The 72,089-nt window shown below is 42.7% G+C and overlaps 1 protein-coding gene across 5 annotated transcripts; it reads left to right on the forward strand.

Annotated features, from left to right (window-relative positions):
- Positions 1-8,964: 8,964 nt before the first annotated feature.
- Positions 8,965-59,823, forward strand: kmt5b (lysine methyltransferase 5B). 5 transcript variants are annotated; one of them, XM_086008000.1, is made up of 10 exons: positions 8,965-9,067; positions 32,331-32,576; positions 33,461-33,614; positions 40,070-40,235; positions 42,009-42,118; positions 44,646-44,812; positions 48,853-48,872; positions 48,980-49,116; positions 49,688-49,875; positions 57,302-59,823. In XM_086008000.1, the coding sequence occupies exons 2-10, from the start codon at positions 32,414-32,416 to the stop codon at positions 58,939-58,941; spliced, it is 2,745 nt and encodes a 914-aa protein (XP_085864126.1). In that variant the 5' UTR covers positions 8,965-9,067; positions 32,331-32,413; the 3' UTR covers positions 58,942-59,823. The 5 variants fall into 5 exon arrangements, with proteins under 5 accessions (XP_085864126.1, XP_085864124.1, XP_085864128.1 ...); XM_086007998.1 differs by lacking the exon at positions 8,965-9,067 and adding an exon at positions 9,101-9,433; XM_086008002.1 differs by lacking the exon at positions 8,965-9,067 and adding an exon at positions 9,101-9,433 and having other exon boundaries at positions 33,461-33,605.
- The last annotated feature ends 12,266 nt before the right edge of the window (positions 59,824-72,089 follow it).

Genomic DNA, 72,089 nt, shown 5'->3' on the forward strand with positions numbered 1-72,089 from the left:
TCCCAGAAACTGATCACAAGGTCCGGTGGCCATTTTGTATGCCCTTTTATCAAAGGTTTTTCTGTACAAGCTTCTTTTGGTCAATAAACTGTCTTATTAACCCTATTTTCTTGCGTGATTAATTACCGAAAATTTCGAATCTTACAGTTTGTTCTTTTACGGCCTTATTAACCTGCGTCACTACTTTTAGTGATCTGTGTATCTGTACCCCATATCCCTCTGTTCCACTATCCCATTTAGACACTTATTTTCCAAGGAATATGTGGCCTCCTTATTCTTCCTACCAAAATGTATTACCTCGCACTTGTTTATATTGAAGTTAATTTGCCAATTACATGCCCATTAAGTTTATTAATGTCTTCCTGTATACTGTTGTAGTCCTCCTCTGTATTAACTACATCCCCCCAATTTGGTGTCATCTGCAAATTTTGAAATTGTACTTCTGATTCCCGAGTCCAAATTGTTTATACAGGAAACTTTGTGTTATCTGGAGGCGAACCGTCCGGCAAGCTGGAGCCACCGGCAAAAAATCAGGAGCCGTTTTTTATTCTTTTCGTTTCTTTTCTTTGCTTTTTTTGAACAGTCAAGCTCTGCAAGGTCTGTAGCTAAGCAACAGCTTCAGCTAGCGATGCTACAAAGACGCTTGCCGACTGTTAGAGGCTGTTGTTAAGCAACAGGTATTGTTGATTCATACGGAGATGAAAATCTCCGTATGTTTCAACATTAGCTCTGGAGTGTCCAGCAGTTTTGAGGGAACGGCAGCAGCTCGGTCCCATCAGTGCCGGATAGCACAAAGTTTCCTGTATACTGTAAATGGTGAACAACTGAAGACCCAGCACCGATCCTTGTGGAACACCACTTCCCACCATTTGCCTATCTGAGTAACTACTTTTAACCCCTACTCTCTGTTTTCTGTTTTGTAGCTAGCTTGCTATCCATTCTGCTACTTGTCCTCTGACTCCATGTTCTGACCTTAGTCATGAGTCTACTATGTGATATCTTATCGAAGGCATTTTGGAAGTTCAAATATATTACGTCTACTACATTACCCTTATCTATGCTTTCTGTTGCTTCTCCAAAGAATTTGTTCCTTCTTCAAAGATTTATAATCCAACTACTGACTACCCAATTGAAAATTAGCAAGGGCATAAGCTTAAAATTAGAGCTAGGCTATTTTGGAATGAAATCAGGAAGCACTGTTTCACACAAGGGTAGTGGAAATGTGAAACTTGCTGCCCCAAAAGGCTGTGGATGTTGGGTCAATTGAAATTTTCAAGACTGAGATTGATAGATTTTTGTTTAGGTTAGACTTTCAAGGAATATGGACCAAGGGCGGGTAAATGGAGTTGATGTACTGATCAACTATGATCTAATTGAATGGTGGAAAAGACTTGAGGGGCTGAATGGCTGCCTTCTGTTCCTATCTTCTTAAGGAGCATCCCACAATATTTCCAAACACTTGACCACTGAAATGCTGCCTCTGAATCAGAGTTTATCATCAATTAATTTTAAGACTGACTATTTTGTTGTAAAGACTAGGTGATGCTTTGCTCTTTTTTGACTTGAGTTTGAAGCTGAAAGAGACCAGAGAGTCTTTGTTAACCCGACACTAAACATGTCCAACCAATGCAGAAGAGGAATCAACAAAGCTAAGAGTATGTTGAAGCACTTAGCCAAAACAGAAGAATATAAGTCAGGTAAAATAATGATCAACCTTTATAGCACTCTAGTCAGACCACACTTTGAATACTGCATCCAGTTCTCGTCACCAAAAAACAAGAGACACATTCAGGCAGTGGAGAGAGGTACCACAAGGCTAATACACAGTATCAGGATCTGAGTTATGAGAAAAGACTGGGTGGATTTATATTTTTCAGCCTGGAAAGGAGGCCTCTGTAAAGTGATCTTATCGAGGTATATAAGATTGTTAAGGAAATAGAAAAAGTTAACCTTGAATATTGGACTAGAACTTCTGTGAATGACGCACGCCTTTGTTAATATGCGAATCGGCCAGCAACGGGAAGCGATACCCCGTGAATTGCGAATCACCACAGATTTGCACTGTTCTGCTGTTAGCTTCACCAAAAAAGTTTCATGAAGTTGCTGCATTTGCACATTAATTGCTTATTAAACTCATTACAGAAAGTTAAGTCTAGTAATTAATAGCATAAGTACCCTTTTAACAATGTGATAATTGTTAATGACTGCCAGTCAACCTCTTTGGCCCAGAAAGGGAACAATTAAAAGTCTGGAGTCTCATTCATTCAGGTAGTGAATTGTTGTTCGAAATGTTAAAAATGTCAAATTTAATTTTTACATTTTTTCTTTTCCTTTCTCTCTTTTTCTCTCTCTTAATCCAATCTTTCTTTATTTCTCTTTCTGTATCTGATTTGACTCTAATTCACCCTCTGTTTATTTCTGAATTCTTAAATCTCATTGGTTAAGGAGATACGCTGCTGGTCCCAATGTTCACTAAGGTCCCAGATGCCCTGTTGCCCTCCCCATGCTGTTATCAGCTGGCATTTCCAGAAAATTAGAGCACAAAAAATGCTTGAACTGAAAGGTGCGGGAGAAGATCTAACTAACGGCGTACGCCATGAGGTGCCCTGCTCCAGCAAGCTCCAGCCTATTACTTTAAATTAAACTTGCAGGAGTAGAATTCGTAGATGCAGGTTTAAACTAGTAAAAGATAATCTGGGAACTGATATTAGGAAATACTTCTTCACACAAAGGGTAACCAACATATGGAATAGACTTCCAGGAAGAGTAGTGCAGGGAAAAATCCTGGAATCATTTAAGAAGCAATTGGATGCTGCAAGAGGGTAAATGCAAGGATATCGCTGGATCGATGAATTGAGAGGGGCCAAATGGTCTTCCTCATTTGTAATTATCTGGTGATTAAAGTTATCTTTGCCTGTGACTGTAAAGATCCCAAGTGAAATGAATTTACACATTATTAACTTAATTCCGAGTGAATGTCCACAAACAAAACTGCCAATAATTGAGTATAAATGAGCATTAAATTGGCACTCACTTGGGAAGGCTTTTGTGACAAATGGAAATGTTACTCCGATGGAATAGGTGCTCCTCAGCACACAATAAAGCAAGGAAGTAGTGCAAGCAAGAAATAAACTACATTTATACAGCACCATATCATGTACATAGGATGTCCCAAAGCCCTTTACAATGAATTAATTACTTTTGAAATGCAATTACTGTTATGTAGGCAAATATGACATTGAACCTACGCACAGCAATATCCTACAGACAATAAACAACAACAACTTGTATTTATATAGCCTCTTTAACATAGTAAAACCTCCCTTCAAAGGAGTATTAAAAGACAAAAATTTAATACCAAGCCACATATGGAGAAATTAGGGCAGGTGACTAAAAGCTTGGTCAAAGAGGTAGGTTTTAAGGAACGTCTTAAAGGAGGAAAGAGAGGTAGCGAGAGAGGTTTAGGGAGTGAATTCCTGAGCTTAGGGCCTAGGCAACAGAAGGCACGGCCACCAATGGTGGAGCGATTTATAATCCGGAATGCTCAAGAGGGCAGAATTAGTGGAGCGCAGATATCTCAGACGGTGGGCGGGGGGTTGGGGGGGCTGGTGGTTGTGGGGCTGAAGGAGATTACAGAGATAGGGAGGAGCGAGGCCATGGAGGGCTTTGAAAACAAGGATAAGAATTTTGAAATCGAAGTGTTGTTTAACTGGGAGCCAATGTAGGTCAGCGAACAGAGGTGCGATGGGTGAACGGGACTTGATGTGAGTTATGAAGCAGGCAGTCGAGTTTTGGATAACCTCAAGTTTATGTAGGGTAGAATGTGGGAGGCCAGCCAGGAGTGCATTGGAATAGCCAAGCCTGGAGGTAACAAAGGCATGGATGAGGGTTTCAGGGGCGGAGACGGGCGATGTTACGGAGGTGAAAATAGGCGGTCATAGTTATGCCGCGGATATGTGGTCGGAAGCTCATTTCAGGGTTAAATATGACACTGTGGCGTACCGACCACAGAAAGGACACAATCCGCTTTTCGGTCCGTAGACTATAAATCAGGCGTCATGCCTTTAAGAAGGATCACACCTTTAAGAAACTCGATCTGCAACATAGTTAAGCCCAGAGCGGGGGAGGAGCAGTCGAAGCTGTGGACTGATTAAAAGCAGTCAGACTTGGTGTAGGCTCTGACGCCATTTTGTGTTCAACATGCAGTCTCAAGAATTAAACCTTTTCTGTTGAACCTCTCCGAGTTCAGTATTTTTTGCTAGGAGTATGTAGACTCCTACAACACCAAGGTTGCAAACAGTGTGGTTCATCCTCAGTTAGGGAGAGGGATGGAGTCAGTGACTAGGGAACAGAGATTGTGGCAGGGACCGAAAACAACGGCTTTGGTCTTCCCAATATTTAATTGGAGAAAATTCCTGCTCATTCAGCACTAGATGTTGGACAAGAAAGAAAGTCTGACAATTTAGAGACCATGGAGGGGTCGAGAGAAGTGGTGGTGAGGTAGAACTGGGTATCATCAGCATACATGTGGAAACTGATGCTGTGTTTTCGGATGATGTCGCCAAGGGGCGGCATGTAGATGAGAAAAAGGAGGAGGCCAAGGATAGATCCTTGGGGGACACCAGAGGTAACAATGCAAGAGCGGGAAGAGAAACCGTTGCAGGTGATTCTCTGGCTACGATTAGATAGATAAGCATGGAACTAGGCAAGTGCAGTCCCACCCAGCTGGACGATGGTGGAGAGGCGTTGGAGGAGATGGATGGAGTGGTCAATTGTGTCAAAGGCTGCAGACAAGTCGTGATGAACGAGGAGGGATAGTTTACCTTCGTCACAGTCACAAAAGATGTCATTTGTGACTTTGAAAGCCATTTTGGTACAGTGGCGGGGCGGAAACCTGATTGGAAGGATTCAAACATGGAGTTGCGGGAAAGATGGGCATGGATTTGGGAGGCGACAACACATTCAAAGATTTTGGAGAGAACAGGAGGTTGGAGATGGGGCAGTAGTTTGCAAGGACAGAGGGATCAAGGGTTGTTTTTTTGAGGCGAGGGATAATGACTGCAGATTTAAGGGAGAGAGGGACAAATATGGTATTGAACCTACACACAGCAATATCCTACAAAAAATAAATGGGATGAATAAACAGTTAATCTGATTTTGGTGGTATTGTTTGAGGAAAAAAATATTGGCCAAGATGCAGGAAAACTTCCTACTCTTTTTCAAATATTATTGGGATCTTTTATTTCCATCTGAGCAGGCAGGTGATGCCTCAATTTAATGTCTCATCCAAAAGATGGGCTAAAGTATATTGAGCTTTAAAAAAAGAAAGACTTCCATTTATATAGCACCTTTCACTTCTTCAGGATGTCTCAAACCCTTTTCCAGCTAATGATTGTTTTTGAAGTGCTGTCACCTTTGATTTTACTTGAGCAAACATGGCAGCTAATTTGTGGACAGAAAGGTCCCACAAACAGCAGCGAGATGATTGTCCAGTTAATCAGATAATTGGTGTTAATCAATTCTACTTGTACTAAACTTTCGATACAGGGAGGTGCCAACCAGCAGGATTAAAGTCAACATTTTATCTCTTCATTTAGGTCTCCACATTGTGCAACATTTCCCAGTAAAGAGGGGAGATTAAATGTCATGCTCCCAGATCTTTTCCAAATCCTTTTAGGAGCTAAGAGTGTACTGAGCAATCTTCGCTTGCTTTTGCATATTCTTAGCTCACAAGTGGTGAATAAACAGACTTGGGAGCACACCATCTAACTGCTCCTCTCAACTGGGGAATGTTGTGCAATATGAAGACCTAAGTGAGAAAAGAAAACAAGAATAAATATTAAAGAAATGATTTGAGATCCTTAAGTAATGGTAACCCACTAACAATCAAAATGTTTCCTGATGCTGAAGTCAGCCCCTTTGTTGTTGTTGTTGTTTCGTATGACGGGAAAAGCTTATAATGGGATATCTAGTTTGGCTATCTATTCGATGGCCTCCTAAGATTCTGAGTGGAGAAATGAGGTGCCTCCTGCAACAGATCTTAGTGGGCAGGATGATGTGATGTGTTCCATGGACTGGGACTGATGGCCACAGGTACACTTCGGGTTGTTCCTCATCTTCCATTTGTGGAGCAGATGGCCGCAGCGTCCACGCCCTGTGCGGATTCAGTTGAGCGCTGTCCACTGTCTTTGAGGGAACGCGAAGCCAGGGACCTCTGCTAGTCAGCTCCTAAAAGTACAGTGTATTCAATATTGGATCTCTTTTTTTGAAATTGTTAATGCGGTCCCCTATGGTTAGGAATTTTGAAGCCAAGTTTTTCTCATCTGTGTGCAATGAACAAGCCTCTCCTACATGATCCCTTGTCTGCCTAGTACAGATAAATATTGGGCACAATTTTTTTTTTTAATGTATACATTTGTTTCTTTGGATTAACCTCTCTACGAAACACTTGGAAAACAGTGACAGGACCGGACAAAGTCAACATGGATTTACAAAAGGTAAATCGTGCTTGACTAATCTACTGGAATTTTTTGAGTATGTAACTGGTAGAATAGATAAGGGAGAACCAGTGGATGTGGTGTATTTGGACTTTCAGAAGGCTTTCGATAAGGTCCCACATAAGAGATTAGCGTGTAAAGTTAAGGCACATGGGATTGGGGGCAAGGTACTGACTTGGATAGAGAACTGGTTGGCAGGCAGGAAGCAAAGAGTTGGAATAAACGGGTCTTTTTCCAAGTGGCAGGCAGTGACTAGTGGGGTACCGCAGGGATCGGTCCTAGGACCCCAGCTATTCACAATATATATAAATGATCTAGACGAGGGAACCAGATGTAATATCTCCAAGTTTGCAGACGACACAAAGCTGGGTGGGCGTGTGTGCTGTGAGGAGGATGCCGAGAAACTCCAGTATGATTTGGACAGGTTGGGTGATTGGGCAGAAGCATGGCAGATGCAGTATAATGTGGATAAATGCGAGGTTATCCAATTTGGTGGCAAAAACAGGAAGGCAGATTATTATCTGAACGGCAATAGATTGGGAGAAGGGGAAGTGCAACGAGACCTGGTGCACCAGTCGCTGAAGGTAAGCATGCAGGTACAGCAGGCGGTTAAGAAGGCAAATGGTATGTTGGCCTTCGTAGCAAGAGGGTTCGAGTACAAAAACAAGGATGTCTTGCTGCAGTTGTACAGGGCCTTGGTGAGACCACACCTTGAGTATTGTGTGCAGTTTTGGTCGCCTTATCTGAGGAAGGATGTTCTTGCCATGGAGGGAGTGCAGCGAAGATTCACCAGACTGATACCTGGGATGGCAGGAATGACGTATGAGGAGAGATTGGGTCGATTGGGCTTATACTCACTAGAGTTTAGAAGAATGAGAGGGGATCTCATTGAAACTTACAAAATTCTAATAGGAAATAACAACAGAAAATGCTGGAAAAACTCAGCAGGTCAGGCAACATCCGTGGAGAGAAATTTGAGTTAACGTTTCGGGTAGAACCCTTCTTCAAAGGACTGGACAGACTGCATGCAGGAAGGATGTTCCCGATGGCCGGGGAGTCCAGAACCAGGGGTCACAGTCTAAGGATAAGGGGTAAGCCATTTAGGACAGAGATGAGGAGGAATTTCTTCACCCAGAGAGTGGTGAACCTGTGGAATCCTCCACCACAGAAGGCAGTGAAGGCCAATTCATTAAATATATTCAAGAAGGAGTTGGATATATTTCTTAAGGCTAAAGGGATCAAGGGATATGGGGAGAAGGCAGGGACAGGGTACTGAATTTGAATGATCAGCCATGATCTCATTGAATGGCGGTGCAGGCTCGAGGGGCCAAATGGCCTACTCCTGCTCCTATCTTCTATGTTTCTATGTTTCTATCAATGCTGAAGCAAAATACTGCGGATGCTGGAAATCTGAAATAAAAACAGAAAATGCTGGAAATACTCAGCAGGCCAGGCAGCATCTGTGGAAAGAGAAACAGAGTTAACTTTTCAGGTTGATGACCTTCCATCAGACCGTTCTGACGAAAGGTCATTGACCTGAAACGTTAACTCTTTCTCTTTCCACAGATGCTGCCTGACCTGCTGAGTATTTCCAGCATTTTCTGTTTTTATTTCTTTATCAATGCTGATCGATTTCCCCTAACTTTACTAGGGGTCCCAGTACAGGAGGGGGAAGAAAAAAGCTCTTCCTTTTGTTCTAAAATTAGTTCCATTAACTTCAGGACACTTTTTAGTTCAGCAAGTGGAAGATATGAATGAAATTAATTTTTGAAAAGTGACAGCAACTTTATAGTGAAACCATAAAGAACTAATTTTTTTTTAAATAACGTCAAGTAATACTGCATTATCAAAATTACACCAAACCCTGTTATATGAGGAGAAAACACAGCAATGCCAGTTTGAAGCCCGCAACAGTGTCCATTCCATAAGATGCAACAGTGACACCGATGACTAAGTGTGCAAGCTTCTTTAATCATAGTAATTGTGTGTGACCGTGAAATAATTTATTTGCAATTTTCATTCTATTAATAATGGAAGGACAAAGCCCCTGGTTTCAAGTAGACTTAAGGGCTCTTCTGTTGCAGTGATGGTTGATTTCTCCCTCCCTCTAAATCCTGGTTCCCGATGAAACTACTGCTTTAGGGGTTTAATTTACTTTGCAACAGTACAAATCAGTAGCTTTTTTTGAGGGGGTGGGTGGGGAAAGAGGGAGCAATAATCCTACAAATCACACTAAAAATAAAATAAAATATACACTATGTCTTATTAAGTTCCCAATTATGTAATGAAACTATGGGAGGATTCTGTAATGCTTTTTAAAAAACTGCCCTGGTTTGTTTTTTTTCAACAACAAAAAAATGCATTATATGAAAGTAGAGAGGAGCTGGAGGGTGAAGATCTAGTATCTTGTCATCATGGTGCGATGTTAAAGGGAAATGAATTGTTTGGAGGGAGAGAGAACGAGCGAGCGAGGAGGGAACTTTTTTTTTGTATACGTCCGCGGGTTGGATGAGAGGGGATTTAAATTAATTAAAAAAAAACAACCGCACCCTGGTTCAAACCATCAACCGGTAAAACCTTTCCGTCCGCTTTTCTGTATTGGAAGAAAGTTGTTGTTTGCGAGAGGGCGGTGTTTTTGTTGTTGCTGTTGCCCGGCAGGCGGTCGGTCGGGAGGCTGGAGGGGAGCGGACTATTTGTGGGATTACTTTGCCGCTTGGTGCGGGAGCCGCTGTCAGCCTGCCGGCCGCCGCCATGTTGAATTATAATGTTAATTTTCTAGAAATTGTCCCACGGATTTGGACGGAGATTCCCGGCTCGTCCTCAGGAAAATAGAAGGAGTTTATATATATTTTTTTTAAAAAGCGAAAAGGACGACCCGGCGATTTTGTTGTATTTTTGTGTTCGCCCCCTCTGGTCGTAGAAAGCAGATAAGTTGGGTAAGGTGTGAGAAATGGTGGCCGGGTTTTGTGTGTGTGTTTTTTTTAATTTAAAAAAGAAAGATAATTCTCACTACTTTTTGTTTTCGCTTCTTGTGAACATTGGAAATGGTTTTCAACGGCACAGTGGTGGGGCGGGAAGGAGAGGGGAGAATCGGCAGCCAGTGTGCTGGAGATGAGTTTAAGGCGAGGCTTTGCTTTCGGCCTGAAATTTTTTTTCTATTTATTTTTCTCTCTCTAGTCACACAAAATGGAACCGGTTTTAACTTCACTTTCTATCGTCTGCTTTAACTGCAATTTGTTTTTACAGTAACTTTTTTGTAGACATACTTTTTTTTCTTGCTGTGTTTTTTTTTGTGTGTTTTATTGACAAGTGTAAGTTTAAATTTCTACAATCCCTTGTGTCTTTTTATATATATATATCTTGATGATTTAAAGAGACTAACCAATTCTAAAGAATCACACGCGCCGCCAGGTGGAGGAGAAAGGAAATGTATCATTTGGGGGAAATAGGATTAAATGCTGGTAACTCCGTCTAAGTTCGAGCCTTTTTTTAAAAAAAAAAATCTTTTTTTAGTGTAACGTGGCGTTTGCCTGTAAGCGGTGGTTGTGAGGGTTTTATATCCCCCCTCCCCCCGTTTCTTTCGACTTGCTGCAAAGTGTCCAGAAACTAGCTTTAGGTTTGTTGCTGAGGTTTCCTTTCCCTTTCAGTCGGAAGGGGGCAGTGAGATATCGCAGGGAGAGAGAGAGCGAGCTGCAAACTCTTTTCTCAATCTTGTTACGTCTATGTTTCGTGTTGAGGTCAAGGGTAAGAAATCTACTATAGTAACAGAACCAGCGTGGTACGGTGTAGTCAGTCAGTAATTCTGTACGGAGTCTGATCTGTTAGTATATTTATGCAATAGGGCAATGTTTACAAGGAGTTTTTGTATTCTGCAGTAGTGTTGGAGAACATTTCCCCGTAACCTTTGTTATTTTCTTGGAACTATTGCCATGATTGGAATTTATGTGGGATGCAGGATGTAGTCTTCTTCTATCCCTAACTGTATAACTGGGATATCTGGAAGATCTGACTAACTCTTGAAGGGGAACTTCCACTTAGAGTGTGTGTGTGTGTGTGTGTGTAACCAACCTAGAAATTAATTTGAACGTGTATATGTGATAAATAAGTACATAACAAAGAGGTGAAACTTTTTTTGAACGATTACTGGCTTCAGTTGGTGGTTATCAAGTGTAATTTTTGCAAAAATGAAATAAACATGTGTGCAGAGTATGGTACATTGTGATTTAATGCATTTTACACCAGTTTGAGTTAATATGTTACATCAGAAATGATCTAGCTAAAAGTAGTATAGTTCAATCCTGAGAAAGGCATGCTTAAACTTAATAGTGCTTGGTCAGACCACAATTTGGGTGTTGTGTCCTGTCACTGAAAAACGAGGGAGACACTCGAGCCCTGAAGGCAGTGCAAAGGAAAGCTACAAGACTGTTTCAGTGTTGGAGGACTTAGTTATGAGGAAAGACTTGAGAAACTTGAGCTTTTCACCCTTGAAAGGGGGTGACCTTGTACATAAGAGAGCAAACTGTACGAAAGGTAAATCTGGATCACGGCTACAACCTAAACCATAGGATAACTGTAGAATAAGAGGCACGGGCTCAGAGTAGTAAAAGGCAAATTTAGGACTGATGTCAGGAATCTTTCCACAGAGAGTGATCACATGGAATGGACTTTAGGGTAGAATAGTGGAACCATTTAAGGATCAGTTGACTGTTGTAATGGGAGGGTGGTATTCGGATCCTTCTTGATTGATGAGTGGTGATGGACCAAATAGCCTACTTCATCTGTCTTATGAGAACTGGGAAAAAGTGTTGGCCTTGGCTCAGTGGTAGCAATTTCTCCTGAGTCAGAAGGTTGTAGGTTTAAGACCCACTCCAGAGACTTGAACACATAATCCAGGCTGACGCTCTAATGCAGTACTAAAGGAGTGCTGCACTGTTGGTGGTCCCATCTTTTGGATGAGACGTTAAGAGTCTGCCCTCTCCGGTGGAAGTAAATGATCTATGGCACTATTTCAAGACAAGCAGGAGTTCTCCTGGTGTCCTGGCCAACATCACTAAAGCAGATTATCTGGTCATTATCAAATTGCTTTTTGTGGGAGCTTGCTGAGCACACATTTCCTACATTGCAACATTTCCTACATTGCAACAGTGAGCACACTTCAAAAATATTTAATTGGCTGTAAAGGATGTCCTGAGGCCATGAAAGGTGCTATATAAATGCAAGTCTTTTTCTTAAAGGTGATGTCACTTTTATGAACTACCTCCAGAGGTGTTTGAGGTTTTTTTTTATTATATAGGTATCATTCTGGAAAATTTGGTGTGCAGTAATTGGCTAGTAGTTGTCATTTTGGGTGACACCCAAATGTTGTTTGCCTATGTTGAATCAGTTAGTGATTATGAACTGATAAAACACTTGCTTCATGCAGTAGTTGGGCAAGGATGCAAATTGGGCTACCTGTTCAACTAGTATTCAAAATAAGGCTCAAGCCTTAGAGTTTCAAAGTACAGGAAACTTTGGTTTATCTGGAGTTAACTGTCCGGAATGCTCGAGCCACCGGCAAAAATCAGGAGCCGTTTTGTTAGGTTTTTTTTCTTTTCGTTGCTTTTTTTTCACCAGTCAGGCTCTGCAAGGTCTCGCTGAAGCTGTTGCTGAGCTACAGAGACGCTTGCAAGGTACGGCCGACTGTTTAGAAGCCGTTGCTAAGCAACAGGGTTTGTTGCCAGATACAGAGCTCAAAATCTCCGTATGTTTCAACATTAGCGCTGGTTTGTCCGGCAGTTTTGATGGGACGGCAACAGCTCGGTCCCGTTGGTGCCAGATAGCACAAAGTTTCCTGTAGAATGTCAGCTTAGCTCAATTGGCAGCATCTGCCTCTGAGTTAAAAGCTTGTGGGTTCTAGTCCCAATATGGACTTGATCGCATAATATAGGCTGAAACTTAGATTGCAGGACTGAGGGTCTGTGTAGTATTAGTGGTGCTGAATTGCAGATAAGATGTTAAACCAAGGCTCAGTCTGCCTATTTAGGTGGATGCAAAAGATTCCATGATATTATTCAAAGAGAGTGAATTCTCCCAGTATCCTGGCAAACTTTTCTCCTTTAACCAACACCACCAGAAATGCAGCATGGTTTTTCATCCATTTGCTATTTGTTGGACCTTGCTGTTTGCAAATTCAATGCCATGCTTGCCTACACTACATCTATATACTACAAAAAGCAGTAGATGCTCGCTCAATTAATAATTTGAAATCTGAGATCGATAGATTTTTGCGAGCCAAGGGTATAAAAGGATATGGAGCCAAGGCAGGTGGATGGAGCTAAGATACAGATCAGCCATGATCTCATTGAATGGTGGACCAGGCTTGAGGGGCTGAATGGCCTACTCCTGTTTTTCTCTTTTTTAACCAGTTAAATGAGCTGTGATTGGATTTGCAGTAATGAATACATGTTTATTCAGAGCACTGTCCATAAAAACATGTCAGTTAATTTTACTTTTGTTCTTGCTGTTTAACTACAGTAACTTAAACAGGTGTGTGCTTGAAAAGTACATTTGAAAGTTGATAGGTTGTACCATTAGCCATCGGAGGCTAATAGCTTTTTCATGAACGTGCTTGAATAAAAATATTTTACCAGCAACTGAGAATTGAAAGACCATTTTAATCAAATTGTTAACAAGATATAAGTCTTTGACTTACGAAGGAGTTTGTGCCCTTGCAATGATGTAAGATTCTGTTTATAATTATTAGTTTTTTAAAGTGGTTTCTTAGACTGCGCAGTAATACAATGAACATGTAATGAACCTCTTGTTCTCAATAAAGTTAATGACATGAAATAGACATTGAATTGCAGTGTATGGTTATGGTAAACAAAATACCTAATGAGGACAGCTATTAATATTGAGGACAACAGTAACATTTTCCAGTTTAAAAAAATTCACCAGCTGGATCTGTGTATGTTCTCTAACTCCAAATCTTGACTCAAGTGTAATGGATGTCATGTAAGAAAAAATGGCACTGAAATTGTGCACAGCCAGGTCCCACATGAAATGATATATGGTCCTCTGTTCGCTGTGTCTGCACAAATCCCTACAAACAATTTAGAGAACCTCCCCTTATGAGTTTCATCCATTTTCAATCATCTATTACTTCGAGAAATATATAATTCATGACTTCAAAAAAATTCCCCTTTCACCTTGTTTCCGTTTATGAATGTGCAACTGTCCTGTCATGACAAGGACGTATGGTTATAAACAACAATGGTTGTGCCATGAGATAGGTGCAGTAAAGCACACAAGATGGCTGACATTGGGGGTAGATGGCTGACATTGGGGGTACAGTTGACAGGAATATGGTCTCTGTATCCTGACAACAGAAAAGGAAATACAGAGATCATTTCTGAAAATATAGAATGTATGTAGATGTCTTGCTACTGGAGTTTCAGTTGTGTATTCAATAAAACATCTTTGTTGTAGAATAATCTGGTTGATGAGATTGTGTTACTCACCATTGGATTCTGCTTTATCCATGGCATATGTTTTGCAGTTGCGTTGGATTGCTCTTGTGATACCTGGGGAACAGCAACAACTTGCATTTATGTAGCACAGTTTAACATAGACAACTGTAGAAACTGTCCCAAGGTGCTTCATGGAGGAGAAAAGAAATGGGCATTGAGCTTTTGTGGGAGGGTTAGAAGAAGTGACCAAAAGCTTGGTTGAAGAGGTGTATACTGAAGTCTTTTAAAGCTTTGAGGAACATAAGGTCATAAGTAGGAGTAGGCCATTCGGCCCTTCGAGCCTGCTCCACCATTCAATAAGATCATGGCTGATCTTCTACCTCAACTCTACCTTCCCACACTATCCGACTATCCCTTGATTCCCTTATTATCCAAAAATTGATCAATCTCTGTCTTGAATATACTCCATGACTGAGCACCCGCAGCTTTCCATAGATTCACAACTCTTTTGGGTGAAGAAATTTCTCCTCTCAGTCCTAAATGGCGACCCCTTATTCTGAGACTGACCCCTAGTTCTAGACTCCCCAGCCAGGGGAAACATCCAGCATCTACCCATTCAAGCCCTGTAAGATCTTTGTATGTTTCAATGAGTTTACCTCTCATTCTTCTAAACTCCAGGGAATATAGGCCTAGTCTCCTCAATCTCTCCTCACAGGACAATTCCCTTATCCCAGGAATCAGTCTAGTGAACCTTTGTTGTACTGCCTCTAAGGCAAGTATATTCTTCCTTGGGTAAGGAGACCAAAATGTACACAGTGCTCCAGATGTGGTCTCACCAAGGCCCTATATAATTGTAGTAAAACTTATTTATTCTTATACGCCAATCCCTTTGTAATGAAGGCTAACATACCATTTGCTTTCCTAACTGCTTGTTGTACCTGCATGTTAACTTTCTGTGATTTGTGTACAAGGACACCCAGGTCCATCTGAATACCAACATTTCCCAGTCTCTCACCATTTAAAAAATGACCTTCTCTCTCTTTCCAACCAAAGTGAATCACAAAAGCAAAATACTACGGATGCTGGAAATCTGAAATAAAAACAGAAAATGCTGGAAATGCTCAGCAGGTCAGGCAGCATCTGTGGAGAGGGAAAGAGTCCACGTTTTAGGTAGATGACCTTTCGTCAGAACTGGGCTGTTGATAGCCCTTTGCAGTCTCTTTGCGTCCTCCTCACAGCTTACTTTCCCACCTAACTTTGTATCGTCTGCAAACTTGGATACATTACACTCGGTCCCCTGATCTAAGTCATTGATATAGATGTTAAATAGCTTTTTTTTAATCGTTCCTGGGATGTGGGTGTTGCTGGTAAAGCCAGCATTTATTGTCCATCCCTCATTGCCCTTGAGAAGATGGTGGTGAGCTGCCGCCTTGAACCGCTGCACTCAACGTGGTAAAGGTACTACCACAGTGCTGTTGGGGAGGGAGTTCGAGGATTTTGACCCGGCGACGATGAAGGAACGGCAATATATTTCCATGTCAGGATGGTGTGTGACTTGGAGGTGATGGTGTTCCCATGCGCCTGCTGCCCTTGTCCTTCTGGGTGGCAGAGGTTGTGGGTTTGGGAGGTGCTGCTGAAGAAGCCTTGGCGAGTTGCTGCAATGCATCTTGTAGATGGTACGCACTAAAGCCACGGTGCAACGGTGGTGGAGGGAATGAATGTTTAAGGTGGTGGATGGGGTGCCAATCAAGCAGGCTGCTTTGTCCTGGATGGTGTTGAACCTCTTGAGTGTTGTTGCACTCATCCAGGCAAGTGAGAGCATTCCGTCACACTCCTGACTTGTGCCTTGTAGATGGTGGAAAGGCTTTGGGGAGTTGGTAGGTGAGGCACTTGCCACAGAGTACCCAGCGTCTAACCTGCTCTTGTAGCCACAGTATTTATGTGGCTGGTCCAGTTAAGTTTCTGGTCAATGGTGACCCCCCAGGATGTTGATGATGGGGGATTTGGCGATGGTAATGCCATTGAATGTCAAGGGGCGGTGGTTAGACCCTCTCTTATTGGAGATGGTCATTGCCTGGCAGTTGTGTGGCGCAAATGTCACTTGCCACTTGTCAGCCCAAGCCTGAATGTCGTCCAGGTCTTGCTGCATGCGGGCATAAACTGCTTCATTATCTGAGTAGTTGCGAATGGAACTGAACGCTGTGCAATCATCAGCGAACATCCCCACTTCTGACATGATGATGGGAAGGTCATTGATGAAGCAGCTGAAGATGGTTGGGCCGAGGACACTGCCCAGAGGAACTCCTGGAGCGATGTCCTGGGATGAACCGATTGGCCTCGAACAACCACAACCATCTTCCTTTGTGCTACGTACGACTCCAGGCAGTGGAGAGTCTTTCCTCTGATTACCATTTACTTCAATTTTACTAGGGCTCCTTGATGTCAAGGACAGTCAACCTCGCCTCACCTCTGGAACTCAGCTCTTTTATACATGTTTGGACCAAGGCTGAGCATCAGTGAGCAGGTTATCGGCGTGTAAGTGCTGCTTGATAGCACTGGCGATAACACCTTCCATCACTTTGCTGATGATTGAGAGTAATAGAAACATAGAAGATAGGAGCAGGAGTAGGCCATTCGGCCCCTCGAGCCTGTTCCGCCATTTAATGAGATCATGACTGATCATCCAAATTCAGTACCCTGTCCCTGCTTTCTCCCCATATCCCTTGATCCCTTTAGCCTTAAGAAATATATCCAACTCCTTCTTGAATATATTTAATGAATTGGCCTCAACTGCCTTCTGTGGTAGAGAATTCCACGGGTTCACCACTCTGGGTGAAGAAATTCCTCCTCATCTCTGTCCTAAATGGCTTACTCCTTATCCTTAGACTGTGACCCCTGGTTCTGGACTCCCCCGCCATCGGGAATGTCCTTCCTGTATCTAGTCTGTCTAGACCTGTTAGAATTTTATAAGTTTCAATGAGATCCCCTCTCATTCTTCTAAACTCCAGCGAGTATAAGCCCAATTGACCCAATCTCTCTCCATATGTCATTTCTGCCATCCCAGGTATCAGTCTGGTGAATCTTCGTTGCACTCTCTCCATGGCAAGAACATCCTTCCTCAGATAAGGCGATCAAAACTACACACAATACTCAAGGTGTGGTCTCACCAAGGCCCTGTACAACTTCAGCAAGACATCCTTGCTCCTGTACTCGAATCCTCTCGCTATGAAGGCTAACATACCATTTGCCTTCTTAACCGCCTTCTGCACCTGCATGCTTACCTTCAGCGACTGGTGCACAAGGACACCCAGGTCTCGTTGCACTTCCCTTTTTCCCAATCCATTGCCGTTCAGATAATCTGTCTTCCTGTTTTTGTCCCCAAAGTGGATAACCTTGCATTTATCCTCATTGGACAGATGCAGTATAATCACCCAACCTGTCCAAATCACACTGGAATTTCTCTGCATCCTCCTCGCAGCACACACGCCCACCTAGCTTTGTGTCGTTTGCAAACTTGGAGATATTACATCTAGTTCCCTCGTCTAGATCATTAATATATATTGTGAATAGCTGGGGTCCCCCGCTAGTCACTGCCTGCCACTCGGAAAAAGACCCGTTTATTCCAACTCTTTGCTTCACGTCTGCCAACCAGATCTCTATCCAAGTCAGTACCTTGCCCCCAATCCCATGTGCTTTAACTTTGCACGCCAGTCTCTTATGCGGGACCTTATCGAAAGCCTTCTGAAAGTCCAAATACACCACATCCACTGGTTCTCCCTTATCTATTCTACCAGTTACATCCTCAAAATTCCAGTAGATTAGCCAAGCATGATTTACCTTTTGTAAATCCATATTGACTTTGTCCGATCCTGTCACTGTTTTCCAAGTGCTCTGCTATTACATCTTTTATAATGGACTAGGCTTACTGGTCTATAATTCCCCGTTTTCTCTCTACCACCTTTTTTAAATAGTGGGGTTACATTAGCTACCCTCCAATCCATGGGAACTGTTCCAGAGTCTATAGAATTTTGGAAGATGACCAGCAATGCATCTACTATTTCTAGGGCCACTTCCTTAAGTACTCTAGGATGTAGATTATCAGGCTCTGGGGATTTATCGGCCTTCAATCCCGTCAATTTCCCTAACACCATTTCCCTACAAATACTGATTTCATTCAGTTCCTCCCTCGCATTAGACCCTATGTTCCCCGACATCTCTGGGAGGTTATTTGTGTCCTCCTTTGTGAAGATAGAACCAAAGTATGTATTTCATTGGTTTCCATTTCTTTGTTCCCCATTATAAATTCCCCTGATTCTGACTGCAAGGGACCTATGCTTGACTTCACCAATCCTTTTCCCTTCACATATCTATAGATAGATAGTAGACTGATGGGACGGTAATTGTCCGGATTTGATTTGTCTTTTTTTGGACAGGACATACCTGGGCAGTTTTCCACATTTCCGGGTAGATGCCAGTGTTGTAGCTGTACTGGAACAGCTTGGCTAAAGGCAAGGCTAGTTCTGGAGCACAAGTCTTCAGCACGACAGCCGGGATATTGTCGGGGCCCATAACCTGATCTGATCCGTTGGTTGTGGGATCGCTTAGCTCTGTCTATAGCATGCATGTAGTCATGTGTTGCAGCTTCCCTAGGTTGACGCCTCATTTTTAGGTATGCCTGGTACTACTACTGGCATGCTATTCTACACTCCTCATTGAACCATCGCCTTGCTTGATAATGGTAGAGTGAGGGATATACTAGGCCATGAGGTTACAGATTGTGGTGGAATACAATTCTGCTGCTGCTGATGGCCCACAGCATCTCATGGGTGCCCTGTTTTGAACTGCTAGATCTGTTCTTAATCTATCCCATTTAGCACATTGGCCGTGCCACACAACACAATGGAGGGTGTCCTCAGTGTGAAGATGGGACTTCGTCTCCACAAGGACTGTGCGGTGGTCACTGCTACCAATACTGTCATGGACACATGCATCTGCAACAGGTAGATTGATAAAGACAAGGTCAAGTAAGTTTCTCCCTCGTGTTGGTATTTTCACCACCTGCTGTAGGCCCAGTCTGGCAGCTGTATCCTCAGGGCTCAGTCAGTAGTGGTGCTACCGAACCACTCTTGGTGATGGACATTGAAATCCCCCACCCAGAGTACATTCTGTGCCCTTGCTACCCTCAGTGCTTCTTCCAAGTGGTGTTCAACATGGAGGAGTACTGATTCATCAGCTGAGGGAGGGTGGTAGGTGGTAATCAGCAGGTTTCCTTACCCATGCTTGACCTGATTCCATGAGACTTCATGGGGTCTGAAATCAATGTTGAGGACTCCCAGGGCTGCTCCCTCCCGATTGTATACCACTGTGCCGCCACCTCTGGTGGGTCTGTCCTGCCGGTGGGACAGGACGTACCCAGGGATGGTGATGGTGGAGTCTGCGACACTGGCAGTAAGGTATGATTCTGTTAGTAGACTGTTGGGTTGTTGCTTGACTAGTCTGTGGAACAGCTCTCCCAATTTTGGTGCAAGTCCCCAGATGTTAGTGAGGAAGATGTTTGCTGGGTGTGCCGCTGTCGTGTCCGAAACCGGTGCCGAGGTTGATGCCGGGTAGTCCGTCCAGTTTTATTCTTCTTTGTTTTTCATAGCGGTTTGTTACAACTGAGTGACTTGCTAGGCCATTTCAGAGGGCAGTTAAGAGTCAACCACATTGCTGTGGGTCTGGAGTCACATGTAAGCCAGACCAGATAAGGACAGCACGTTTCCTTCCCAAAAGGACATTTAGTGAACCAGATGGGTTTTTACAACAATCCGATACTTTCATGGTCACCATTACTGATACTAGCTTTTTTGTTCCAGATTTATTTTATTAACTGAATTTAAATTCCCCAGCTGTCATGGTGGGATTTGAACTTGTGTCTCCGGTTTACTAGTCCAGTAACATAACTCCGCTGAGGCCCAAGCATTAGTCTTTGCAGCACCCCACTAGTTACAGCCTGCCAACCTGAAAATTACCCCTTTATTCCTACTCTGTTTTCTGTCCGTTAAACAATCCTCAACCCATTCTAATATATTACCCCTAATCCCATGAGCCCTAATTTTGTGTAATAACCTCTTGTGCGGCACCTTATCGAATGCTTTTTGAAAATCCAAATACACTACGTCCACTAGTTTCCCCCTTATTTACCCTGCTAGTTACAACCTCAAAAAAAACTCAACAGATTTGTCAAACGCCATTTCCCTTTCATAAAACCGTGTTGACTCTGCCCAATCATATTGGCCTGCTTTTTGTGGTGGGAATGACTGTGAAACTGTCAGTTAGCTGTCATTACCCCTCTGGCCTCACTCACCTGTCTCAGCATCTGGACATCAATTTGTTGCTGATTCACCCAACCATCAACTTTATCAGACCTCTGACTTTTTAAATTTGGTATTTCTAACGTGTTGTCTCCTCTCTGCTCCCTGAACTCTTGAATCAGTATTTAACTACATCTATGTAACTTTGTTTCCCAGTGCACATTTTAGCTGCTGCTCCGGACCCGAGCCCATCGTTTCTATTTCCTCTGCTCCCTTTTTTCTTTCCCTTTACCCCTCCCGACATCATGCCTCCTTTCTTTTCTTCACTCTTGGGTACTCTACTCTCTCAAAACCTAATTCTTCCGTACTCATCGCCTTTCCTATTCTCCTACCACCATCCCAGACTTGATCCCCTCTTAAATAATTCTACAGTTTCCTTCTGTGCCTCCCTTTACATCCTCCGAAATGCCCACCGAGGCACTCGTCGCTGCCTCCTAACGAGTAGCAACCCCAATTGCCCCCATCCTACTTTCTTCCCGTCCTGCATGCCTGCTGTGGGCTAATCTTACCAATCTCCTTCCAGTCCATCCGAGCTCTGACCCTTTGGACTCTACCAATAAATCAGCTATCATCGCCCCTCTCCGCATTTCTCTTCAAAATGTACGTTCACTTGTGAATAAGGGCCTTGCCATCCATGAGCTTATTGTGGATGATCACATTGACTTCATGGCCTTGACGGAGACATGGTTGAAGGTTGATGACACCTTTCCCCTTTAATGAAGATCCCCTGCCTGGCTATACTTTCCCCCATTTGCCCTGCTGAAACCGCCGTAGTGGTGGTGTAGCCCTTATCTCTAAATCACGCATTAGTCTGTCTCCCTTCTCCTCTGGTAACCTTTCCTCCTTTGCGCATCTCCCCTTGTTCCACCCCTGACTTGTCTCTTAAAACCCTTATTCTGTATCGACCACCCAAGTATATCACCACGTTTCTCACTGAAATATCTTCTCTGCTTTCCTCCCTCTGCAACTACACTCACTGACTTCTAATCCTTGGCGATTTCTACCTCTACCTCAACTCTTCTCTCCCTTCCATATAAACTCTTACACCCAAATACACGGCCACCGCCTCGATCTGGTCATCTCACCTGGCCTCGCTACTCCCACAGTAATTATCACTGCTAAGGCAATCTCTGATCATTTCCTTATCGTTCCCTGTCCCCCTCTCAATCCCACTTTTTTCTGCGTCCACCCCTGGAAAAAAACTCTCCTCGTCCTTACCACTGCACTTTCAAATTCCCAACTATCTAGCCTTTGGCCTAGAACTCTTCATGTCATTTCTACAGCTACTGATTTTCTAAATCACACCCTCACCACCACCTTTGCTGCCCTTGTCCGCACTAAAACCATTACACACTCTCTCACCCTAGTTGTTCTACCTGGTATACCCCTCATCTCCGCTCCCTTAAGTCCAAGGGACACAGACTTTAATGTCTTTGGTGAGCAACTGGTTTAACCATCCATCACCAGATATGGCTGGATCACAAAACATTATCGGGTCCTGCTCTCCATCGCTAAAGCTGCCCGCTATTCTAAGGTTTTCCAGGAAGGTAAAGATAACACCCAGCTTCTGTTGTCCAGCGCAAACCGCCTTCTCAAACCACCCTCCCCTGCCACCTCCTCCCTCACCTCCAACAATAAATGTGAGGAGCTCATGGATGTCTTTGTTGTAAAGATCAAGAACATCCATTCAGCTGCTTCTGCTACTTCCCTCCCTTCCCCTAGCCCACCGGACATAACTTCCTCTCAGTTTCCCCCTCCCTAATCCTAAATTTTAATATTTCCCCAGTTCCTCTCGTATCTCCCCTCATGCCCTCTCAAAGCTCATCTTGTCGATGAGACCAACCTCCTGCTCTCTCGACCCTATTCCTACTAAACTGCTGACCAACTTCCCTTCCTAGCTCCTATGTTAGCTGATATGGTTAACAGTTCTCTCTCCTCAGGTACTGTACCCCTCTCCTTCAAATCTGCCATCATCATCCCTCTCAAAAAACCTACCCTTGACCCTTCCGTCCTTGCAAACTATCTCACCATCTCCAACCTCACTTTCCTCTCAAGTCCATGAACGTGTTGTCGCCTCCCATATCTGTGCCCTTATTTCCTGGAACTCCTTGTTTGAATCCCTCCAATCCGATTTCCACCCCCACTACAGTACCGAAACGGCTCTTACCAAGGTCAGACACAATATCCTAATTGACTGACGTTCTCGACCTGCCTGCAGCCTTTGACACTCTTGACCACACCATTGTGCTCCATCGCCTGTCCACTGTTACTCAGCTGGATGGGATTGCACTCGCCTGGTTCCATTCTGATTTTTCCACCTGCAGCCATAGAATCACCTGCAATGGCATCTCTTCTCGCTCCCGCATCGTTACATCTCGCGTCCCCCTCCTATTTCTCCTCTACCTGCTGCCCCTCGGTGACATCATCAACAACGCAGCGTGAATTTTCACATGTATGCTGATGATACCCAGCTCTACCTCTCCTGACCCCTCCACTGTCTCTATACTGTCAGGCTGCTTATCCAACATCCAGCACTGGATGAGCAGAAATTTCCTCCAATTATTAAATATCGGCAAGACCAAAGCCATTGTCTTCGGTCCACGCCACAAACTTCGTTCCCTTACCACCGATTCTATCCCGCTCCCTGGCAACTGTCTGAGGCTGACCCAGTCTGTTCGCAACCTTGGCGTTCTTTTTGATCACAAGGAGCTTCCTACCTCATAGCCGTGCCATCGTAAGACTGTCCATTTCCACCTTGGTAACCTCACCTGTCTTCGCTCTTGCCTCAGCTTATCTGCTGTTGAAACCCTCATCCATGCCTTTGTTACCTCTAGACTTGACTATTCCAACTCTTTCCTGGCCAGCCTCTCTAGTTTAATCCTCCATAAACTTGAGGTCATCCAAAACTCTGCTGCCTGTATACTAACTCGCACCAAGTCCCGCTCACCCATCTCCCCTGTGCTTGCTGACCAACATTGGCTCCCAGTTAAGCAATGCCTCATTTTCAAAATTCTCCTCCTTGTTTTCAAATCCCTCCATGCCCTCGCCCCTCCCTATCTCTGTAATCTCCAGCCCTACAATCCCCGAGATCTCTGCGCTCCGCCAATTTTGGCCTCTTAAACATCCCCGATTTTAATCGGTCTACCATTGGCAGCCGTGCCCAGGAATTAACTTCCTAAACCCCTCCGCCTCGCTACCCCTCTTTCCTCCTTCAAGATGCTCCTTAAAACCTGCCTCTGAGCAAGTATTTGGTCATCTCCCCTAACATCTCCTTATGGTTCGGTGTCAAATCTTATTTGATAATGCTCCTGTGAAGCGTCTTGGGATGTTTTACTATGTTGAAGGCGCTGTATAAATGCAAGTTGTTGTTGAAACTGTAACTTCAGGATTTAGCGCATGTGCAGATAAACTCGGAAATCCTGAAGTTGCAGTCAGTCATTCCCTGCTTCGCCACAGGCTGCGCTGTGGAACTCCCCATAGCCGGCAATCTGTGAAATCACTTGAACTGACAAAGTTCCCCTTTTCCGCTCTAATATCGCTGTTAAACACCCCATAAAATGTTACGCCTTGTTGAAAGAGGTTTAACTGAGGTTTTAACGATATATTGGCTGCTGAACAACCATTGTGGCCCTGAAAAACGAATCTTATATTTGTGGAATGTCACATTTCTCCATTGTTATAAAAAATTTAGAATTTAAAAAAAATCATTTTTTTGTTAATATTTCAGCTTCTACCTTAACCCCATGTGTATGTCCCAATCTTTATTTTGTTCTCTGTAAAAAATTTAAAAAGCGAATGATAAATCTGCTTTTTATTTCCTGGTTTGCTGTCTGAGAATTCTTCAGTGTGATTGGCTACTTAAGACAGCTTGATGACATCACTGCTGCTGTAAGTTGGCGATCTCCTTTTTGACAGGGCTACAACCAATTTAGGTCGAGAAAGCTAAAGTTTTCGCCACAGAGATCGAGAGATTTTTGCGGGCAGCTTTCTTCGAGGTCAGCGGTGATCGCTGTCACTTCGCCGGTGACCACAAATTCCAGACCATTATGATTTTCTAAGTGCCCTGTTAGCATGAATCTAATAATAGATTCTAGCATTTTCCCTACTACTGATGTCAGGCTAACTGGCCTATACTTCCCTGCTTTCTCTCTTCCCTCCTTTCTCGAATAGCGGTGTTAAGTTTGCTACCTTCCATTCCACGGGGACTGTTCTAGAATCTAAGGAATTCTGGGAAATCAAAAACAATGCATCCACTATCTCTGTACCCACTTATTTTAAAACACCCAAGGATGTGAGCTATCCGGTCCAGGGGATTTGTGGACTTTTAGTCCCATTATTTTCTCCAGTACTATTTCTTTACTAATTTCTTTAAGTTCCTCATTCTCACTAGACCCTTGGTTCCCCAATATTTCCGGAATATTTTTTGTGTCTTCTCCTGTGAAGACATTCAATGTAGTGGAGGATGATGTGATTGATGGTGTTGAATGCTGCAGAGAGGTCAAGAAAGGAGAAAGCTCCATGGTAGCAGTCACAGAGGATATCTTTGATTTTGATCAGGACAATCGAGGGGCTGTGGACAGGATACAAACTGGACTGAAGGAATTCGAATGGGTAGTTGTGGGAGAGGTCGGGAGGTAGAGCTAGGACAGCAGTTGGGGTGGGTAGGTGTACAGGTCAAAATGAGCTTTTTGAGGAGAGAGAGACAGCAGTATTGGATTTGAAAGGAAAAGGAACAGTGGCTGAACAGAGCAAACAATTAAGGTAGTTGAATGGCTCAATGTTGATGGGGAGAGGTTCAAGGGGCTAGAGGTGGGACTCATTACAACAGTGACATCACTTCAGTAAAGTACTTAATTGGCTGTAATGCGCTTTGGGACGTCCTGAGGTCATCCAAGGTGCTATATACAAGCAAGTTCTTTCATATGAAAGGGCAGGAGAAATGGGGGAGAAAAGTGATAGGGGTATTGGGGTTAGGGTGAGTGAGGTGGTCAATAGTGGAGAGGGATATGGCATCTGAGGCAGCCGTGTACTTTGCTCTCCTGTTAGACTGTCCCTTCCTCTGTAGCTGTACTGTAATGTTTATGATTAGGGCCTTGTATAGATATTGAGAGGAGGTCCAGGCTGCTTGGTACTTCTGTAGCTTTTAAGTTGAGGACACGCTTACTGTAATTGTTGTGTGTCTCAAAGGTGCTTTGTAGTTTAGGGCAAGTTTCTTCCTTTAGAGGCACAAACCACCTTGGTACTCATGGCAAGAGTTGTGATGGTCGAGCTAGTGGGGGATTGGCTGCAAGGGGATCACAAAATCATGGCCTTGATGATCTATCCTGAACAACGATTTGCTTCTTTTACATCAGGGTGGGGAACATAAAAGAAGTGTGCATGCTGGAAATGTTTGTAAAAATGCTTGAAGTGTACAGCACTTTACACCCGAAACCTAAAGTTACTTTTCTCTTTTGACTGTTCATTCCAATTCCTTGGAGAGTTCGAGTCTGTGTTGGGTGGGATTTCATTGCATAGTGGTTCGGAGACAGTTGTGGAGCTGGAGTGGATTTAGGAGCCTTTGAAGGGGCAGAATATCGTGGTGTGTGCTGCAGAAGATTGTTCAGTGGAATCATCAGGCCGAGGATAAGTGGCGAGTTGACCATCAGCCAGCAGAGTTTGATCTAGTGGTCCAGTGGAGTTGTGTAATGGCCTTGAGTGTTAGCAGTGTACACCAGCAGATTCAGTATACCAGCAGAAAAGCGAGGAGCAGTGCAATTTAAAATCAATGACTAAATGCAGTGAAGTCCAGGGAGAGTTTGAAAGACAGGTGAAGACCATCTCGTCCATCAAGCCTGCCCCATATTGTCATGGTGTAACGGAGCATCATGATCCCCAATGCCTACATTTTTTGTAAGCTGCGATATCTGCCATAACTAGAAATTCATCCAGCTCTCTTGAACATTTGCAGCAAATTCGTACACTCTGGATGAGCTGACAGCTTGTCCAGAGGTCGATGACCCCCATACGAAAGGAAAAGCTTTGACATTTGACCCAGTTCTATGTAACTAAGGGACGCCTATATTTTGATTGTTGTTACATCTGTTAATCAATGTGCTTTTAAGGTAGCAGGGATTAATAAATTGATTTACAGGCATCGTTATTTGTGCTGCCATTGTTTTCAATCCTGGTCATTAAGCTTTGCTTCCCTGCCACTAGCTCTATCGTCTCCCTGGCCACTCGTTCAGGCTGAACCAGACTCTCTCAAACCTTGGCAGCCTGTTTGATCTAGAGCTGAGCATCAAATTTCACATTTTAGCCCGGATTTTGCCGTGGTAATGATGGTGAACTGTCAGCGTTCATCGTCACTACTCCTCTGAAGCTGCCAGCAGCTTCTGGAGTTAGCACATGCACATAGCAACTTCTGGATTTCCACATTTATGTCAGTGATTCTTCACTTCTCCACAGGCTGCGCTGTGGAGCGCCCTGGAGAGGGTCATCAATTCGGATCAGTTGAACTGACAATGCTTCCCTTATTAGATGGAATATTGCTATTAAAAACCCCCAAAAATGTTAAGCCTCGTTGAAAGAGTTGTAACTGGGTTATTAACGGTGTACTTAACTGCTGAACAACCATTTTGGCTCTGAAAAACTAATGTCAAATTGTTCCATTAAAATGATAAGAATTACAATTTTTTTTTAAATGTGTATGTCCCAATCTTTATTTCACTCTCTGTAAAATGTATAAAAAGTAAATTATAATCTGTGCATTTTACTTCCTGGTTTGCTGTCTGAGAATTCTTCAACGTGATTGGCTGCTTAGCCTGTTTGATGACATTACTGTTGCTGATTTGCTATATTTTGGCACCAGATTCAAACTAAGGTCGGGAAAGGGGAAATCCATGCTACAGAGACCGCTAGATCCTTGTGAGCAGCTTTCTTGAAGGTCAGCGGCGATCGCCGTCACTTCGCTGCTGACCACACATTCCAGCCCTTTATCTTTCACTGCTTCTTTCCACCTTGCCCATTTCCAGCTCTGCCTCGGTCCATTTGCCACTGAAATCCTTATCCATGCTTTTCACTCTCAGACTGCATATCTACTTGCTGGCCTGTACATCAACCTTCAAAAACTCAAACTTATCCAAAACGTGGCCATACTGTACCCTTTCATGAGTTAAATCTTACTCGTCTGTGACTCCCGTCAGTAAGACCTTTGATACAGTTCTTCTAGAGAGGCATGTAGGGAAAATAAAGAAAGCAAGGATCAGTGAAAATATTTTACAAATGGACACGTAATTAGTTGAACGATAGGCCCAGAGGGTAGTGGTATAGGGATTATCATCACCCTGGTACAGGAAACTCTTTGGTATCCGGCACCGACGGGACCAGGATGGTGCCGGTTGATTAAAAATTCCGGATGACGGAGAGGGTTATCTACCAAGGCTATTTTTAACAAACAAGGAGTCAGACTCCTGTTATTGAGGTGTTCGGACTTCCGACAGCACCAAGAAGCCAAGTAGTGGCAGTTTGGAGAACTACCCCCACTGACTAACTCGGCCACCGCGGGGGACTCGACAACATTTCTGGTTATTGAGGTGTCTTCGGAGTATGAATTTTGTCGGTTAATAGAGAATTCCGGATATTTAGATGCTGTTTAAACAAGAGTTTCCTGTAGAATGTTACCAGTGGGGTCCCACAGAGGTCTGTTTTGGGTCTTCCTGTTTAATATCTTTATAAATGGTCTTGAGTTAGGAGTCACAAGCATAGTGGCTAAATTTTCAGATGATGATGAAGACATTAGACTCCAAAGATGAACCATATGAGCTACAGAAGGATTTGAATATACTTGGAAATTGAGTAGACAGGTAGCAGATGAAATTCAATGTAGGGAATTAGAAAGCGCTTCACCTGGGGACCAAAATTCCAGAAAGGCACTATTACTTAAACGGAAAGAAAATAATGTGCATGGAAAATTAGAGATCTGGGGATCCTGGTTGACAACAAATTGAAGCTACCGCAACAATATTTGGTGGCGGTGAGTAAGAAAAAGGCCGAGATATTAAAATGTCAATATTGAGCTGAAATAGTGAGGTAATTCTGCCACTTTATAAGCCATTGGTGCGAACGCACTTCGAATATTGTGTACAGTTCTGGGCGCCACATTACAAAAAGGATATTGCAACTATTGAAAGGATACAGAAGAGAGCAACCAGAATGATTCTGGGGATGGAGGGATTGGATTATGAGGAGCGATTATGTAAATTGGCCATGCCCTCACTGAAAAAGAGAAGGTTGAGCAATGATATTATTGCTGTTTTTAAGATTCTAAATGGACTAGATAATGTAGACCATGACAGGCTATTTCACCTTGTCCAGAACAGAAGAACCAGAGGACACAGTCTGTGCTTGAGAGTAAATTCAAAACTAATCTACGGGAACTAATTCAGGGGCCGAGTGGTCAATCTATGGAACAGGCGCCCTAGGGAGATGCTAGAAGCAGTTAGTATTGATGAATTCAAATGCAAATTAGATAGATTACTTTCAAAAAATAACATTTTGGGATACAGTATATGTGTAATTTAAGACATGACGTGGTAAGTGCAGCATGCTTGGGAGGAACAGGTGACTTTGAACCTATGGTTCCCCAAAACTCTCCACCACTGGGGGGTTTTCCTCGCATAATGTCTGTGATCAGTCAACCACTCCATTATCGTCGTTACATGCGACTGACTACCAGGAAGGCTAGAAGGCAAACGAGTTGAATCTAGGTATTTTTTCTCGTCAATCCCTATGTTCCTCTTCACGCTGACCAATACTGGCTTCCTGCCCCAGCCACCCCACGCCCCCCCCCCCCCCCCCCCCCCCCGTGTATTAAATTTAAAGTTTGCACATCTCTACAGGGCCTTGTTCTAACCCCGCAACTTCGTTTGGCCTCTTATGCCCTCCCTCTTCGGTATTGTGTACAATTCTGGGCACCACTCTTAGGAAGGATGTCAAGGGCTTGGAGAGGGTACAGAGGAGGTTTACCAGGGATGAGGGACTTCAGTCATGTGGAGAGATTGGAGAAGCTGGCATTGTTCTCCTCTGAACAGAGAAGGCTGAGGGGAAACCTAATGGAGGTATTAAAAATGATGATCGAGCAAGTAGGGTGAAACTGTTTCCTTCGGAAAGTGGATCGGTCATGGATTTAAAATAATTGGCAAAAGAACTAGAAGGGAAAACATTTTCACACGTGGTTGTTAATATCTGGAATGTGCTACCTGAATGGGTGGTGGGATCAGATTCCCTAGGAACTTTCTAAAGGCAATTGAATATGTATTTGAAGAAGACTAATTTTCAGGGTTCTGGGAAAAAGCTGGGGTGTGGGACTAAATTGGACAGTTCTTTCAAAATGCTGTCACAGGCACGGCAGGACGCATGACCACCTTCTGTGTTGTAATTTTCTATGATTCACCCCACCATTAGTAGAAGAACCTTCAACCTCTTTGGCCCCTTTCTATGGAAATTGCTCCTTCGACCCCTTTGCCTCTCCACCTTTCTCGCCTCAAAACCCAACTTTAGCAAAGCTTTTGGTGACTCATCCTCCTCTCTTCCCTCCATGATATGGGATTCTAACCGTTACAGTTTCCATTTGTGAAATGCTTTTCGGACTTTTTAACATTAAAGGTACTGTATAAATAAAAGGTAGCATTTATGTAGCGACTTTCACGACCTCCGGCATGTCCCAAAGTCAATTAGGTACTTTTTGAAGTGTAGTCACTGTGGTAATGTAGGAAACGCGGCAGTCAGTTTGCGCACAGCAAGGTCCCACAAACAGCAATGTGATAATGATCGGATAATCTGTTTTGAGTGATGTTGGTTGATTAATAAATATTGGCCATGACACCAGGGAGAACTCCTGTACACTAATTCAAAATAGTGCATGGGAATCTTATCTGTTCACCTGAGGGTAGACGAGGCCTCGTTTTAATGTTTTTAAAAAAATCATTTCTGGGATGTGGGCGTTGCTGGCAAGGCCAGCATTTATTGCCCATCCCTAGTTGCCTTTGAGAAGGTGGTGGTGAGCCGCCGCCTTGAACCACTGCAATCCGAGGTACTCCCATAGTGCTGTTAGGGAGGGAGTTCCAGGAATTTGATCCAGCGACAATGAAAGAACGGCAATATATTTCCAAGTCAGGTTGATGTGTGAATTGGAGGAGATGGTGTTCCCCTGCGCCTGCTACCTTTGTCCTTCTAGGTGGTAGAGGTCATGGGTTTGGGAGGTGCTGTCAAAAGAAGCCTTGACACATTGCTGCAGTGCATCTTGTAGATGGTACACACTGCAGCCACAGTGCGGCGGTGGTGGAGGGAGTGAATGTTTAAGGTGGTGCCAATCAAGCAGGTTGCTTTGTCCTGAATGTTGTCGAGCTTCTTGAGTGTTGTTAGAGCTGCACGCATCCAGGCAAGTGGAGACTATTCCATCACACTCCTGACTTATGCCTTGTAGATGGTGGAAAGTCGCCACAGAATACCCAGCCTCTGACCTGCTCTTGTAGCCACAGTATTTATGTGGCTGGTCCAGTTAAGCTTCTGGTCAATGGTGACCCACCAGGATGTTGGTGCTGGGGGATTTGGCGATGCTAATGCCATTGAATGTCAAGGGGTGGTGGTTAGACTCTTGCTTATTGGAGATAGTCATTGCCTGGCACTTGTATGGCGCGAATGTTACTTGCCTCTTATCAGCCCAAGCCTTCGTCCAAGTCTTGCTGCATGCTTCATTATCTGAGGAGTTGCGAATGGAACTGAACACTGCAATCCTCAGTGAACATTCCCACTTCTGACCTTTATGATGGAGGGAAGGTCATTGATGAAGCTTCATCCAAAAAACAGCAACTCCAGCAGTGCCATACTCCCTCAGTACTGCACTGGAGTGTCGGCCTGGATTTTGTGCTCAAGTCAAAAAGTTGTTAGTTAGCTGGGAGTGGTATTTACTTTCTAGGAATATTACATTACTCCATTGCCTGTGTCATCAGGCATGCAAAGCACATTTTAAAGAATGTTCAGATATGTGTAACATTGCAGTATTTACCGTTATGGAGGTTTTATCACTTGGGATGAAAGGCATCACTTGTTGCTTGTGCCCAGTTGTGCCGATTGTGGATATGACTATGATTCCTTAGATTAAAGTCAATGGTAAATTTTCGCTCTACATGGCAGTTATATTGGCAGTACACTTGCTGGGAACTAACTTATGAAAATTAGGGGTACTGCCAGCTCTCCTTTGCATGCATGTGTGTAATATACTAAATGTTAAATGTAATAAACACTTTGTACAAGTGCTGACCCCAATTTCAGAGGAATCCAAAGCATCTTTGGTGTATGGGCAATATAACAAGATCTATACTTTAATTGTAACACATTTGAGAATAGCAAAAAACACGATTCACCTTGAACTCTGAATTCTAGATTGGTACTGGCATCTTCAAAAGTAGGTTTTTGATAAGTGCAGTTGCTTGCCGGTGTAATTAGCTGTAAAAGTTTAAGGTTTGTGAACTAAATCTCAGAGAGATCCTTCTTCTTGTCACTGCTTAGCCTTTCTTCTTGCTTTAGATCTGTCCATATTGTATACAAGTGCAGTCTGCAATATTCACAGTTTTCCATATAGCCAGTTCCCAATTTTTGCTTTGCTTTGCTGTTTAGAGGTAGCAAGTATGAAATAGGTATTCTCTGTCACTTACTTTCTAGTACGAGATTAACTCGAATTAAGTCCAATGTTCAGCCCTTGGTAAACTAAAGAGTTATAAGTTCTAGCTCCAAAGTTACAGTTGTACGCCATTGTGTTGAGGCAATTCAATGTACTGCTTTTGAGGAGGGAAAAAAAGTGAGCATTAAAACTGACCTTGCTGCTTTTCGCAATAATTCATAACACTGAACATTTGAGAGGAGAAAATTCTTCGCCATTCAAATAGTTTTTGTGATATTTCTAATAGTTCTTTAACAAATTGCAATGCCAATTTTACAGATTATCAAGCTAGTCTGGTTGCTGTAGTAATAAAATTTATTTGCTTCAACAGGGAGAAGATCAAACTTTATTGTAAAGAAAGGCTGCCTTGTCTTAACATAGACTAAATGCAACTGCATCAGGTTGTTTGTGGGTATGAAGTGGTTGGGAGAAGCAAAGAATATGTTTGTAAATGGCAGCAGGAAAAATGGGGGAAGGTTGTCCAGTGAACATCATCAGAGTCAATCCAAGCTACAGCACTCTGGAAGGGGACATTCAAGGGCCAACACAAGAGTCGCACTTGGAAAACGTAGCACCCGTAAGTGACTGACTTTTTTTATGTGATTGCTCTAGTTTTGTTAAATTCCAAAATCAGTCAGCCACCATAAAGTGCATTTATAATTTGTTCACTGCATTTCAAAAGTAAAAATTCAAGGTGAAACACTTTGAAGTTCTTGAGAGATATGATTGTATAAATTTAAGTTTCCCTCCTAATATACAAAGTGGATTTTTGCAGGCATGACTTGCAACACAGTTGCAATCTTTGCTTTTAATCTGGTACTTACTGTTTGTATAATGCTAATTTGAGCTTTGAATCATAATGAATTCACTTTAATGAAAATTATTTTTCTGTCCAGTCTACATAATAGTTGATCTATTTGGGTGTAAAATTTGCATTCATTCAGATGCTACTTGTTCTTTTGATAACCTTTATGTTGTTTGATAAATCCATGTCAGCAATCTGATATGTAAAAGATTGCTGAAAGTAAGTGGGATTCTGGTGAGTAAGTATTGAAAGAACTTGAGACTGGGCTAAATGGTAATTATTGACCTTGAGTGCATGTGATTGATTCTTGGCTTTCCATTCACTTTGTTTAATGGGATATCGCATCATCAGGAACACTTTTACTCCAAATTGTAAAGGTGTCATGCACTGGAAAGCTGATTCAAGGAATTGATGATGGGGATGAGATTTAAATTTTACAGTCTTGATGAATATAAATGTGACAAAGAAATATATGTACAGCAGTACTTGCTGGTTAAGGATTTTTGTTGCAGCATTCTTTAATGACAAATTGGAAAGAATAATTCAGACCTAGCATCCTTGGAATTATTTTAACTGAGGTCATGAAAAGTAAATGCAAGTTCTTTCTCTAAATGCCAATTAAGGCACAACGAATACTATGTGGTTTTTGTTTTTAGGCATGATGGGTTTTGAGGGTCACGGCTCTCGATATGTACCCTCCACTGGAATGACAGCCAAAGAGCTGTGTGAAAATGATGATCTAGCAACAAGCTTAGTCCTTGATCCTTATCTGGGGTTCCAGACACACAAAATGAACACCAGGTATGTCAGGCAAGTATCAACCACTCCAATTTTCAAATCTAAATAGATTGCTGATGCATTAGCGGTAAATTATAATCTAACTGGATGCGATACAAAAATTATTTTTCTCTCCCATTTTTCTCCTGTTGTAGGTTGCTCACCACCCCACATCCTCCTCCAACCAGGAGGGTGGGATGGTCTGGGCCGCGGACCTCTCGATGACCGCCATCAGTAACGCTCGTGTTTGGCAGGCAGGTGTGACTGAAATGGGGTGAGCCTGACGATGTCAGTTCCTCCTACCTCCCCCGAGATGGAACGCCTCGCTTCTGCGCGACGCTCTTGCAGCCTAGCCAAGAACTGACCAAACTGACCCGATTGAGGTAGGGGGATTCAAGTAGCAGGCAGTCCTGGGACTCGAACCCGTGACCTCCTGGTTGGGAGGCGAGCGCTGTATGGGGCTGTGTAACTTAAAATGTTCAGTATGTAGTATTGCTGAAATAAGGTTCAGTCCTCACTACTTCCAAAATCCAAGTCATTTTTTTCCCCCTCCTTTTTGTTATTTTAAAAGCTTGGCTTTTATTAAAATTAAACAGTTTGGAAAATGGCGGTTTAAAGATACCTATGGTATCAAAAGTACCTGTCCCACATTTTTATTTTTTTGTTCTAGTAAAACCGTTTTCTGTATCTATGTTTCACTTGTCCTAAATAATGGGTAGCAGAAAAAAATTACTCCACCTGTAATAGAACTTTACCTGTCACAGACAGGCAGATTTGACTCTTTTCTTACCAGTGTTTTTAAAAAAGAAATGTTTAAATAAAATGTTATTGAGGTCTCTCTTTTCCATCAAACATTGTACACCAAATATGTCAGCCAAAAATGAAACAATTGAAAATGTACAAGTTCATTACTATGGGGGGAAAAAGGCCTGTGAGTGCAAAGGAATAACCCTGCAAGATGAAATAAGTGCTTAATATTTTTGGAAATGCACAAATGGATTTTTTAAAAACTGGTGAAGAAAATATTCAAATCAAATCCTTATTTATGTGCATGACCATTTGATGCTAGAAATGGGACAAATTAGAATGAAGTGTCCCACAACGTTGACGGTTCGCTGGTGATAATTTACGAAAAAATTCCTGAGGTCATCAGATGATAAGTAACACAGAAATGGTAAGTCAAAGCTGTTATTGCAGTGTACACCATCTTGATAGTAAGATGTGCTGTGGTGTTTTCCTATATGGTGAGTTCTTAATCTTACATGTGGTAAGTGCAACAAGACAAAACAACTGAGGGTGAGTCCCTGTTAACTACTCGTGTGTACCTCATTGTAACTAGCTCTCCATTAACTCATCTATTGAGATGGATGTAGGAAAGCTGATGGTATCTGAAATTGCAGCCAGTTCACTTGGATGCATGGCTGGATATTCTTCTCTCCGCGCAATACCAGCCAGTTTGTTTGCTTCATTTTCCGTGTTCAGCGGAGAGGTCTGTTTATTAAAAACTTTTTTTTAATTCCTGTTGTATAATTGTGCATCAAAGGTAGTTTTATTTTTATTGGTTCTTCCAGAAAATAGAAATTGTTTCTTTGGTGTGAGTAGAAACCAACTTTTGTTAGATAACTATTTTTGATAGAAAAGTTGCACTCTGTAATTGGACACTTGTTATTTGCTTTACTAGATCACTATTCTATACAGTGTTTTGAAAGGAGGGGTAATAGTTGTCTAAACTCAGCACTTGATTACAAGTGTTAAATAACTTGTCCGTCTATGTGTAGCTCCCTAGGACTTACTAATGTTGCCTGGTATAGTAGACCTTACAAAGTGTTTTGTCCAAAGTTTGTTACAATGATTCTACAATTTAAATTAGAATGGCGGGGGAAATAATTTTTATATAATATAGCTCTCTTGATCTGTTAGTTGATAGGGGAAGACCAAAAGGCCCCAGTTTCAATTGCTGGTCTATGCTGATAAAATTATTCAACTGTTACGGGGGTTGACGATTGACCTTGGTGCCCCCACTTAGGGAAGAGAAAATTAGCCAGGTCCTTGCTCCTGATGAGCACAAAATCAGGTTCAGCTATAGCCTGTGAATGCTTGCTGTCTAGGCTTTCATGTCAAGAATGGCTACTTGACCATGTTACTGAAAGCACCCACCGCGGGCGGTACCATGTCCCACCACGAGTTAGTGTATTTAGGAAAGGGGCAGGGGAAAATAAACTTGGCAAAAAATGATCCAACAGTAAATAGTCCAGGTACTAGTTTAGCTTCCTGCTTAATTAAGTAACTTTAGCTAAATTGTGATCATCGTAGCTTGTCTCTTTTATATAGGATCTTATGTAGTAATTTATCTCGAATAGTTCCTCAGAAGTGCAGGATGTTGACGGGGGCACTGCATCAGGCGTTTGCCAGCTCTCCACATTTAACATCGAGTCGTTTCTCAGCTTCCACTTGGTCATATTGTAACCAGTCTTCACTGCCCTAGCTCTCGTTTGATTTTTGTTTGAGGTTCATGCCTAGACGGAGTTGTTCTGAAGGAACCAGGCCTTCGAGATCATTTGCATTTCCTGCCATTATGTTGCACTGTAGCCTTCCACAGTGGTATTTTATGGTAAGGGATTTTCAGAGGCAAAGCTCTTTAGGGATTACAGTCTCTTGGATGGTGAAATGTGTCCATGCAGTGGGTGTCTAGGAGCATACTCTCGTTTTTGTCTCCTTTTTACTGAAGGCATCCCGCCACACTGATAGTGGTGCAACCCCCGCGAGGCAGTATGGCGACAGTGTGGGAGTTGGTTTCGAAGTCCCTTTGTTGATCCTACAGGATTGATAAGTTCAGCATCAATTTTGTGTGCATGGCTCGAGCATGACCACACGGGCACAGTATTCTGTAATTGAGTAAAACAGGGCAAGACTAGTTACTCATTGTTTTGAAATCAGCTTCCTATTTTGTGTTTAATGCCTATACAAATTACCAACCAGAATTCCCTGACGTGAAGATTCATCTATGCAGATGATCTCTCCATTACCACCCAATTGAAAAGATTTGAGGACATTCTGCCCACCCTAACTGATTCCCTGAGTGCACTTGGAGTGTATCACACATGGTCCCTAATTGCCAACCTTTGCAAGACACAAGTTTGCACTTTCATCTGAAATAACGTCAGGTCAAACAAAAATTCAGATAGCGTGGGATGGTACAATCCTTGAGGATTGAGTATCTGGAGGGAGGCAGGTGATGGATATCTGGTTATTTTTTTTACTAAAACTTTTCTTGTATAACTAAACATCTCCCTTTATAAACTATTAAATGCCAAACACTCATTGAAAATGCAATTGTGTTTATTGTTAAACACACAAGTCTTCATAACTAGTTTTCCATGTTTTTTTTTAATTATTGGGAAATAAACATCTTGGACCATATGCAGAGCACTGCGTGCAATTTGGAAAAACTCACATCTACAGAGAGTATACTAACAAGACCAGTAGTGAAGGTTCTTCTGCAAATCTGCATGTGCTTTTCTAATGCATGTAGGAATCATTGAGATATCTTTTGTTTTTGTTAAAGGTTATCTGTTATCTGTTATCATTAGCACCAAAACGTTTAACCCAATACCTTTACCACATTTCTGCTGACACTCTGCTAGGACATGGGAAGACTGGTAATTTTGGTAGATAATTGGAGGTGCATGCTTATTCACACCACTTCATGGCAGAGTATTGGTGTTATGTGATGATGTGTAAATGTATGTATGGCCAACACATTTTTAGAATAAAATTGTGTACAAATTTTCAATAATATATTAAATATTTTCATCACTTGGCTGGAATCTCACTTTTCCATTGAAGTACATCTGAGAGGAGAACAGGACTTGTCCAATGTGTTGGCCATTAGGAGTGGGTGGGGAATGGATGGTAAAGGTTGGGGGTGGGGCACGGGGGAGGTGGAATTGAGGGGAAAGAGACAATGAATGGGAGGTGAGGAGGAAATAGATGGCGAGAGGGGGGAGAGAATGGATGGTATGGGGAGGGAAGAGGAAATGAATGATGATGAGGGAGAGCTAAATGGATGACGGTAGACGGAACTCAGCAGAAGCTAGGAGTGGTGCTTGGGGATAGGAAGGATAGTATTAGATTTAACTGAGAGAAAATGGACTTGAGGGAGAGTGGTAGAAGAGTACTAACTTGACTGGGTTAGAGGGGGGGGTGCAAGATTGAATTGAGGGAAAGGGAGAAGAATGCGAGTAGCCACTGATCAGAGAGCCTGCATGGATTTTTAACGGGTAAGTCCTGTCTAACGAACCTAGTTGAATTTTTTGAGGAAGTAACCAACATGGTAAATAAGGGAGTTTCTATGGATGTTATTTACAGGAAACTTTCGTTTAACTGGAGGTTAAATGTCCGGAAAGCTCTCTCTACCGGCAAAATTCAGGAGCCATTTCCTATAAGTTTTTTTTACTTCTTGTTGCTTTTTTTTTCCAGTCAGGCTCTGCAAGGTCTAGCTGAAGCTGTTGCTTAGCTACAGAGATGCTTTTAAGCTGCGGCTGACTGTTTTGAAGCTGTTGCTAAGCAACAGGGTTTGTTGATTCACACGGAGCTCAAAAGCTCCGTATGTTTTAACATTAGCGCTGGTTTCTACGGCAGTTTTGATGGTACGGCACCAGCTCGGTCCCGTCAGTGCCGGATACCAGAAAGTTTCCTGTATATGGACTTCCAGAAAGCATTCAATAAGGTTCCACATGAAAGACTGCTAACAAAAATTAGAGCAAATGGAATTGGAGGCAACCTATTGACATGGGTAGGGAATTGGTTAGAAGGTAGGAGGCAGAGAGTAGGGATAATGGATATGTATTCCAACTGGCAGGATGTGATGAGTGGGATCTGTACTGGGGCCTCAACTTTTCACTATATTTATAAATGACTTGGATGAAGGAATAAAGTGTCATATATCCAAGTTTGCTGATGACAGCAAGTTAGGTGGCAAAGTAAATGGTGTAGATGGGAACAGAAAGTTGCAAGGAGATATTGATAGATTAAGTGAGTGGGCAAAAATGTGGCAGATAGGAGTTCAATGTGGGGAAGTGTGAGGTCACTTGGGACCTAAATGGTGAGAAGCTGGGAACTGTGGAGGAGCAGAGAGATTTAGGGTTCCAAATACAGAAATGACAAAAAGCTTGTGAACAGGTACAAAAAATAATTTGTACGGTTAATGGAATGTTGGCCTTTATCTCAAGGAGGCAGAAATACAAAGGGGAAATACAAAGGGGTAGAAGTTATATTACAGTTATATAAAGCTCTGGTTAGACCCCATTTAGAGTACTGGATTCAGTTCTGGGCACCGCACCTCAGGAAGGATATATTGGCCCTGATTTTGCGGTCAACAGCGAAGTGACGGCACTCACTGTTAACCTCGAAGAAAGCTGCCCACAAAGATGTAGCGATCTCTGGCATCGATTTCACCTTTCCCGATGTTAATTTGATTCTGGCGCAAAATCTAGGGGCTCTCCAGCGTTCAGCAACAATTATGTCATCAAGCAGGCTAAGCAGTCAGTCACATTGAAGAATTCTCTGACAGCAAACCAGGAAGTAAAATGCACTGATTTATCCTTTTGACATTTGACAGTCCACAAATATAAAGTTCATTTTTCAGGGCCAGAGAGGTTTATCAGTAGTAATTATGACTTGTTACACCTCATTGAACAAGGCTTAAATTTTTCAGGGGATTTTAAGAGCGATATTGCAGCGTAAAAGGGGATGTTCTTGTCAGTTCAGTGATTTCTCAAAGATTGGCATCTATGGGGTCTTCAGCAGCACACCCTGTGGAGGAGCATTTAACTGTGCGGACACCAAAAGTTGCTGTCAGTTTCATAGGGTAATGATGGCGAACGCTGACCATTTTGCCATCATTACAACTGCAAAACTGGGGCCATTGACTTTGGAGGGGGTGCAGTGCAGATTTACGAGAATGATACTCGGGCCACAAGGGTTAAATTATGATGATGGGTTGTATAGACTAGGCTTGTATTTGCTTGAATATAGAAGATTAATGGGTGGTCTAATTGAGGTCACTGAAAATGAGGGGCAATTTTTTTTTTTAATGTGGCTTAACTATACCTGACTGTCTCTCGTTCTTCAATTATGAAGTTTTACATTCGCTGTTACAAAGTCCAGAACAGGATGCAGTGACTTGACAATTTTTGTTCCTTTAAAATCTTAATGTGCCTCAATATTTTTATTCAAGCATTTTAACTTAATCTCTTGACAATTTTTGTTTAAAATTTTAGTTCAATATAGACTTTTAAGACTGAAAACAGTAAGTTGTAGATATTAATCAAAGGGGGTTACAGCATACTTGTATGGTTTGATCTCAAAATGGAGGTGTCTTCCAACTGCTTTTTTAAATTCATTACTATATTATCGCACGTATTGGATACAACTTTTATACCATGAACAATGCATAAAACTTACTGTTAATTTCTCTTTCTCTTAAGATTTCGACCCATAAAAGGAAGACAGGAAGACCTCAAAGAAGTAATAGAGGATTTCAAAAAGAAGGAGAATTTAGAAAAAGCTTTCAAAGCACTGACGACAGGAGAATGGGCACGACACTATTTCCTCAACAAAAACAAAAGTCAAGAAAAGTTATTTAAGGAGCATGTATGTGGAGTTTTCTTTATTAAAAAAAAGTGTTTTTTTCCCTGAATTTTTCAGAAGCACGGTATATGCTTAAAGGCATAAATGATCCAAGCAAAGTGCTCCAGCTCTCCAAAATGTTGTTTTGATACAGTTTGTTAGAAAAGTCTGCTGAAGCATAAAAGCCTTCCAAATCTCGTTTTTCTGCTTCACAGCTTGAGTATAATCAGCCTCATGCTAAATTTCACAAGGACAGTTTTGGAAATCTAATGACTTCTGTGTAAAATATTTTAGTGTGCTTTCTTGTTTTTGTTATTGAATAATAAAATGCTCTGTGATCGTATAGCCTGCTGTTCTGCATTTTCCATATGGCCCAACTTATTCTAGCTCCTTTGGGTAGAAGGAAACTGTTCCATATTTTAGAGTAGAATTTCCTCCATTGAAGAGGAAAGAATCTTCTGGGCAAGCTGAGCTGACTCCAAGCTTTGTTTTGGAGCGGCCTTATTGGCTGCCAGGAACATTTATGTTGTGGATGTGATGTCTGTGGCAGCACAAACTCTTAAGAAGGTACTTTTTGTGGAGCAGGTTGCATATGTGTAGTTCATTGTTGGCAGCAACACACTTGGTGATGCAAATGATCTCATTACTATGTAGATGACTTCATTTTGTTGCATATTCAAGCTCCACTGATGGTGCTTAGTGTACCCGTTTAAGAAGTATGCAGCCTAGACAGCAGAAATTCATATTGTGGGTTTATATTTTTCTTACAAAATAGAAGTGTTTATAATCCTATTTGGGGCCCCACACACCTGGTTGAGAGGAATCTTCTCTTTCCCCATGACAGTGCAGAAGGAATTGTTATGTTTCCCACTATTGTTTTGTGTGCCCTTGGCCACTTGTATGGCAGCCATTAATTCTGATAGGGAAGTGTGAGAGACGACTGCCTTTTGTATTTCCCCTCATTCTCTTCAGTCCGTGGACTATCTATCACATTACAGGAAACTCTTTCGTATCTGGCACCGACGGGACCGGGATGGTGCCGGTTGATTAAAAATTCCGGATAACGGAGAGGGTTATCTACTGAGGCTATTTTTAACAAACAAAAATTAAAAAATCAAGAAATGTGCAGTATAATTGGGTACTCAACTACAGAATGTTGTTAAATGGATGGTGGAAGATGCTTGATTAAGTACAGTAATGCCAGTTGCGGGTAATCCATAACTCTTTAATTACTTAACAGTAAAACAAAACTTATAAATGACCATACTGTAATTTTCAGAGTGAGAATTTTGCCGGTTATTAGAGAATTCCGGATATTTAGGTGCCGTTTAAACGAGAGTTTCCTGTATTTGACAATGATCACAGAGTGAGCAGGACATGGCAAAGGTTCTTGATCGGTTATTTACCCTGGACATCTAAACATTGCTCAGCATCCTAAAGTGTGGTTCAAATCAGAAAATCACTGGGTGGGAGTGGTTACCTGTGTTTCACATGTTCAGTGTTGTGCTGCACTAATCGCCAGACCTTAAGGATGGTGAGACCAGATTTTTAATGTACTTAGAGAATATAATGATGTGGCTAATTCACTGAAAAAAATAAATTCTTGGCCCAACTCATAAGTCGCCAAATGCATTACCGTGCTGGACTATGGTTCAAAGATCTGTTAATCGAATATTTGAATTTGTAGTTTATAGGAAATTGTGATTTAGCACAACTTAGTTCCTCAAGTTCAACTGTATAAGATAAACATATATATGAAAAGCTATACCTACAAAGTGTTTAATATATTTTGGGCAGGTTTTTATTTATCTGAGAATGTTTGCAGCCGAAAGTGGATTTGAACTCTTGCCATGTAATCGGTATTCTTCGGAGAAAAATGGAGCCAAGATAGTTGCAACCAGGGAATGGTAAGAATTGGATGAATTGTAGATCATAGATTTACTTTTGCTGTGTGGTGATTTTATTTTTGATATTCATAAATGGCATAGTCGAACTCGTTAATGGAAGAATGAAACATAAAAGCAGCTGTAGATATTGTAGTCTAACCTACGACTGTATTTTTTTGAAAACCTGTTTTGATTCTAGGGAATTAAAGCACTGCATTCCATACAGAATGGAAGCAACTGTTTGCTACTTTTGCCTGCAAGTTGAGTCTGTTTGTGTGTGCACACATACGAGTTGTGCTTTCATGCAACAATCAAGCTGATTCCATTGTAAACAGACTGATAACTACTTATTACAAATGAAAACAGAAAATGCTGGAAACCTTCAACATGTCAGGCAGTTAACATTGCAGATTGATGACCTTTCATCAGAGCTGTAAAATGTTACAGGTGAACAGCTTTTAAGCAAGTGCAGAGCCAGGGAAAAGGAGGGCAGGGAAAGAGCAGGAGAGGTCTGTGATAGGGCAGGAGTGATTAAATGACAAAAATGAGTATGGCGCATAGCAAAAGGAAGTGATAATGAGACAAGCAAGAAACAAAAGATGGGTCAAGAGGAACTTTTAATGGTTACAGCAGAATAGCAGAGGAGGAAGGAAGCTTGGAAAATCTGCAAACGAGAAGAAGGCTCTCGTGGCCCAGGAATGTTGCTGAAGAAAGGCAGGTAGACCTTGCGTTTATGCTGAAAATCTCCAGTTTATAAGTTGATTTCTGCCATTGGTATCACAATTTTATATAATAAATATAGAAAATTAGTACACCTGAAATATTAGAAATTGAAACTTAATGAACTAAAATGCCCTACAACAGCAACTAGCTTTTATATAATGCTTTTAAAGTAGGACCAAGTCCCAGGACACTAGCCAAAGAATAAGATGTTGAGAGGGGTAGAGATGGGTTTTATGGAGCATCTTAAAGGAGGGGCTTAGGGATTTGGGTGGCGAAGAACTTGAGAGGAAAAAGCGGTTGAAGATGGGCGGTAGGTTGTGGGTTTTTTTCGAGGTGGGGTGATAACTGGATTTGAAAGGGGAGAGGAGAGTACCGGAGTAGAGGGAACCATTTACAATGGCAACCAGGAAGGGAAGTGGAATCTGTAATTTAGTGGGAATGGGGTTAAGGGAGCAGGAGGTGAGTCTCATGGAAAAGGTGATCTTAGAGAGGGTATGAGGAACGATAGAGAAAGATTGGGGGTTCAGGGCTTGAATGGGGGAAGCCTGGGGGAGGTTTGGCTTGGTAGGCAACATTAAGGGGGGGAAGCAGCAGAGGGAGCTGAATGGATGGGCTCAATATGAGAGACGAATCAATCAGCTTCTCCCAGTTGGGGCAGGTGAGAGGTGTTTAACTCGAAAGAAAGACTTGAATTTATATAGCGCCTTTCATGGCCAGGCGTCCCAAAGCACACTGCAGCCAGTGAAGTGCTTTTGAAGTGTAATCACTGTTGTAATGTAGGGAATGTGGCAGCCAATTTGCACACAGCAAGCTCCCACATACAGCAATGTGATGATTGACCAAATAATCTCTCTTAGTGATTTTTGATTGAGGGGTAAATATTGGCCAGGACACCGGGTATATCTCCCCTGCTGTTCTTCAAAATAGTGCCATGGGATCTTTTACGTCCACCCAAGAGAACAGACGGAGCCTCGGTTTAACGCCTCATCCAAAAGACGGCACCTCTGACAGTGCAGCACTCCCTCAGTACTGTACTGGAGTGTCAGCCTAGATTTTTGTGCTCAAGTCTCTGGAGTGGGACTTGAACTCTCAACCTTCTGACTCGGCCGAGAGTGCTACTAACTGAGCCACAGCTGACAGGAGACCTGTGTATAAACAATCCATTTGTTGACTCGAAGTTTGAAATAACTTCGACTTTTTTAATTATTCCTAGTAGTTGAGCAGCAGATACTTACAAAATCTTTTTCAGTCTTGGTGCTACTAATAATCATAACACATACAATGTGCTGTCAAGCCAGGTCCTTATGTCCTGTATAAGTTTTTTATATAGCACCATGTATCATTTATTTACTGGAGATTTTCTTTTGGGTATAGTTACAGGATTTAGATTCGGTGCAGTGGTTTCCAGTTTGCTAAATTTGTGAAGTGTAACTCCAAAGTTAAAGGCACCTTAACTCCAGAGCAAGGAGGAGTGAGACTCCCTTCTCTAGGGAGTGGTGTTCCTCTTCATTCTGATGCTACACCTGCAGTGTAAATATACTGTTAAGTGCCTTTTTCATTATACATAATGCCACTCTCAACTTCCTGCTCAAATATAGAGGTAAAACCTTAATTATTTTTGCTCTTGCTTGGCTTCGGCTGCTAGCTAAGGAAAATGAAACTAAACAGGTTAGCCTTTTGCAACAAATAGTAAATGCAACCTGTTAATAAATATTTTCCCCTTTCACTCCCCCAGAAAGAGTTACTCCAGTGGATGATTCTGATGGCATTATGTACTTTGCAGATCAAAGATCTTAATTTTGTACAATATTTGACTTGTACATAGGAAGAAGAATGACAAGATTGAGTTGTTGGTTGGCTGCATTGCAGAGCTGTCAGAGATGGAAGAAAACCTACTTCTTCGGCATGGAGAAAATGATTTTAGTGTTATGTTTTCCACAAGGAAGAACTGTGCTCAGCTTTGGCTTGGACCTGCTGCATTTATTAACCATGGTATGGAACCCTCCATAAGAGTTACTTGCAATGAATAAATACAGTGGGCGGGATAGTTAATGCATTGCTGTAATTCATATGCAATCTACTCCCGCTAATTCGAAGTCATTTTGTTTGCTTGAAAGAAATTCATATTATCCAGTACTTCAGATTAAGGATTTTTATGAAACAGCGCAGCAAAACACTAGGAGCAGTAAAATTCCCATAAAGCATCAAAGCAACTATTGAAAGCACATAATCGAAACTTGGGCATTCTACAAGCTGTGCAGCACAAACTTCAGTCATTTTGCAAAATACTCATAGCGGTTTATTTCCTGCTGACATAACAACAACATGCATTTATATAGTGCCTGTAACATCGTAAAACGTCTCATGGCGCGTCACAGGAGCAATTATCATACCAAATGTGACACTGAGCTATATAAAGACATATTGGAACAGGTGATCATAAGGTTGGTAGGTTTTAAGGAGCGTCTTAAAAGAGGAGCGAGAGGTAGAGAAACGGAGGTTTAGGGCTTAGTGCAGCTGAAGGAACGGCCGCCAATGGTGGAGCGAAGAAAATCGGGGAAGTGCAAGTGGCCAGAATTGGAGGCGCGCAAGGTTGTACGCCTGGATGAGGTTACAGAGATGGGGAGGATGTGAAGCCTTGGGTGGATTTGAAAACAAGGATGAGAATTTTAAAATCGAGGTATTGCTGAACCGGCAGCCAATGTAGGCCAGGGAGCACAGGTGATGGGTGAACGGGACTTGGTGCCAGTTGGAACATCAGAGTTTTGAATGAGCTGAAGTTTACGGAGGGTGCAAGCTGGAAGGCCGGCCGGGAGAGCGTTGGAATAGTGGAATTCAGAGGTAACCAAGGCACGGAGGAGGGTTTCAACAGCAGGTGAGCTGAGGCAGGGCGGAGCCGGGTGATGTTATGGAGGTGTCACATTTGTCCATAAAGTAGCGCAGAGAGAAGTTCTATCGGAATATCTGACGTGGTTATCAGCAATCATAAAGGATTGGATGCTGTGGTTGGGGCTGGATCCGCTTGCTTTGGGCCTTTTCCCGCTCTCGCAAGCAGCAACATCCTCCTGCACAGCATCACCAATTTATGAAGGTCAGGACTTCCAATTTAACACTGACGATGGATTCAAACCTCATGTCTGCTGGCAGTCACAACAGAGAACTCGTGTGTTCAGAGGTTAGCTACTTCAGATTTGGCAGTCAGTGCCTGCGTAAGATTCTTGATTGCCAGATGCAATAGTTTCCTCTACTGGTGGGATGAATTTACTGTGCCGAAAGCATCCAGCAGGAGATTCTGCTTTTAGATGCTGGCACTTCAGGAGCACGACAGTTGTGAACTATTGAAGCAGCTTTCCTGCCTTACAATACAAAAGTGACGCAGACATTTCTCAAAAAAAGGTACCAGTCATCCATGTCTTTTTGTTGTTTCTGTATGTTATGGGCAGTCAGAACACCATGAAAACATCAATGGCTTTTGTTCTTCTCAATCAGCAGCAGCTTTCTTTTTTCCCCAGTAATGCTAATGCAAATCATGACAGCATTTCCCTGCTACGTTTCCCCCCCCCCCGCCCCCCCCCCCCCCCCCCCCCCCCGCAACTAAGCATTTTTCATTGATAATGTAGCATTCTGCTTGTGTGCAGCTTGTGAAAAAGGCTAGTTTCATCACCATTAAAGATATGTTTGGATGTATATGCAATAAAATTTCAGAAATGTTATCACTCACCCAGTTGTCAACACTTTCTGTGGGAACTTTGCTTGTCTCTTGATAGTCTGGTGGCTGATTCATGATGCAAAAATGGCATCTATTCCGAGTTCTTTAGTGAATTAATTTGCCTTTTCCAACGAGGCTCAGTTGGCTTACTCAAATGTTTAGCTCCTTGAATCGGGTTGAATTTGAATTAAACAACAGATTTTACTGGTCAGAGCCATTTGGGATGGGAATTTGAATTAACCATTAATTCAAATTAAGAGGTTAGAATTAAATAATACATTTTCAGTTGAGCTTTTTGTGCAATTTTTTCTTTAACATAATTTGAATTAAATTTTTAATTAAAGGTAGATGATTGTATTTAGTCTGCCTGTTTACTTTTTATTTTCACATCCAATTTTCTGTTCTGTTCTGAAAATGAACTTTTATGCTGCAATATAGTTGCCCTGTGATATGTGGCCCAAATGACCATTTTCCATAAGTCTGCACTGTAAGTGTTGGCAGACTGTTTAACTATGGGGATCCATCACGGCTAAACTTAATCCCTTCCACATACATCTGCTTTAAATAAGGTTCACTGGATAATTATCAGGAATGGGAACCCTGGCTACTTTTTTCCCCTCTTTTATCCATATCCCCTCACCTTTAAAGAAAGAAACTTCCATCTATATAGTGCCTTTCACGTCCTTAGGATATTCCAAATTATTGTTATGCAGGCAATAATTACATCCACCCGAGTAGGCAGTTGGGTCCTCAGTTTAATGTCTCATGTGAAAGACAACACCCCTAACAACACACTCTCAGTACTGCACTGGAGTGTCAGCCTAGATTATGTGCTGAAGCCGACAACCTTTTTGACTATTGAGAATGCTGTCATGACTACCATGATTGAGAACAGCTACCTAAGCAGACCATTTATCAGGGACAGGTGGGGGGGGGGGAAATGAGAGCTTCTTTAGCCACTTTAGACAGTTTCCTAGCAGATAAGGGAATTAGGGGTTACGAGGAGAGGGCAGGGAAGTGGACGTGAGTCTAGATTCGGATCAGCCATGATCCTATTGAATGGCGGAGCAGGACCGAGGGGCCGTATGGCCTACTCCTCCTCCTACTTATGTTCGGTGGAGTATATGAACCATCTTGCCATCAGGATGCTAATCATACACTGGGACACACTCCAAAATGCATTTGTGACTCTAGCTGATGAGTATTGGCAGGCATCACAGGTGAGCTTGATCCTGTCTTTCTACAGGAAACTCTTTGGTATCCGGCACCGACGGGACCGGGACGGTGCCGGTTGATTAAAAATTCCGGATGACGGAGAGGGTTATCTAACGAGGCTATTTTTAACAAACAAAAATTTTTAAAAATCAAGAAATGTGCAGTTTACAGTAATTGGGTACTCACCAACAAATCTTGTGTTTAAATGGATGGTGGAAGATGCTTGATTAAGTACAGTACTGCCAGTTGAGGGTAATCCATAACTCTTTAATTACTTAACAGTAAAACAAAACTTATACAGTAAATGACTGTATACAGCGCGGGAGAGTCAGCCTCCTGTTACAGGGGTACTCTTTTTGTTTGGACCCGGAAAAAAAAAACAATTGGACTGTAAATAAACAAAAGTTCAACTAAAACTTAACAAATCAAATTAAAATTTGGTTTTCTGGGTTGATAATGCACTCCAGTCCCTGCGGCGCCCACTGGTCGCTGTTACAGGGGTATTGAGGTGTTCCGACTTCCGACAGCGCCAAGAAGCCGAGTAGTGGCAGTTTGGAGAACTACCCCCACTGACTAGCTCGGCCACCGCGGGAGACTCGGACTCGGCAACATTTCCGGTTATTGAGGTGTTGTTTTCGGAGTATGAATTTTGCCGGTTAATAGAGAATTCTGGATATTTAGGTGCCATTTAAATGAGAGTTTCCTGTACTTGCATTTTCCAGCTCACTGGATAGCAATTTGCAGTAGGGACCCTGGCTGACTTTTGTTTCCTGCTCCTTGGTCTGTAGCTCAATTTCACACCAAGGAGTGCAATTACTCATTGAAACATTGGAAACACCAGACTAATCAGAAATGTAATTGGAAAGTGGAAAATTTGTATTGGTACAGTTTGAGTGTGAGACATTTTGGGACAGCAGTGGGAACTTCATTATGGGAACCTTATAAAAATGTCAAATACTCACGGGTCAGGCACAGCAAAGCTGACTAAATATGTCTACAAATTGTATTCTGAATAGATCAATTATTTTTTAACGTATTTGTTTTAAATGCATTTATGAAATATTAATGGCTTTATTCTGTTTTTTTCCCAATTTGATGTTCTTTTAAGACTGCAGGCCGAACTGTAAGGTAAACTATGATTTTGCTATCCTCAACTTGTTTTTCTTTTGTGAAACACAAAATCAGATTTGTGCCAAACAAGAATATATATTTGTTTTATTTCTTTTTAACCTTAGTTTGTATCAACTGGTCGGGATACAGCTTGTGTGAAAGCATTAAGAGATATTGAACCGGGAGAAGAAATCTCCTGTTACTATGGGGATGGCTTCTTTGGGGAAAATAATGAATTCTGTGAATGCTATACTTGTGAAAGGTAAGAAATGCTATTTTGTAATTTGATTATCTAATATGGAGCAGTACTTCTTTGTAGTTGAATGGGAACTCTACCCTATATGTAAAACAGCAAATTTCAGTCCTTCATTCACAAAAATCCCCTGTTTTCTGACCACCTGTTGTGCTGCGCTGTAAATAAATTCAGCTTTGTAATGTTGCACTTTTTCACCACCAGGGGGATGACATTGCTCCTGCCTGCCTACAGGGCATTCTGGGTAGGACACCATTAGAGCTTATAGTCTAGCTAAACAGCCATTTTTTTTCTTCACACAAAATGGGCACTTTATTACTTTTATGACCCAAAATTTGATATAGATATATTCAGATTTACAGTTTTTAAAATAGGGTGGAGTTCCTCTTAAGAGTTTTTATCTAAGTTTATATTTTAGATTAGCTTATGAGTTGCATTTTTTATTCCACTTTTTTATTTGAATAAAACTAATCAGTATTTAAGGCAGTATGTGCTTTTGTGATATTACAACTTAATATACAGAAAAATGCCCATGGTTGTGCTACAAGAGAGCTTAAAGTGGCTTGTTTTCTTCCTCCAGGCGTGGGCAAGGTGCATTCCGATCAAAACCTGGACTTCCTGACCCTGTACCGGTCATAAATAGCAAGTATGGACTCCGAGAAACAGACAAACGTTTGAACAGATTAAAAAAGTTGGGGGATAATGGAAAAAACTCTGACAACCAGTCTGTGAGCTCAAACACTGATGCAGAGATTACTCAGGAAAAAGGTAGTGTATTTTCTTTTGCTTCCATCTTTTTCTGCCAGTTTCTCCCAAGCCACCTTTCCTGAAGGCATTGACTCTTCTGTAGGGGTACATTTCTGTTAGGAGGCCAAGGCAACTAATATTATCTACCTGCGTTATGGAACCTCTCTAACTGGCCATTTTTCAAGTGCGAGCATAGGCCTCGAGTGTTAGCAGTGTTCGGTGCCAGAGGCATCATTGCCAAGCTTTAGTCTTCCCTGCCCCCCCCCCCCCCCCCCAAGACACAATTCCACTGAATAGCAGTCAGAACCATGAAACCTGAGGCATCTATAGTTTTAAAATAACTTTGTTCCTCCCCTTCCCTAACCTAGAGGAACTGAGGCCAATTGTAGCATCTCAACTGTTGCCCCAACCAAGATCGTTTCACCTCAGAGATTGAACCTGGGTCCTAGAACCCGAGGGGTTTACAGCACAGAGGGGGGCCATTTGGCCCATTGTGTCTGTTGGCTTTTGTTTCTAGAGTAATTAAAAGCCAATCCCACTGCCCATCTCTCTCCCCATAGACCTGTATCATCATCTGCTTCAAATGTTTATTTATTCTTTCCTTAAACGATCAACCACTCTTTGTGGCAGAGCATTCCATGCTCTAACGACTCCGCATAAATAAATGTTCCCAAACTTCTTTTCTCTTTCTCTCTGACAATTTTAAATTGATTACTCCTCATTAACTCTTCAAGAGAAAAATAGTCTTTCCCTTTTGACCATATTAGTTCTTGGGATGTGGGCAACATTGGCAAGGCATAGAATCATAAAAGCTTGCGGCACAAAAGGAGGCCATTCGGCCCGTAGTGCCTGCACTGGTTCTTTGAGAGAGCAGCCGTGCTTAATCCCACACCGCTGCTTTTTGTCCGTAACCCTGTAAGTTCCTCATTCTTGGGTACTTGTCCAACTCCCTTTTAAAATTATTTATGGAATCGGCTTCCACCACCTTTTCACGTAGAGCGTTCCAGATCCCGACAACTCTGAATGGAAAAAATTACTCCTCGTTTCCTGACTAGATCTTTTGCCAATGATTTTAAATCTATGATCTCTGGTTATTGACCACTCACCAGAGGGAATAGATTTCTCTATCTACTCTACCAAAACCTCTCATCATCTTGGAAACCTCTATTAGGTCACCTCTTAACCTTTGCTTTTCCCAGGAGAACAGTCCTAACTTTTTCAACCTCTCCTCATAACTGAAGTCCCACATCTCTGGTAACATTCTGGTAAACCTCCTCTGTACCCTTTATAAAGCCTTTACATCTTTCCTGAAGTGTAGTGCCCAGAATTGTCCACAATACTTCAGCTGAAGCCTAACTCGTGTTTTATAGGTTCCAGCGTGATCTCTTTGCTTTTATATTCTATGCCTCGATTTATAAACCCAAGTTAATCCATATACTTTTTTAACCACCTTATAAACTTGCGGTGCCACCTTTAAGGACTTGTGTATAGGGGTCTCTGCTCATCTACACTTTTCAAAATCATGCCATTTATAGTGTACTGTCTTTCCATAGTAGTCCTCCCAAAGTGCATCACTTCACACTTCTCCACATTGAACTCCATCTGCCATGCCTCTGCCCATTTCGCCATCCTGTCTGTCATCTTGAAATCTACAACTATCCTCCTCACTATCTACTATGTTGCCAAGTTTTGTATCCTCTGCAGTATTTATAGCTCATCCCTACTTATCATGAGGGCATTAAGAGTCAAACGCTTAGTGTAGGACTGGAGCCACATGTATGCCAGATGGGTGGACAAACCAGCAGCTTTCATGGACATTTTCTGGTGCTCGCCCATGTCCTAACTCGCACCATGTTACGTTCCCCCATCACCCCAGTGCTCGCCAACAACAGCACCACCCTTATCAGCAGGTTTAATGATAATGTTAGGGTTGGATCGGAGAGAACGGAGTGCTGCAAGTTCAGAGGGAGGTAGGTTGGAGTGAGAGAGGGGAGCAGAGAAATTGAGAAGGCTGATGTCAAGGGTATGATAAGAGCGGTGCTGTTGTTGTTTGGCGAACCAACCTCTACCGTGTGGAAGCTGAACGCCAATTCTCCGACACCTCCTCCTACCTCCGCCTGGACCATGACCCCACTAGCAAACATCAGGCCATTGTTTCCAAGACTATCACTGACCTCATCTCCTCTGGAGATCTTCCCTCCATGGCCGCCAACCTCATAGTCCCCCAACACTGCACAGCCCGCTTCTACCTCCTCCCCAAGATGCACAAACAGGACTGCCCTAGTAGACCCATCGTTTCAGCCTGTTCTTGCCCCACGGAACTTATCTCTTCCTATCTCAGCTCTCTTTCTCCCCTTGTCCAGTCTCTTCCCACCTACATTCGTGACTCTTCCGACACCCTCTGTCACTTTAACAGTTTCCAGTTTCCTGGCCCCAACCGCCTCCTTTTCACTGGACGTCCAATCCCTCTACACCTCCATCCCCCACCAGGACGGCCTGAGGGCGCTCCACTTCTTCCTTGAACAGAGGCCCAACCAGTCCCCATCCACCACCACCCTCCTCCGCCTGGCTGAACTTGTTCTCACATTGAACAACTTCTCCTCTGACTGCATTCACTTCCACCAAATTAAAGGTGTTGCTATGGGAACCTGCATGGGCCCTAACTATGCCTACCTTTTCATGGGATATGTGGAACATTTTGTTCCAATCCTACTCAGGTTCCCTCCCTCACCTCTTTTTCCGGTACATCGATGACTGTATCGGTGCCATCTCCTGCTCTCGCTCTGAACTTGATAAGTTCATTCACTTTACTTCCAATTTCCACTCTTCCCTCACCTTCACATGGTCCATCTCCGACTCTTCTTTTCCCTTCCTTGCCTTCTCTGTCTCCATTTCTGGTGATCGGCTTTCGACAAACATCCACTGCAAGCCCACAGCTACCTGGAGTACATTTCCTCCCACCCCGCTTCCTGTAAGGACTCTATTCCATTCTCCCGGTTTCTCTGTCTCCGCCGTGTCTGTTCTGACGATGCCACCTTCCCTACCAGTGCTTCCGACATGTCTTCCTTTTTCCTCAACCGAGGATTCTCCTCTACTGTGGTTGACACGGCCCTTGACCGTGTCCGTTCCATTTCCTGCACTTCTGCTCTCACCCCTTCCCCTCCCTCCCAGAACCATGATAGGGTTCCCCTTGTCCTCACCTTTCACCCCACCAGCCTCCGCATTCAACGGATCATCATCCGCCATTTCCGCCACCTCCAATGTGATCCCACCACCAAACGCATCTTCCCCTCACCCCTTTCAGCATTCCGAAGGGACCGCTCCCTCCGCGACACTCTGGTCCACTCCTCAATCACCTGTAACAGCCCTTCCCCTTCGCCTGGCACCTTCCCGTGCAAGCGCAGGAGATGCAACACATGCCCTTTTACCACCTCCCTTCCCACTGTCCAGGGCCCCAAACACCCCTTCCAGGTGAAACAGCGATTTAATTGTACTTGCAATTTAGTACACTGTATTCGCTGCTCACTGCAGGTTGGGCGACCGCTTTGCGGAACATCTCCGTTCAGTCCGTAAGGGTGACCCTGAGCTTCCGGTCGCCTGTCACTTTAATTCACCGCTTCACTACCACTCTGATCTCTCAGTCCTCGGCCTATTATATTGTTCCAATGTAGCTCAATGTAAGCTTGAGGAACAGCACCTCATCTTTCGATTAGGCACTTTAAAGCCTTCTGGACTCAACATTGAGTTCAACAATTTCAAACTATAACCCCTGCCCCCATTTTTCATGCTGTATGATTTTGCCATTCCCATTTGCAACATTTTTATCTTCCCTGCCTCTTTCAAAAGCACAGTATGTTCCTTCAATGCCCTCCTGTCTCTGCACCTGCTTAATATCTGTTACATATCCAGCTTTTTCCAGTTCTGATGAAGGGTCCCAGACCTGAAACGTTAACTCTGTTTCTCTCTCCACGGATGCTGCCTGGCCTGCTGAGTTTTTCCAGCATTTTCTGTTATTTCAGATTTCCAGCATCCACAGTATTTTGCTATTATATTTATGTGGCTGGTCCGGTTAAGTTTCTGGTCAATGGTGACCTCCAGGATATTGATGGTAGGGGATTTGGCGATGGTAATGCCGTTGAATGTCAAGTTGTTTGATAACACTCCTATGAAGCGCCTTGGGATGTTTTACTATGTTAAAGGCGCTATATAAATACAAATTGTAGTTGTTGTTGTTGTAGTCCAGAAATTGCTGAGTTCAATTTCACAACTTGACATGGTGAGATTAAAACTCTCAACTTCCTGTTTGTTAGCCTTCTCTGCTCCAGGGAAAATAGTCCCAGTATCTTAAAACTCTCCTCATAACTTTAGTTTCTCATTCATGGAATTATCATGATGAATATGCATTGCATGTATTCTAAGAAACGTTCCCCATTTTGACCACATACTTTATCTTTTATCCCTGTCTATCTTGGTGGATAGTCAAATTTACTCTATTATGGTTCTGTTCTTGTCCATCCTTCCTAACTACTTCACTATGCCTGAGCAGTGATCACCACCTAGGATGTGCATTCTAGGAACTCCTATATGTGGCACAGGGTTCTTAACTGTTTCTCAAGTTTAGAAACCTTGCGCTTAACTGCAAACAATCTGGTCGCTTCCTACATGTGTGGTCATTCTGGATACCCAAAGCATCCAGGAGCTTCCACATTACGCAGTTAACACCAACTGATGGTGCAGCTACTTCAGACATGTTGTGGGACAGAAATAACAACAGAAAATGCTGGAAAAACTCAGCAAGTCAGGCAACATCCGTGGAGAGAAATTTCTCTCCACGGATGTTGCCTGACTTGCTGAGTTTTTCCAGCATTTTCTGTTGTTATTTCGGATTTCCAACATCTGCAGTATTTTGCTATCGATGTTGTGGGACAGGTTCTGTGAGCAATGGTTAACTTGTGGTTACCAAAATTAGAGACTCCATAAGCCAGATGCTCGGTCAATTGGTCAACTCAAGATTATCAAATACAATGAGACTTATTCTCTGAGCCACTCAATTAACATTACACACAACAGAAGCATTTGTCCATATCAGTTATTCAGTATAAATTGTTTTCCCTTTAAAAGTTAAGAAAAACAAATACAACTATCAGCCTTTTGACATGCAATATCTAACTTTCCTACTCTACGTCAGTTGGCAACAATGCATCATAGATGTCCTCCTCTGTAAAAAGACGAACATTGATCTGTTACTTGCAACCTTGGCCAACTGATGGTGCAACTACATTAGACATGTGTGACAGGTTTAGTGAGCAATGGTTAACTTGCGGTTACCAAAATGAGACACTCCATAAGCCAGATGCTCAGTCGATTAGTCAACTCAAGATTATCAAATACAATGAGACTTCTTCTCTGAGCCACTCAATTAGCATTACACACAACAGAAGCATTTGTCAATGTCTGTTTTATATGTCTAGTGTATTGGCCGTGTGGATTTAGTTTGGTTCTTTTCCATTCAATTTTTTCCAGAATTTCCTGCTTATTATTACCACAATGCAGTTGGGATCAGTCTTTTTGCTCTTCTCTTGTTTTTGTGGACATTCCACTGTTCCAAGTTTTTTTTTGTGCTGTTTAATCAGGTAGTAATGACATGTCTGCCCTTGGAACAGAAGATGAAGAATCCACTATTGTTTAAAATAAGTTCCAGTATGTAATGTATTAAATATATAGAATATTTCAACCAGAGGCCAAATTATTTTTTTATCGAGCTTCCAGACTAAATATGCTAATCTCAGCCGCAGTCCTTTTTTCCCCATCTTTTTAAAAATATAAACCTGATAAACGTGATCTAAGGCTAACTAACATTTGTTGCAGCATGTGCCAAGTTAGAACACTTTACAACCTTCTGGACGCAACATTGAGTTCAACAATTTCAGATCATAACCACCGCTCCCATTTTTTCGGACAGCGTGTGTTGGTAATGGTTCTGCTCCTCTAGACCCATCTTTTGTTTCTTTACTTGTCCTATTACCATCCCCTTTTGCCTTGCGCCATCATCCCTTTTGTCATTTAATCTCTCCTGCCTTCCACCCGCTCACAGATCTTACCTTTTTGTTTTCCTCCACTCCCCTCTTTCCCTGCCTCTGTACTTGCTTAAAAACTGGTACATCTCTAACCTTTTTCAGTTCTGGCGAAAAGTCATTGACCTGAATTGTTAACTGTTTCTCCACAGATGCTGAGTATTTCCAGCATTTCCTTTTTTTAAGTTAGATCATCTGTTAGGTTGTCTTGTGTAACTAACCTATGATATCCAAATTATAGGGACAACGAGATGTGTTTGGAGTGTTTTTTAATTAAACAAGTGTGGTAGCCAGCACGTCCCTATGTATTGGTCAGTAAATCCTATCATCTGTAAATATTTCTTATGGAGATTTCTATGTTAATTGTGTCCACAGCCTTGCTACGTTTGTAATTGTGTTTTGACGCCTTTAGGTGGTGCAGTAGTAAGGTTTCCCCACTTAAAGCACTCGGCTCTTTTTCATGTTTTTCAGTCACAACAGCTTGTGATTCTGCAGTTCCCTATTTAAGAAGCTTAGCTTGAGTCAGTCTGCAGTTCCATGCTGTGGTCACCAGAGACTGCTGTGGAACAAAGATTTCTGAGCTTTCCCTTCACCTCTGACATCATGTGTTTTTTTTTTACATTGCTCCGGTAATTAAATCATACTTTTAATTTTAAATCTTCATGTTTTGCCGGTTTACATTTAGATGATGTCTTTCTTCCTCCCACCAGCTCTAAGACTAGCAAGGGTTCTGCTCAAGGTCATGCTCTGCCTCTTATCCCATTCTCTTAAACATGACTGCCAAACTTTCTGATCTTTTCCACTTGACCCATTCTAGACCTCCGCTTTTACCTTCATGTTTCCCTTACCCCTCTTCCTCCTATTAAGTAGCGACTGTGTGTGTATGTATGTGTATATGTTCCAAGAAGTGGTTGGCATCCTAATGGAGAGCTGACATCTATTTTGAACCTTCTGTTACACCCATATTGATGCCCATTTTTTTTATCAGCCTCACCAATAATTCTGATATCGAATGTTTAATCAAAAAGCTGTGACTGGGGAAACTACAGATTATTCGACTCTGATTAACAAGTCAAGCACCAGAAATAGTACTTTGCAAATGAGGGCAAAATGATTTCAAGCACAATCAAACTGTTGCTAATTTACCTACATTTCCTGCAGCTACAGTCTGTAGGGTACCTGAGAGATGAAATGCTAGACTAGTGAAGAGGCTGAAGGAATTCCTGCAGCAATCAGTGTTACCACTGTTGGCATTGGGCTTGAGTATAATATGTGTGATAATCTAGTGTAAAATCTTTTCCTTGTGTATTTTTTTTTAGAAAATATACATTGTAAATTACAGTATAATTTATTTATTTATATCTATATTTCAGCTGCAACTAGAAAATCAATCAATATGAAAAAGGATAGCAAAAGCAGAACAAGGCAAACTTTACCCAGAACATCAGCTGCCTCTAGCTCTACCTCATCCTCTTCAAAAATATGTTCTGTAGGTAATTCTAGGGTACCAAAGAAACTGAAAACCTCAAGGCCGGTTAGGTCTTTGCCCTCAAAATCGAGGTTAAGAAGTGAATCTAGAAGGTCAGAGCAAAAGACCACTTTTAGAAGTCTTGAAATGGATAATTTTGTTCTTAAGGAGCCTAAAGTAGTTCTTTATAAGAATTTGCCACTTGAAAAGGACAAAGATTTAGAGGGACCAGCAAAAGTTGAAGGTTCAGGTAGGTGCCTGACCAGACATGCTGTTCGAGAAAATAACATGAATTCTGTAAAAGAACTACATAAAAAAAATTCCCGCTTGCGAAATGGAACAGTTCCTTGTACCTACATGACCCGGCGGGCAAAAAGAACAAGACTTGCCCTAAAAGAGTCCTGTGATATTGCTTCTTCATTGGAGCTTGAACCAAATACAGTGGACAATGAAAGTCTTCATTGCACAGAAGAGAGTGAACATGTGGACTCAATTCAACATGTCTGTGATGGCACCCGTGTAAATACATTGATCCAAGAATCTTTATCTGATGTAGGGCCAAATTGCCAAATTAATGGCATATGTTTGAGCAGAAGGAGGTCACAACAAGGAAAACTAGAAAAATTTGCTGCACAATTGGATGAATGTGAGCACATGTTATCTTGTTCTGTAAAAGAGGATGTGAAGGAGGAAACTATACCAGAATTGATAAGTCCTCCTCCAATTCACAATCTTAATGGGAGTGAAAAAGTTGATTTGGTAGATGTATCTGCTGTATACCGAGACTCTGTTGGTTCATCAAATGGTAGCACTTCAGATTCCTTTGTGGTTTCTCACAAATCAAAAAGTTCAGAATCTCATAAAATGAAAGATGACTATTCCAGAGCAACAGGTGAAAGAAACAGAAAGAAACGACGAATCACAAGGTATGATGCACAATTGATACTTGAAAACAGTACTGGGATTCCCAAGTTGACTTTGCGCAGAAGGCGTGACAGCAGTAGTAGTAAGACTAATGACCAAGAAACGGATGCAAAGAAATCCAAGATTAGTATCAAACTGAGCAAAGACCATGAAAATGAAAGAAGTAACAATTATGTAGCAAAGCTCAGTAATGGGTTTACCACAGGCTCAGGAAGTAATTCTACAAAACTCAAGATACAGCTGAAACGTGAGGAACAGAATAAAGGAATTAAGCGATCACACGCCATCATGGAAGACCTCTGTGACAGTGGTGTGTGTTGCGATGATGCTGTTTTGTTGAGGTCTAATGGAGAAGTGGATGAGCACAGACAACACAGAGATGAAGATGAAGAAGAGGATGATGATGAGGATGATGATACTTCATCTTCTTCATCGTCGTCCTCCTCGTCATCCTCATCTTCCTCGTCGTCTGAGGAGGATGATTATGATGACGAATTTGAAGATGACTTTATTCCACTTCCTCAGGCAAAAAGACTAAGACTGATAGTTGGTAAAGACTCCATAGATATAGATATCTCATCAAGGAGAAGAGAAGATCAGTCTTTAAGGCTTAATGCATAAGTTTTGGTTCTATACTAACCATAATGTACAGTACTTTCCAATCAATTATTCCACATTTGAATGAACTTACTGTAAATTTTGATGGCACTTCTGTATTCATTATCAACATAAATATTGTAGAAAGTGTACAGTATATTGACTCATTTGATTTGTTTTTTTTGCAGATTTTTATTGTACTATTAATAGCCTTACCATGTGCAATTCTGAGTTTTGGAGGGAGCTAACTCTCTGTGGTAGAATTAAGGTATAAAACAGAATTGTTGTACATAAAGACCAGGTTTTCTTTTCATTTTTTCTCCTTGAGCCTCAATATTTTGAAACACAATTATGGTGGATATTCTAATGTTTTTTTTAAACTGAGCATTAACTTGCTCTCCTGTATGAATGAAGGTTAAAGAATACAAGAAGCGATAGTGGCAGCAAGTACAAACAAACAACGAATTTCTATTAGCTGTTCTTATCACCAGCAAGGAATTGCAGCTTTTAGGCTCGTTTGCTAGGTGTTTTCCCCAGGTTTTGTCAGTTTTACACTGTATGCTGTCCCAGATGTACTGTTCGTGGCCTTTGTCAGTAGCCAGCTTTTGGTTGGAAGTTTAAATAAATGGAGTTGTTTAAATAAAATAAGTGTGAGCCATTCGCTGACCTTGTAATACAGAATAAGGTGTGCAGGGTATAGTACTTTACAGCATAAAAGTATGAATATAGTTTAAATGGCACCTATATATGTAAATTACTCTGAATCCTTGTACTCACTTTTGACTGTTAAATGACACAACGATATTTGTAGGTTTCCTGGAAAAAGACTGGTCATGTGTTTAATTTTTTAAAACAAAAGTCAACACCTTTTTGTAATGATTTGGTATTAAAGTCATAAAAGCTGAATTTAAATTTGAACTTTTTATACAAACAAGAATTGTATATGTATTTTGTAACGGTAATGATGTTCATCCAGCATCTCCCTTCATCTCTCCCACCTGCAGCTCTTGGCACTTTTCAACATACTGACAGATGTTTGAGTTAGTAGTTGAATTCCAGTATCGAGCTTATTAAGGCAATTGTTTTTAGCCAAAGATTAAAAGTGAAAATAGGAGACTTGTAAGTGATTCCATGAAAATAATGCTCAGCTGAATTTATACCACACATGTTTTGTGTATAAGGTTTATGCCTCCACTGAGCCACTGCTAGAAGTTTTTCATTTATTCTAACCATTTGGGACAGCAGTTGTTTATTTTGTTTATAAGCCTCTTGCCCCAACATGTCTCGTTTTATATTATGTCTCTAGAAACAATTTTGAGTCTAAATGAATCTTTAAAATCACTTTAGCCCATTTCACATGATGTCACCATGTGTGTTACTCTGTGCTTTGAAGCCTACGTGAAACCAGTGTAAAGCTAAGCAAAATGAATGTAAACTGAAGGTTTTTAAATCCTATGAGTACTATAATTGGAATAAATAGCAGGGACCGGTTTACATAAAAATAATTTGTGTCCTGATCTGTTAACTAACTAGCCCTCATGATGCTCAAGAATTATACAGTAGACAATTCTTGCTTTATTCTGCATTTAAAAAGTCCTAGGCACTTATATTCTATTTAAAATGCCACTGCTGCTGCTATGTGGGGTATAGATGGTATACTTGGCAAATAGTTAACCTTTACATAATATAATTTGGAGCAGCTACATTGTACTTTCCAATTTTTTACAGGTTTCGGCTGTCATGCTTGTGATCTGATTCTTTACCTTGTGCTTTTGCAATCTCTCTCTTCACATTTGCTCTCATGTTTTCTGACTTTTTCTTGCCCCTTTGGTATGTACTTCTATCACTGTTTCTCAAACACATCAGCTATGTTTATTGTCCTGTGTGTGTGTGTGTGTGTGTGTGTGTGCCTCCCTCAGCAGTTCTGCATTTCTTCCACTTTCTGTGCGAGTCCCTCATTGTGCTTTGTGGGTGGTACCTGTTTTTCATGCTTTACTTTCACTGTTGCATTCTTCTCCCAGCCACATCCTTTTTTCACTCATGGTCATAGAGCCATAACGGCACAGAAGGCGGCCAGTCAGCCCATCGAGTCCGTGCCTATGTTTCTCGTCAATTTTTTACGGCTTCCCCCTCTCACTCAGCTGCTTTTCTCTTCAGCCATCTGTCTCACATGCCCATTTTGTGTTGCATTGCCACTCCCTTGTAACATTTTGTTTCCATCTCTTTTTTTCCTCATCATTCTAGTGTCTGGTCTTTGTACACCAAAGAGACACGCATGATGCAGAAACAATCAGTTCATCTCTCTGTCACCATTCTCTCTCCCCTATCTATCTCATTCTCTTTTGCATGTCCTTTTCTCCCCTGTGCCTTTCTATATTGTCCCTCCAATTTTTGCAGGTTTGAAAATTATTTTTTAAGTTAACTGTTTTTGACTTGTTTCTCTTGGCTACCCTTTAGTACTCTTCATATTTACTTTTGTTATCTTTGTTCCCTCTTACCCCATACATTTTGTTGTCCCCTTTCGCTCTCGCTTGTTTTCTATGTTGTTGCTCCAATCTGTGTGTGATAGTGCCATTTTTTACATTGAGGTCCATTTGCTATCACCGTCTGTTTCTGCATTTTCTTGCGCCCTATTTTTGTTACTCTTTGCTCATTTGTTTTCAATCACGAAAAGAGACTTGTTGGATCTAATTGTGATCTTTGCTGTTCTTAAAAGTCTATGTTCATTAAGAGCCCTTTTACTTAATGTGCATCTTTATGCATTTATGAAGGGGAGAGCAAGATCAGACCAGTTACAGGTGGATGGAGGCATCTGATAGGATCAGGAGTGGGGTAGATATGCTGTAGGGTTGATTGGAGTTCATGGACAGATGAAATGAACTGGATGAGATTGATGGTTTCGACCAGGGCAACAAATAGGATGGGATTAATGGTGGTGACTAGGGTGGACATAATGGAATTAGCTAATAGTCTGAACCAGAACAAGGCTATAACCAATCAAGGGAGTTAGAGACAAGATTGACACTTCCAGGGATTTTGGAGAGAGGGGGAAGGAAAGTGGTGACTGGATGAAATGGAAGTGACACCCAGATCATTCTTTTACTTGCCTTGCTTTTGAATAGTTCCAATGCATTGCTTTATTTTCTTGTGTTTTACAGAATTATTTTGCGTTGTGATCTTAATCTTTTTTCCTTACCTTTCCCTACCCATTAAGTAGTTTCTAATTTTTTTCCCTCATTATCTTGCCCTAACAAATTCTAACATCAAAAGATCACAGCACCTTGAAGGAAATATGACACTGCCAACAATGCAGTCATCCAACTTTGTAATACTCCCAATTTATTTAAACATTAGCAAACCGTATGGAGTACATAAGAGAAAAGAATATTCCAACTGTAGTGCTCCCTGTAAAATAACTTACGAAACATAAAAAGTCAATTGTATTTTTTAAATGCATTTTAGGTCCATTCAGGTGTGCAAATATAATTTTGTTGTACTACTGCTCTCCACTCTTTCATGCATTATGAGAACAGTCATGCACTTAATGGTTATTTGGTGATGGACGTTACCCAATTATAGTGTGAAAAAGTTAACAGGCTTTAATGGTCCAATCACTAACAAACTAATCTTAAACTTGCTCCATCAGTCGGACAAAGTCAACATGGATTTGCAAAAGGTAAATCGTGCTTGACTACTGGAATTTTTTGAGGATGTAACTGGTAAAATAGATAAGGGAGAACCAGTGGATGTGGTGTATTTGGACTTTCAGAAGGCTTTCGATAAGGTCCCGCATAAGAGATTAGCGTGTAAAGTTAAGGCACATGGGATTGGGGGCAAGGTACTGACTTGGATAGAGAACTGGTTGGCAGACAGGAAGCAAAGAGTTGGAATAAACGGCTCTTTTTCTGAATGGCAGGCAGTGACTAGTGGGGTACCACAGGGATCGGTCCTAGGACCCTAGCTATTCACAATATAAATGATCTAGACGAGGGAACTAGATGTAATATCTCCAAGTTTGCAGACGACACAAAGCTGGGTGGGCGTGTGTGCTGTGAGGAGGATGCTGAGAAACTCCAGTATGATTTGGACAGGTTGGGTGATTGGGCAGATGCAGTATAATGTGGATAAATGCGAGGTTATCCACTTTGGTGGCAAAAACAGGAAGGCAGATTATTATCTGAACGGCAATAGATTGGGAGAAGGGGAAGTGCAACGAGACCTGGGTGTCCTTGTGCACCAGTCGCTGAAGGTAAGCATGCAGGTGCAGCAGGCGGTTAAGAAGGCAAATGGTATGTTGGCCTTCGTAGCAAGAGGGTTTGAGTACAGGAACAAGGATGTCTTGCTGCAGTTGTGCAGGGCCTTGGTGAGACCACACCTTGAGTATTGTGTGCAGTTTTGGTCGCCTTATCTGAGGAAGGATGTTCTTGCCATGGAGGGAGTGCAGCGAAGATTCACCAGACTGATACCTGGGATGGCAGGAATGACCGTATGAGGAGAAATTGGGTCGATTGGGCTTATACTCGCTGGAGTTTAGAAGAATGAGAGGGGCCCTCATTGAAACTTATAAAATTCTAACAGAACTAGACAAACTAGATGCAGGAAGGATGTTCCCGATGGTGGGGGAGTCCAGAACCAGGGGTCACAGTCTAAGGATAAGGGGTAAGCCATTTAGGACAGAGATGAGGAGGAACTCCTTCACCCAGAGAGTGGTGAACCTGTGGAATTCTCTACCACAGAAGGCAGTTGAGGCCAATTCATTAAATATATTCAAGAAGGAGTTAGATATATTTCTTAAGGCTAAAGGGATATGGGGAGAAGGCAGGGACAGGGTACTGAATTTGGATGATCAGCCATGATCTCATTGAATGACGAAGCAGGCTCGAGGGGCCGAATGGCCTACTCCTGCTCCTATCTTCTATGTTTCTGTGTTCTAAATTATATACATTTAACCCTCAAACTGCCAAGGAAATTCTTGTCTTGTTGGGATGCCTCCACAATGCAGAAAAAAACATATTAGTAATAAGGCTATTCTCATCATTCTACCCTTGGCCCTATATAACTTGAAAACTAAAGCATAATTTTAAATAAAAATGAAGATAAATTACACTTGCCATATATTTGCTATGCCATTCTGTCCCCCTCTTTCTGCCCTACTTTTATTTGACATTTATATTGGAGTAAAATTATTTAATTTTTTTTTTGCTAGTTTTTCATTTAAATTGTTTATTTACTGTATTTATTCAGTGTCACTCTCTTCATTTTGGACCTGGGAATAACTTTTTCTTTTAAAACAGGCCACTTGATTTTGCTTGAGGTTGCAAAGCCTGTTCTTTTTCCCCAACCAATTGAAAGCAAAGATCAAATGATTGGTGAGAAGTGACCAGATCAATCTTTGAATCAAACCAGAAAGGGATGGTCTAGTGGATAAAGGCATCACTGTGTACCACTTGCAGACCAGAAGGTCTCCAGTTCAATTCCAGTCCTGTGCAGTGTTAACTGATCTCAGCTGAGGCAACAGTTTGGATGCTGCAATTTGCCTAATCACCCCTGAGGAAAAATCAACAAGGATTCCTACTCCAGTATTGCATGGTGTATATAAATTTGGGTGATGACTGGGACAAGCTTGGCTGTGGTGTTATGGCAGTGTTGTCCAATACAATTGCCGCTATCCACATGTGGCTAATTGGGAACCCAGATGTCATTTTCTGATGAGTAAATAAAACAAGTCATTGGGTATTTGATCTCAATACTCATTTGCATGGTGCATGCATGTGTACTTGAACCATTTTGTACATTTGTTGGTAAAATAGTAAGACAAAAAGAGTGCAAGTGTTTTTAGATAGTTATTGAATGTTGGTAAATGACTTAAGTAAATATACACATGCAGTACATTTACCTGTATTGTGAGTGTATGTCAGGCGTTTTCTACTAACTTTAGTGCATGTGGCTAAAAGGGTATTGCCATAGCCACATCTGTGGCTAGTGGGTGATTAATATTGGACAACACTGCTCGAACTTGAATATCCTGCTGACACTTACAATTTAGGCATAAAGAATAACTCCTTAGGAAAGTTACTGAAGGGCTGCTGGAGCCCATGGCACTTTCAGCAAATGTTCGAGCCTTCTGAAAGGGGGAAAAAGAAGCAAGAAGGCATTGTCAGTGATTGAGTATGCTCGCATAGTTAAACTCATCCATAGTATGCTCTGGGTAAAATCTATTTCCCAAGAAAGAGAAAACAACTGATGTCTACAAAACACTGTATAGGGATAAGTAGGCTAGCAGAAAGCAAGAAGACAAAAGGACATCAAGTGGGTGAAATATCTTCTATTGATTAACTTTTACTGAAAAAATCAGTACAAAGTGGAATCTCCTATTTCCTGTGCTTTTGTCAATTTAATTTTTTTTGTTCAATTTGTCAACAGTAGGAATTTGAACCCCACTCCCACCTTCTCCCCCCCCCCCCCCAGAAGTTGAGGCAATGAAATAAACAATAGAAGCCAAATTAGTGATTTATCGGTATTTTCTCAACTATGAGATGCACACATGTTGAACACACAATCATCCAAGTTTCTGTGATATTTCCATCAACTGAATTTTTTTCCTTACTACTAATCTGTTCTTGAAATGCATTCCAGGTTGGTTTACTTGGTATCATGTGGAATGGTCTTGCTCAGTTTCACAATTTAAAAAAAAAAATATTGCGAGCAGTGAATCTCATTGCAGACGGTGACTGTTCAGCAAGTCCTATGATCAGAACGTTATTGGAATGGAGATGAAATTGAATTGTAATTTAAAATATGAAAGGAATTTTATGTTGCTCAATGTTAAATTGAATAGCATAATCTCTATATAATGCAGCTGTTCAAAAAACACTGGATAGTTTGCAGCTGTTGAATACAACCACCCAGATGTTTCCTTTTTTATATATAATTTCTTTGTGAGCTTTCCTATTTGAAGTTTGCCATGGAATTTGATATTTCCACTAACTATTAGGAGGATTGCAAACTTAATATTCCTGACTACAGGGTATTCAGAAAAAATGGGGAATGAAAAAAAGGAGGTTTGACAGTATTGATCAAAGAAACTATTCTAGCACTGGAGAGGCATGATGTAGTTGAGGGGTCAAAGACAGTCTATTTAGTTAGGATCAAGAAACAATAGAGGAGCTATTACGCTACTGGGTGTATACTATTGGCCACCAATTAGTGGGAAGGAAATAGAGGAGCAAATTTTCAGACAAATTACAGAAAGATGCAAAAACTACAGAGTAGTGATAATGGGGGACTTCAGTTATCCTAATGTAGACTGGGATAGTAACAGTGGTGGGGGGCAGAGAATTCTTGAAATGTGTTCAAGAGAACTTTCTTCATTGTGTTTCCAGCCCAACGAGGAAGGAAGCCGTGCTGGATCTAGTTCTGGAGGAGGGCTAACTTTAGTGAATTGAGGAGGGCTAACTTTAGTGAGTTGAAAAGGGATCAGGCCCAGGTGGATTGGAATCAAACATTGGTAGGCCAAACAGTAATTGAACACTGGAAACCTTCAAAGAGGAGATGGTTTGGGTACAGAGTAGACACGTTCACATGAGGGGAAAAAGAAGGGCATCCAGAGCTGGAACGCCCTGGATGACTAAAGATATAGAGGTTAAAATGAGACAGATGTAAGCTTCATAACACAGTAGAGAAATAAGCTGAATATAGAAAGTACAGAAGAGATCAAAAAAAGGAAATAAGAGGGGGAAAGATATAGCATCTATTTAGGTAACCTAAAAGTCTTTTATAAACACATAAATAGTAAAAGGGTGGTCAAAGCAAGGATGGGCTGATTAGGGGCCAAAAAGGAGATATTCTTGTTGATGCAGAAGGCATGGCTGAGATACTAGAATCCTAGAAGCTTACAGCAGAGAAGGAGGCCATTTAGCCCGCCGTGCCTGTGCTGGCTCTTTGACAGAGCAGTCGTGCTTAGTACCATGTCCCCACTTTTGGTCTGTAGCCCTGTAAGTTCCTCATCCTCAAGGAACTGCCCAACTCAATTTTAAAATTATTTATGGAATCAGCTTCCACTAGCTTTTCCGGTAGAGTGTTCCAGATCCTGACAACTCACTGAGTGGAAAAAATTCTCCTTATCTCCCCGCTAGACCTTTTGCCAATGACTTTAAATCTATGACCTTTGGTTATTGACCCACTCGCCAGAGGGAATAGTTTTTCTCTACTCTATCAAAACCTCTCATCATCTTGAAAACCTCTGTTCGGTCACCTCTAAACCTTCTCTGTTCCAAGGACAACAGTCCTAACCTCTCACAACTGAAGCCCCTCATCCCTGGTAAACATCCTCTGTAACCTTTCTACGGCCTTTACATCTTTCCTGAAGTGTGGTGCCCAGAATTGTCCACAGTACTCCAGCTGAGGCCTAACTAGTGATTTATAAAGTTCTAACATGATCTCTTTGCTTTTAAATTCTATACTTCTATTTATAAACCCAAGTAACTCATGCCTTTTTAACCACTTTATCAACTTGCCCTGCCACCTTTAAGGATTTGTGTATATGGACACCAAGGTCTCTCTGCTCATGTACACTTTTCAAAATCATGCCATTTATAGTATACTGGCTTTCCATATTAGTCCTCCCAAAGTACATCACTTTACACTTCTTCGCATTGAACTCTATCTGCCATGCTTCTGCCCATTTCACCATCCTGTCTGTCATCCTGAAGTCTACAAATATCCTCATCTCTACTTCGTTGCCAAGTTTTGCATCCAAACTTTATAATGTTGCTCCCTACACCCGAGTCTAGCTCATTTATAAAAATTGCAAAGAGTAATGGACCCAAAATGACCCTTGGGGAACGCCACTGCAAACCACTTCCCACTCTGACAAACATCCATCCATCCACCACCACCCTCTGTTTCCTGTCACTGAGCCAATTCCATATTCATACCGCCACTTTCCCCTCAATTCCATGGGCTTCCATCCTCTTAAAAAGCTTCTTGATCAACCTTCTCTGTTACCTCATCAAAGAATTCAATCAAGTTAGTCAATACACAATTTGCCTTTAACAAATCCATGCTATCTCTCCTTGATTAACATATGCCTTTTCAAATAAAAGTTTATTTTGTCCCTGATGATGGATTCCAATAACTTCCCCATCACCGATGTTAGGCTGACTGGCCTGTAGTTTCTCAATTTATCCCTCTCCCCTTGAATAGTGGTATTGTGGCGGAGCCACCAAAGGACTCAGAGCAGTTGTACATAATTCCTTTAACAGCAATGTAGTTACTGTCTGTGCCTGTACCTTTAATTACACTGTTTGACAGTACAATGTCTAGTTACCTTTACAGCATGGTTTCAACGTGATGACATCATGCCGTTAGTCACGTGATGCCCCAATGGCGGGAAGAACGTGATGACGTCAGTCTTCGGACCAGAGGATCAGTCCTCATGGAGCCCTCAAGGAGAGTAGACCTGTTATTGATGTGTTCTTGCAGTTTCCAGTTAAAACTCATTTGGTTTCATTAAAGTTCATTATTTTAATTGCCTGAGTTCCTACATTGGTGACCCCGACTTCTACGAACAATTTTCGTGGAAGATTCGACATGGACACAAACGCCGTCACGCTAAAACTGCCACAGTTCTGGGAGCAACAACCAGACGCCTGGTTCAAACAGGCTGAAGCCCAGTTTGCCATTCAGAACATCATCGCGGATCAGACCCGCTGTTATTACGTGGTCTCCGCCCTTGACAGCGCAACTGCATCACGGATCATCAGCCTCATCAGTAGTCCTCCTACTGACAGCAAGTATGATGCAATTAAGGCGCGGTTGCTTCAGGTTTTCGGGCTATCAAAGTCGGAGCGTGCTCGCCGGCTCATCACGCCGCCCGGCCTCGAGGACTCCAAACCGTCCGAGCTCATGAGCCAAATGCTCACGCTCTTGGGTGCTGAACCAGAATGTTTCCTCTTCCGGGAGCTTTTCCTCTATCAACTGCCTGAACAGGTTCAGGCTGCCCTAGCCAGATCCGACATTACAGACTGCGCCAAGCTTGCGGCCAAAGCCGATAAGATTTTCACAGTTACCCAGCAGTGCTGCGCAGCCACGAGGTGCCCACCCCCCACAGACGCGGTCCCAGCTTCTCCTACAGCGGGCTGGTGCTCCTACCACACCCGTTTTGGCACGAAAGCACGATGCTGCCGTTCCCCCTGCAGTTTTTCGCCCAAAAAAAAAACCAAGAAGGCGCAGGCGGCATCCTTGGCGACGGATGACCAAGTCTAACGGGCGTTCCGTGGTGGCGATGGCCGTCGGTTCTATGGGGAAACTCCTCTATATCATCGATTCCCTCTCGGGCCGCCGTTTCCTTTGTGACACCGGGGCGCAGTGTAGCATTCTACCTGCATCGAAGCTCGACATGCAGACTAGGAACCTTGGTTTTTCCCTCGTAGCGGCTAATGGCGCAGCTATTCGAACGTTCCGAAAGCGGCGGGTCAAAGTCTGTTTCGGCGGTCAGCGCTTCTTTTGGGAATTCGTCACGGCCACAGTCTCTCAGGCTATCCTAGGGGCGGATTTTCTGTGTGCCAACAGCCTCCTCGTCGATGTCCGGCACCGCCAGCTGATCAACGCAGCCACCTTCCACTCGATTCCGTGCTTCCACAGGACCTCCATTGCCTGTGCTTTCCCTCCTCCTGATGACTTCGCGCGGCTCCTCGGGGAGTTTCCGGAGCTGACAAGGCCCACCTTCTCCTCTTCGGCGACGAAACATGGTGTTGAACATCACATCACCACTACTGGCTCCCCGGTTTATGCGCGGGCTAGAAGGCTCGAACCCGGCAAGCTCGCAGCTGCGAAGGCAGAGTTCGCCACAATGGAGCGGCTCGGGATCATTAGGCGATCGAAGAGTCCCTGGTCCTCGCCTCTCCACACCGTGCCGAAACCAGGCGGCGGTTGGCGGCCATGTGGTGACTACCGACGCCTCAACGACGCCACTACTCCAGATCGGTACCCGATCCCGCATATCCAGGACTTCTCGGCCCACTTGGCGGGAAATTCTATCTTCGCTAAAGTCGACCTCGTCCGTGGATATCAGCAGGTTCCAGTGCACCCACAAGACGTCCCGAAAACCGCAGTCATCACCCCTTTTGGCCTCTGAGTTCCTGCAGATGCCGTTTGGCTTAAAGAATGCAGCACAGGCGTTCCAGCGTTTAATGGACTCCGTTCTTCGAAACCTGCGTTTCATTTTCGTTTATCTTGACGACATACTCGTCGCCAGTGCCAGCAAGGAGGAGCACATCTCTCATTTGCGTTCCCTCTTTACGCGCCTCAGCCAACACGGCTTAATCATCAACCCGGCCAAGTGCCAGTTTGGCTTGCAACAAATCGACTTCCTGGGACATCGCATAACATCAGACGGCGCCGTCCCTTTGTCGACGAAGGTTGAGGCGGTTACTTCTTTCCCACGGCCGTCGACAGTCAAAGCCTTGCAGGAGTTCCTGGGGATGGTCAACTTCTACCACCGTTTTGTCCCCAAGGCGGCTCAACTCGTGCAACCCTTGTTCGGGGCCCTCAAGGGCAAGTCCGGTAAAGATCCAATCAGCTGGACAGCTGAAATGGTCCAGGCATTCGGCAACACCAAGAACGCTTTGGCCAACGCAACCATGCTGGCGCACCCACTTCCAGGTGCTACTATCGCCCTTACCACCGACGCGTCAGACTACGCCATCAGTGCAGTGCAAGAACAGTGGGTCAACGGCATGTGGCAACCGCTGGCGTTTTTCAGCCGTCAATTACGAAAGAATGAAAAAAAGTACAGCACCTTCAATAGGGAGCTACTGGCCCTTTTCCTCGCCATTCGCCATTTCCGGTTCTTATTGGAGGGGCGCCCCTTCACGGCTTGTGTCGACCACAAACCCCTTACGTTCGCCATGGCCAAGACCGCCGAACCGTGGTCCGCTCGTCAACAACGTCACTTGACGTTCATTTCCGAATTTACCACGGACATTCAACATGTGTCTGGTAAGGACAACCTGGTGGCAGATTGCCTCTCCCGTGCGACGGTCCACGCGGTGCACCTGGGGATCGACTACGCCCTCATGGCGGCAGATCAGGTTTCGGACTCGGAGGTCCAATCATATAGAACCGTTCCCTCTAGCTTCCAAGCGACAGACGTCATCTTCCAGGCCGCAGGTGCCACGCTCCTTTGCGACGTTTCCATGGGAGTTCCTCGACCTATCGTGCCAGTCGCATGGCGCCGGAAGGTTTTTGATGCCATACACGGGTTGTCGCACCCGGGGATGAAGGCTTCGCAATGGCTCATGTCGGCCAAGTTCATCTGGAAAGGTATGTACATCGATGTCCGTGACTGGGCTAATACCTGCGTCGTATGCCAGAAGGCCAAAGTCCAGTGTCATGTCAAGGCTCCAGTGGCTGCGTTCACTGTTCCAGAGCGTCGTTTCGACCACGTGCATGTGGACCTCGTGGGGCCGCTTCCGCCTTCTCAGGGTTATACTCATCTCCTCACCAGAGTGGACCGCACCACTAGGTGGCCAGAGGCAATTCCTCCGGTTTCCACCACATCGGCAGACGTCGCTAGAGCTTTCATCTCCTGTTGGGTTGCCCGTTTCGGGGTACCGGCGGACATCTCTTCTGACCACGGGCCACAGTTTTCCTCAGATCTTTGGAACGCTGTGGCTCAGGGGCTCGGTATCAAACTTCATCGCACCACCACCTATCATCCGCAGGCAAACGGCCTTTGCGAGCGATTCCACAGGTCGCTTAAAGCCTCTCTTCGGGCCAGTCTTCAAGGCACAGGATGGGTGGACAGACTCCCATGGGTCCTGTTGGGTCTTCGTACGGCGCCCAAAGACGACCTACAATCGTCTTCGGCTGAACTCGTCTATGGCCAGCCGCTCCGTGTACCAGGAGATTTCCTCCCTTCTCCCACAGAGCCATGGTCCGCCTCCCGGCAACTCGTTCGCCACCAAGAAGCGGCCAGATGCTTTGCTCCGATACCTATGTCCAATCACGGTTTGCAGAACTCCTACGTGCCGCTGGGACTGAAGAATGCGGAGTATGTTTTCATCTGCCACGATGCTCACCGGGATCCGCTCAAGCCCCCTTACACTGGTCCTTTCTGCGTCATCGAACCAGGAGACAAATCCTTTTCGGTCAATGTCGGAGGGAAGCCG

This window comes from Somniosus microcephalus, chromosome 15, assembly GCF_052327205.1.
Source record: "Somniosus microcephalus isolate GS21.2 chromosome 15, FLI_Smic_1.0, whole genome shotgun sequence".
Classification (NCBI taxonomy): Eukaryota; Metazoa; Chordata; class Chondrichthyes; order Squaliformes; family Somniosidae; genus Somniosus; species Somniosus microcephalus.

Excerpts from the sequence above, each read along its gene's own strand:
- kmt5b (XM_086008000.1), top strand. The coding sequence starts at position 32,414 with ATGAAGTGGTTGGGAGAAGCAAAGAATATGTTTGTAAATGGCAGCAGG. Across the intron at positions 32,577-33,460 it reads ACTTGGAAAACGTAGCACCC|GCATGATGGGTTTTGAGGGT; the intron begins GTAAGTGACTGA and ends TTTTGTTTTTAG. Across the intron at positions 49,117-49,687 it reads GAATGCTATACTTGTGAAAG|GCGTGGGCAAGGTGCATTCC; the intron begins GTAAGAAATGCT and ends TTCTTCCTCCAG.